Consider the following 58,747-nt stretch of genomic DNA (forward strand, 5'->3'; position numbering starts at 1 on the left):
GGCCCCTGGCCACCGGCTCAGTCACTCCTGACAACTCCTCTGGGCTCCAGGCGCCTGCCTTTGTCCTGCCTCGGTCTGGAGAGCGCAGGGCAAAGGAATCGAACAAAGGTGGTCACTGTTACTGGTGCTGTCCCAGCGGTGGGGCCGCCGCGAGTGCCCTCCTGGGACTGTCCCTCTGTCCCCTGCGTCCCCTGCCAGCCTCTCCCCTCCCCCGCCTCCAGCTCGTCCCAAGCCCGCCTGTCCCCAGAGCGGAGGCGGGCCAGTGGCAGAGTGGGCAAGCGGGGCAGGACGCGCCCGGGGCGGCACCCGCTGCCCGCCCCCTCGTTGCCATGGGCCCCCCACCAGGTGAGGAGGTGGGGCCATGTGGGCGGGGCTCAGGTCAGCCCATCTTCCCCTCCGGGGCCTGCTCAGAGTTCAAGTTCAAGTTCAGGGTTGGGGCTGGCCCGGGGCCTCTCCTACCGCCCTGGGGGAGATCATTGACGCTTCCTCTAACCCCTGCAGTAAGCCCAGGCTGGAATTTGGAGTTTGACCTTCGAGGAGCCTCTCTCAGCAGGCGGGGCCGGAGGGAAGGCCACCGTTGTCCTTTCAAACTCCGGCTGCGAGGGAAAAGGAGCCCAGAAGGTTCGCCCCCCTCACGGCCAGCTCTGTCTCCTTCCGCCTCAGACGCCGCCGGTACCCAGAGCAGGTGGGCCCTGCACCCAGAGACAGGTAAGATATCGTCTGCCACCCCCGCAGCCCCCAAACTGATACCCATTCTGCACACGGGGGTGGGGGTCAGGTACTCCGGGGACCGGAGGCAGCACTGGCCAAAGACAGGGTAGGGGGCGCAGAGCTCCTCTCCTGGGAGGGGGCGGTCCTGCCCCAAGCACAGGGATGGAGGCAGCCCGAGCACCAGGCCATGCCGGGGTCCTAGACCCTCCACTTACCCGGTTTCAGGCTCCTGGGGTGAGCATTTCTCCTTATCCGTCAATTCACAGTGTGAGCCTCAGCACAGCCCAGCCCACAGGTGTAGTGGACTCATGAGGCCCCAGGAGATAAGCAGGTGCGAAAATACCTACATAAACAGCGAAACACTGCCGGGGAGGGGTGGGGGGTAGGGGGTGAGGGGGTGAGGAGATGGAGGGGGCACTGCCTATGACTTCCATGCGGCTGCTGTTAACTGCAAGCAAATAGGAGTCACTGGTACATGGCAGACACGTGCGGAGAGCTTTGAGTGGTGGAACGGAATGGCTGGCCCAGCCACCCTAACTCACAGCAGAGACCATGACGGAAAGAAACGTGCCCAAGGCTGCACGTTTCCGTGCAGCTGCGAGCTTATCCACCAAGTCTGGTTTTCAAAAGGTGTCTTCATGACGATTCTGGGGAGCAGGTGGGGGAGATGCTCTCCTTCACTGGACATCTTGAGGATATGTCTTTGGGTGGTGGTCGGTGAGGGGGGGTGTCACAATTTTGTGTGTGTGTGTGTGTGTGTGTGTGTATCTTAGTTCCCTGACCAGGGATTGAATCTGCGCCCCTTGTATTGGAAGCATGCAGTCAACCACTGAACCGGCAGGACAGTCCCAAGCTGGGTCACAATTGCGAGTATTCAGCAAAGGCTCAGAAAATCCCCCATTTGTCTGCTCAGTGCATGGGGATCACAGGTGGCGCTAGTGGTAAAGAACCCACCTGCCGATGCAGGAGACATAAGAGACCTGGGTTTGATCCCTGGGTCGGGAAGATTCCCCTGGAGGAGGGCATGGCAACCCACTCCAGTATTCTTGCCTGGAGAATCCCATGGACAGAGGAGCCTGGTGGGCTCTAGTCTACAAGGTCACACAGTCAGGTATGACTGAAGCGACTCAGGACGCACGCATTGAGTGCCTGCTCAGAGGACACAATGTGAGCGAGACAGACAGAGCTCCTGCCTTTGCGGAGTTTACAGTGCAGTGGGAATGAGTGGTAATGAGAGAATCGTACAAATCAAATGTCCTGCTAGATTCAACAGTGATGGGAAGTCGGGTTTGTTATGATGGCAAATCATCCAACTTAGACTGAAGCCAAGAGAAGACTCCTCTGGGGCTGTGACAGTAGGGTGCCACCCGAAGGATGAGTAGGAGTTCGCCAAGCCAAGAGTGTAGGGAAGAGCATGCCGGGTGGGGGGAACAGAATGGCAAAGACCCTGAGGCAGAAGTAGCATCCATGGGCTAGAAAGAAGACCAGGGTGAGGTGGGGCTGGCAGAGCAAGTCAGCAGGCGCTGAGATGCTTTGAGCAGGAAAAGGAACCCATCTGATTTATGTTCAAAGATCTCTCTGGCTTCCACGTGAAGGGAGTGGATTCCAAGGAAGCAAGAGTGGCACTGGGGAGGCAAGATTCTTCCCCTGCACTAGACACCAGTGATAGTGGCTTGAATAAAAGCAAGAGAAGTGAAGTGAGAGGAAATAGATGGAGTCCAGCTCTGCTTTGGACATACAACAGAATGGAGTCACAGGTCAATTCTGGGAGACTGAGATTCTGGGAGGTGAACAAGAGACACTATAATGCCTTTTTTGGTATGTTTGCCAGGTCTAGCATCTTTGGTGCTTAGACACAGTACCTGGCGTGTAAGATGTGCTCACAGGCCACTGGATGAGTGAATGAATGCAAGAATGAATGAACACAAATTTGAATGAATGCAAGACTTGAGGATGACTCTCAGACTTCTGACCTGAGCAGCAGAGTGGGCGAAGTTGCCGTTTAGGGAGATGGAACGGACAGGAAGCCCTTGCAGATCACCATCTCTGTGCTGGATGAGTTACCTTTGAGATGACGGCTGAGACTCCATGAGAGATTCCATGCCGGCACTTGGATGGACAGGTCTGGGCTCAGAAGGTGCTCTTTTGATATCTGTTCTCTCTAGGAGTCATGAGACAAGGTCATCACTGAAGTGGGGAAGGGGCTGGAGAAGAAGCCTCACACCAGGGTCCCTTGCACTCACACCTGTTAACCCCACAGGGACTCTTTGTGGAAAGCTGTCAGGCCCTACCATGCCCATGGTTTTCTTGCTAATGACCGGGGAGGTGGCTCTTTCTAGCAGGAGGGGACAGTCCCAGCCTCTGCTTCAGCCCAGAGATGCCCGGAATCTGTCCTCTGGTCTCTTTCTAGAGACCTGTTCCTAACAAACTGTGTGGCATTAGCTGTCTGAGCAGGCCAGAAGTGGTCCTCCTTCTGTCCTCTCTTCTGCTGTTTGAGGCTCTGATGGCCCCTCTCAGCCTTTACAGTACTGACCCCCTCCCTCTGATGGGGCTGCCTCTACCATCATTTTGAATTTGAGCCAAAGGGCAGGCTAATGGCTGAAGAAGGGGCAGTTACCTTCACAGGGGAATGGAAGAAAAGGGTGTGAGGGGTTGCCAGCCCCGAGAGGTGCAGCCTGTGTGGGCCCGTGTGGTAACCTCTGCAGTTTTCCCTGCTAAGGGTCCACATGCTGAGCGGTAGTTGAGAACCTGCAGATCAAGCCCCGGTTGGAAGTCCCAGTTCAGTCATTTACCAGTGGCGTGACCTTGGGGCCCCAGCCTGGGCTTTCTATGGGGTTAACCAGAGACCTGACCTCTTAGGGGCGCTATGTGCTTAAAATGAGATTCATACATGTAGAGGCCAGGATCTGCATGACCACAGACTCCATGCTCTTTTTTTTTTTTCTTTTTCTTTCTTTTAATGGTTTTGCGAGAAGAATGTGTTGGGACTTCCCTGGTTGTCCAGAGGTTAAGACTCTGTGCTTCCACTGCAGGGGGCTTGGGTTCGATCCCTGGTCGGGGAACTAGGATTCTGCATGCTGCTCAGAGTAGCCAAAAAGTAAATATAAATAAATAAATGCTTAATGAAAAAAAAGAAGACGAGGTCAGACCTAGTAGGTCTGATCACATTCTATAATGAACTTGATTAATGCTTTTAGCAAAACTGTGACATAGGCCTGATTAATATCCCCATTTTATAGATGCGAAAACTGAGCCTCAGAGAAGTTATTTGCTCAAGATCACAGAGCTAGTGAGAGGTAGAGCTGGGATTTGAACCGGGCAATGCAGTTCTAACATCTTTACAGGTGACTGAAGTGCATCTATTTCCCAGGGAGTTTTTAAAAACTCCAATAATTAAAATTTGTAACTAGACACTTATTGTCATCTTTAGCCAATGCAGAATTCTTCCCTGGTTTCTTTCTCTGTCTCTCTCATTCTCTGTCCCTGTAATGTGTTTGTTATTCTTCAGCAAATAGGCCTGCATCCTGGCAAAATAGTTGGTACTATTTTTCCCATCAGCATGTATCCATATTTAACATACATGTATGGTTTTATGCTGTAAATCTTGTTTCGTTTGTCTCTTTTTCTTTTATTATGAAATGTTTCAGATGCACACACATCGTAAAGAATAATGTGGGGGGCAAAATAACGTATCCCCACCAGTAGATGCACACAGAGGAGCCAGCCTAAGAAACCCAGATGCAGTGAAGACAGTCAGAGCCCCCACCCTGCTGTGGGGATGCTTGCCCATCTTTGCCTAGCATTGGGGCTCGGAAAATTTCCACATCTGCTTTGGCAAGTTATGTAAGCGGCCAGAAGGAAAGCATTGAGCAGCCATCTCTGCTTGCTGAATTTCCTCTGTTCTTGGGCCAGTTGGCAGCTGTAAGGGCAGGGTGTTCTTGCAAACAGGGCCGTTGTTAGAATGCCTGCTTTGCATAGACTCCTGTTAACCCTGGCCTCCCACAGTGTGGTTCCGTTCTTGGAGGTGAAGCCCTCTGTGGCAGTGCAGAGGGTAGCTCTGGGCATGCAAGGGGCTGCAACGGGCTGGGTGAGATCTCGCGAAGTCGGGGACTGGGTGAGATCTCGCGAGGTCGGGGACTGCGGACGGGGGCCGGGTTCACTGTCTTCACCACTTTGTCCCCCGGGGCCTAGCACAGAGCCTGCCACCCAGCTGGTGCCTAACAAATGTTTGTGGCAAAGATACAAGTAGATGGAGGGGAGGATAGAAAGAAGGAGGGAAGGGCAGAGAGGAAAAAAGAGACAAGTCAGTATAGGGTTACAATGAGCTTCAATTCAGGACCCGAGTTCGAATCCCACCTCTGCACTTTCTATGACCCAGAGGCCAGTGGCACAGCCATGACCTGAACCCAGCTCAGTCTTACTTCACGGTGGCTCCATTTCCCACCTGTAAAATGAAAGTATAACCTGGGTGGCCCAGTGGTAAAGAATCTGCTTGCCAATGCAAGAGACTTGGGTTCAATCCCTGGTTTGGGAAGATCCCCTGGAGAAGGAAATGGCAACTCACTCCAGTATTCTTGACTGGGAAATCCCATGGACAGAGGAGCCTGGTGGGCTACAGTCCAGGGGGTCACAAGGAGTCAGACACAACTCAGACTGAACAATAGCAACAAGTGTGTTTGCCTCACCGGGCTGACCAGGATGAGTAAGAGGACCAATGCAAACTGAGTTCCAGGCCCACAACTTCAATAAATAGCTTTAGAGATGATCCCTGTTGCAGTGATGGCTTTGCTGTACGAGGGCATGAGGAGGGCTCCCCTGGGACATGTGGCCAAGGCTCCAGCACTTGGGTTCTGCAGCCTCTCTGGTCCATGTTGCAGCTCCTATTCCCATCCTGAAGAAAGCCGTACATCCTGGCCACCGGCAGGGCCCCACCTCCCTGGGACTCAAGAAGAGCCTGGAGTCAGTGCCAGCCTGCCCAGAGCCGGTGATGAATGGCTTGTTTATCTGCTCCTGCCCCTCTCGGTGCCTGGCAGGCAGAGGCCTGGAAGGGGCAGCTGGGAGCCGGGCTGTGGACGGGGGAGGGCTGGCTCACCATTCTGTCTAATGCTCCTGCTTCCTTCCTCTCCTTCCTCCGTTTCAGACCTGCGGAGTTCTAGGACAAGCCGGCCCACTCCCCAGTTCAATATAAATTTCCACCTTAAGCTGCTTTCTCCACTCTTAGTCCTCATCTTCCTCAAGTCCGTAGTTTTGGAAGCAGCAGGGTACTTGAAAGTAGTTGAAGTGTTTGAAAATGCAGGCTCTGCACCCTCCTATGCGGTTGCTGGGAATATAAATTGGTGTAACCACTATGGAGAACAGTATGGCGGTTCCTCAAAAAGCTAGAGTTAACATATGATCCAGCGATCCCACTCCTGGGCATGTATTCAGAGAAAACTCGAATTCAGAAGGAGGCATGCAGTATTCATAGCAGCTCTGTTTACAGTAGCCAAGACACAGAAGTGTCTATCAACAGAGTGGATAAAGAAGATGTGGTGTATATATACACAGTGGAATACTACTCAGCCATAAAAAAGAATGAGATAATACCATTTGCAGCAACATGGGGGGACCTAGGAATGACCATACCAACTGAAGTAAATCAAAGAACACCTACAGGTGGAATCTAAAAAAAAAATGAGCAAATTAATCTACATATGAAACAGAAACAGACACAGACATAGAAAACAAACTTATGATTACCAAAGGGAAACGAGGAGAAATGAATTAAGAGCTTAAGATTAGTAGATATACTACTATATATAAAACAGACAAACCACAAGGGCCTACTGTATTGAACTATCTTCAATATCTTGGAGTGACCTATAATGGAAAAGAATCTGAAAAAAGATATATATCACTTTGCTGCACACCAGAAACTAACACAATATTGTAAATCAGCTATATTTTAATAATATTTTTTTAAAAAGGATGGTCAGGGAATTCCCTGGTAGTCCAGTGGTTAGGACTCCATGCTTTCACTGCTGAGGATGAGGGTTCAAACTAAAATCCCACAAACTGCATAGTCAAAAAAAAAAATTGAAAAATAAAAACAAAACACACAGTTCTGCAATCAGATCTGGAATTGAGCCCCGCCTTGGGCACTCGGTCATGCGACACCACTTCCTTGTCTGTGGAGTGGCGGTTAAGAACACTGCTTATCCAAGAAGGGCTTCACCCTCGAGTCAGACCTTAAGGACCATCTAGCCCCCTTGTTTTCAAGCCTCCAAATCTGCCTCCAGGTTAGAGCCTCCTTTATGAATCTCTGCTTCCACCCTTGGGAGCTCTCCGGCAGTCTTCCCTTCCCACTTTCTCCTTGCAAGTTTTCTGGTTCAGTTAGGTTATTAACCATCCCATTGGACTGATGACAATGATCGTAGAAGCTAAGCTTGACTGAGGCAGGGAGGGCTGAGGGATGACCTGGGATGCAGTTTGGGCTTCTGCTGCATACTCCTGCCTTCAAGCTGGGTCAGTGAGTTGGGCTTGCCTGATACTGGCTGGTCCATCTTCCTTCCTTCCCTCCTTCTCTTGGTTGTCCATTTTGGATCAGTGTTATGGATCAGTGGTTGTTTGGATAGTCTCACAGGTCTGAGAAGCTGTGAGCATCCTCTCAACAGAAGAGCAAGGCCCAGGCCCAGGGAGAGAAGTTCAGTACTGCACTTGCTGTGGGAAGGGATGTTAAAGGTTATTGAGCGCCCCCCTGAGGCATCTTCTCTAAATGAATGTCTCTAGTCTCCTCCTGGGTTCTAAGGCAGTGCTTTTCAACACAGGAGACGTTTGTGGCTGCCACAGCTGTGGAGAGGTGCTGCTGGCCTCGAGTGGTGGCTCCCAGGGATGCTGCTAAACGTCTGCAATGCACCAGGCAGCTCCCCCATGACAAGGGATTACGAGATCCAAAATGCCAGTAGCGTTGCAGATGAAAGGCTTTAAGAACCAGGAATGTGTCACCCAGGTGACCAGGCTACTCCACCTTTGGGCGTTTCTGGTTAGAAGCAGGAAATGGCTCCCCAGTTCTTCCCCTCTCTCAGTTAATCTCCAGGTTCTCTCAGTTCTGCAGCTTCCCTGGTGGCTCAGTTGGTAAAGAATCCACCTGCAATGCAGGAGACCCCGGTTCGATTCCTGGGTCCGGAAGATCCCTTGGAAAAGGGATAGGTTACCCACTCCAGTATTCTTGGGCTTCCTTGGTGGCTTAGATGGTAAAGAATATCCCCACAATACAGGAGACTTGGGTTCAATCCCTGGGTTGGGAAGATCCCCTGGAGGAGGGCATGGCGACCCACTGCACTATTCATGCCTGGAGAATTCCGTGGACAGAGGAGCCTGGTGGGCTATAGTCTGTACGGTCGAAAAGAGTCAGACATGACTAAGCAATTAAGCACAGCACAGCACGCAGACTTATCTGCAGTTTGCACAAAACAGTGTTCTGGGCTTTCTTTTACATTAAAATCACAGACAACTATATTCTATATCTTATAATAACCTATAATGGAAAAGAATCTGAAAATATTTATTACTTTGCTATATACCTGAAACTAACAACATTGTAAATGAACTGTACTTAACTTTTTTTAAAATGGTTTAAAAAATGTATCGGCTTTTTATTTTATCGGGGCTGTCTCTGATATTTCTCAGAGGGCTCTACCTTAAGTTAAAAACATGGTATATCATGGGAGTTGTTTGGATTTCTTTATAACGTTTAAAATCACAAAGCATTTTTTTTTCAGATTTAAACATGGTTAAATCTGGTTTTCCTCTGTAGAGTCATACTTTATTCTGTGCTTCTGAAATCAAATGGATTCCAGTTCTCTTATTTCTCTTAAATTCAAAGCTTACTCAGTGTAACAGGTAAAAGGATCTTACTCCCCCTTTGTGTCAGATGGAGCAGTTATATGTTGAATTTTCCATCATTTTAACCATAAATTGCTGTTCTTTTATTTCTCTTTTATAATGCAGCTTTATATTGATTTTTTAAAATGTGTGTAGGTAGGTAACATTATCTATGAGTTTCATTTCAGTATTCAGTAAAAAGAGTATTATAAAATATTTGTTATAGAAAGAGGGGATAATATCTGAAGATGATGATATCTGCTTTCTGTAGAAAGAAAACTACTGACCTTACAGAATCCTTTGAATGACATCAAAGAGCTGGTCTAATGCCTTCATAGATAATGAGCCTCACCACCCACTTCCCTGCTCCCAATCTTAATCCTCAGGAAAGAATCTGACGGTTCCTTAAGCATGACATGCTTATTCACATCTTAATGTCTGTGGATACTGTTGCCTTAGCCTGGAATGTACCCGCATCCCTGCTCATGGCGTGTAGGACTGCCTATGCATTTTTCAAAACCCAGCTCATATACTATCATCTGTTTTCCTCCGTGTAAAATTAGGTGGTCTTTGCCTCACTGCCTACTGTAGAAAATTAGTAATAGTAATAATAGCAGCTATAATTTACTGAGCACAACTGTGTGTGGCATTGTTCTCCACACTTCACCGGTGCTAGATCGCAACGATCTGTGAAATGTTGCCTCTTATTGTCCCATTTTCTGATGGGAATGCAAAGAACTAGAGAAGTTAGGGAATTTGTCCAAGCTCTGGGGGCCAGTAAGGGGTGGAGCCAACTGGATGACTGGTAGGCTTGAATCCTTAATATGTCTGTCATTATACACACCCACTTGTATGAAACATCATATTGTGTTATTATCTATGAGTTGAGTTACCCCATTATTGGGCTGCCTACTTTGCAAGGTTATAAACACTTTGGATGATGCCTGTCATGTAGCAGGTGCTATATAAATGTTTATTAAATAAACACATTTCAGCTTCCCTGCTGGTCCAGTGGCTGAGAATCCACCTTCCAATGCATGGACGCAGGTTCCATTCCTGGTCCTGGAAGATTCCACATGCCACAGGGCAACTAAGCCTGTGGGCCACAACTACCAAGCCTGTGCTCTAGAGCCTGCGAGCCACAAATACTGAAGCCTGCACACTCTAGAGCTGGTGCTTTGCGGCAAGAGAAGCGACCACAGTGAAAAAAGCATGCACTGTGAGGAGAGAAAGCTCACTCGCAACAACGAAGACCCAGTGCCACCAAAATAAAAAATAAGCACAAATTTAAAAATAAATAAACATACACATGTTATGGGCATATCCAGCAGTGACACAAGATAGTATTGACTGGCTGAGCCTTAGACAAAATTGCTGGCTTGACTCTCACCCGGCTGCGAGGTACCAGGGAAACAGACTAACTCGGGTGTCCTGTTTTTCTCTCACTCCTGGATACGTGGAAGAGGGTGGTGAGACATCTGTATTACTTAAGCTGTTTATTTTTCTTTGTATTTTGCCAAGTGAGCGGTGGGGCTGGTGAACATTAACCGTAGATTGGATGTGACTTCCTTGTAAATATTGGGTGAATGAGAGAGAGAACGGATGGATTTGCCCTCCTGAGGTCTGTCTCCATCACACATCTTTCCGCATGTGTTTTCCTGCTTGGTTGCCCAAGGAGGCAGTTACAGAGAGGGCGGGAAGAGTGGCACCGGGTCCTGGCATGTGACACACATTTGCACTTCCACAGCGTTGCAAGAGTTCGTTCAGGACCATGGAGAGCAGCACCAGCAGCCCTCCACTCACACAGTCAGATCCCCTGGAGGTGTTTCCCCGGAGGACGCTGGAAGCAGGTGACATCGCAGTGCTGATTCTGTATTTCCTCTTCGTCCTGGCTGTTGGACTATGGGTAAGTCAAGTCAGAGGGAGAGACTGGCTCAAGGCCTTACAGTAAGTAGAACTTGATTCTTTTTTATCTTTATCTTTGGCTGCACTGCATGGCTTGTGGGTTCTTAGGTCCCCAACCAGGGATCACATCCATGCCCCGTGCAGTGAAAGTGTGTAGTCTTAACTGCTGGACCTCCAGGGAAGTCCTAAGACTCAAAGGTTTTCAAGTCAGACAGGATTGGGATCAGGATTAGGGAGTACAGGCAGAGTTAGAATAAGGGTTAGAGTTGCTGGGAACCTGTATTTTCACAAGAGAATCAGGAGACTCTGATGTAGTACTGGTTTGGGGAGCCCCGGATTTAGATGATCCCTTTTAGCACAAGGAGTTCTTTACTCTTGGAAAATACTTCCTGTGTCAGGATTCAGCAGGAATGAGCTAAAGTGTCTGTTTGCTATAGTAAGATCTTTTGCAGGGATGAAAAGATATCATTTCATGTCATCTCCCATCCAGTAAGACTCCTCTTACCAATATCTGCACCCAGAGCTGGGAGAAGTTACAACTTACCACTTAGTGGTTTAAATGTCTCTGTTAAAGTACCTTTAGGGCCAAGAAGCTCACTCCTAAAGAGCTCTGAAGTCAGGCTGACCTGGGTTTGAGTTCTCAGTCTTCCTCTCTGTAGAAATATGGCACTTGATAAGGGACTACTTCTGAGCCTTGGTTTGTTCACGAATCAGATTGGCTTGATAACATCAACCTCATAGAAACTGAAAGTGAAAGTTGCTCAGTCCAACTCTTTGTGACCCAATGGACTATAGACTGCTAGGCTCCTCTGTCCATGGAATTCTTCAGGCAAGAATACTGGAGTGGGTTGCCATTCCCTCCTCCAAGGGATCTTCCCAACCCAGGGATGGAACCTGGATCTCCTGCATTGCAGGCGGATTCTTTACCATCTGAGACACCAGGGAAGCTCTCACAGGAGTTGGTGAGGATTAAAATGAGATGATGCTTCAAAATGCTTACTGCAGAGCCTGGCACATTGTGAGTGACTGAATGAAAGTCACTCAGTCGTGTCCGACTCTTTGCAATCCTCTGGACTGTAGCCTCCAGGCTCCTTTTTCCATGGAATTCTCCAGGCAAGAACACTGGAGTGGGTTGCCACTTCTTCACAGGATCTTCCCGATGCAGGGGATAGAACCTGGGTTTCCTGCATTACAGGCAGATTCTTTACCGTCTGAGTCACCAGGGCAGCCCCCTGGTACATAGTACTGATACTCAATAAATGACATCCACTGTGGGCTGTCACAGACAAACCATGGTCTAAAACTCAGATGTCTAGGGGCACCTAGTAGGTTATGTGTGAGGCAGGGAGTTGTAGGGGGGTGTTGACTTGAAGAGTTTGTCTCCTCTAAGGGATTCAGATGAAAATCTTAAAAACCAGACATCAAACAGGGACTTCCACATGGACCAGCAGTTAAGAATTTGCCTTCAAATGCAGGGAACACAGGTTCTATCGGGGGTAGGGGAACTAAGATCCACCTGCTGTGGGGGGACTACGGCCGTGCACCGCAACTACTCAGCCCACGTGCCACAACCAGAGAGAAACCTGGGTGCCACAACCAAAACTGCACACAGCCAGAAACAAAGAGATAAGTAGCTATTAAAAGACAAACCATGGGCCAAACAAAACGTATCTGATCTAAAAAGTACAAGCTAAAAAGAAGTAAAAGGACTTCCCTGGCTGGGTGTGGGTTCCATCCTTGGTCAGGGAGCTAAGATTCCATGTGCCTCATGGTCAAAAAACCAACCAAACAAACAAAAAAAAAAAACCCACATAAAACAAAAGCAATATTGAAACAAATTCAATAAAGAATTTTAAAAATGATCCGCCTCAAAAAACAATCTTAAGAAAAAAACCAAAAAGAACAAAAAAGTAGACTCACAGATATAGAGAAGAAACTAGCGGTTATCAGTGGGGAGAGGGGAGGAGAAATACAGGAGTAGGGCATTAAGAGGTACAAACTATTAGGCATAAAATAAGCTGCAAGAATATATTGCACCATACAGAGGATATAGCCAGTATTTTATAACTATAAATGGAGTACAACCTTTAAAAATTGTAAATCACCTATAACTTGCATAATATCATACATCACCTATACTTTTTTTTTGAAGGACCTGAGAGGCTTTTTTTTTTTTTAATTTAAAAATTTTTATTTTGGGGCCTCACCACAGTGCATGTGGGATCTTAGTTCCCTAACTAGGGAAGTAGAAGAAAAGAGTCTTAGCCTCTGAAACACCAGGGAAGTCCCTCACTTAAAAATAAATAAAAATTACAGTTACGGGAATTTCCTGGTGGTCCACTGGTTAGCACTCCATGCTTTCACTGCTGAGGGCCCAGGTTCCATCCCTCATTGGGGAACTTAAATCCCACAAGCTGCATGGTGCAAAAAATAGTGAAGTAAGATAGTTCATGCAAATAATGGCCATAGGAAGTATTGCTCAGGGACTCTTACAAAAACAAACAAACAAAAACCCAAACCAAACAAACCCCCAAATATATTTGATGTCTGGATCTGGCCTGCTGGACTCCCAGGTTATACTCTGGGACTAGACCATCGGGGATGCCTCTGATTGCTAACGTTTCCTTTACCCACTGCTCTTCTCTGTTTCAGTCCACCGTGAAGACCACAAGAGACACCGTGAAAGGCTACTTTCTAGCAGGAGGCAACATGCAGTGGTGGCCAGTAAGTAGTCTTTGGTTCAATTAAAAGACACTTCAAGTCCCAATACTCTGTCTAGCCTTTGCTTTCTCGGGACTCTCTGGTGCCATGTTGTCTGGAAGTCACAGTCTAAACTAGAGAAGACTTAGCTCCAACTCGAAATTGTTTGAACAGAAAGAATCCATCAGCTCTCCCAAGGGAAAAACCTAGAGTTGGTCTGGTTTCAGGTATGGCAGGGTATAGGGGCTCAAGTGATCACTGGGACCTGGTTTCTCGCTCTGTTTGTCCCATCTATCTGTCTTTCTATCAATCTCTGTCTCTCCATCTATCTGCCTGTCTATCTGGGCTTCCCTGGTGGCTCAGAGGATAAAGAATCCACCTGCAGTGCAGGAGACACAGAAGATGTGGGTTCGATCCCTGGGTTGGGAAGATCCCCTGGAGGAGGAAATGGCAACCCACTCCAGGATTCTTGCATGGGAAAATCCCATAGACAGAGGAGCCTGGTGGGCTATAGTCCATAAGGTTGGGAAGAGTCAGACACAGGGCTGAGCGATGAAGCACACACATTTATCCATCTACCCATTATTTGTCTAACACCTATCTATCTCTATCAGCTTCTCTTCTTCTGGAAGGGTGCCATTCACAAACAAGCTCAACTTCATGTCAACAAGCTCAACTTCATGGCCACTGCTCCAGACTTTCCATCCTCTGTCTCCAGCCTAGCATGGGAAAAGCACCTGCCTCCATGGCAGGATCCCTGGAAAATATGTGTCCCAAGCCCATCTCTGTGTTAGTCACTGTGACCAAGGTAGTTAGCTGTGTTAAGTAACTCAAGCCTGGGTCACATACTCACAGCCTTATCTGGAGGGCATGGAGCCTACTCTGAGGCATATGTGATGAGAAATAAGAAGGGCTAGACCCTGAAGGACAGCTGGAGACCATTACTGAGACAAGGTGGAAAGCATGTTGAGAAGCCAAATAACAAATACAACAGCCCAATTAGTATTCTCTATTCAAGGGGAGCTAAAGGCATTGCTAAATACATTGTTGTTGTTCAGTCTTTCAGTCATGTCCTGCTCTTTGTGAGCCCACAGACTGCAGCACGCCTGGCTTCCCTGTCCTTCACCATCTCCTGGAACCCGCTCAAACTCATGTGTGTTGAGTCAGTGATGCCATCCACCCATCTCATCCTCTGTCCCCTTCTCCTGCCTTCAATCTTTTCCAACATGAGGGTCTTTTCTAATGAGCTGGCTCTTCGCATCAGGTGGCCAAAGTATTGGAGCTTCAGCTTCAGCATCACTCTTTCCAATGAATATTCAGGATTAGTTTCCTTTAGGATTGACTGGTTTGGTCTTTTGCAGTCCAAGGGACTCTTGAGAATTTTCTCCAACACCACAGTTCAAAAGTGTCAATTCTTCGGTACTCAATCTTCTTTATGGTCCAACTCTCACATCCATACATGACTACTGGAAAAACCATAGCTTTAACTGGATGGACCTTTGTGGAAAAGTAATGTCTTTCTTTTTTAATGCACTGTCTAGGTTCATCATAACTTTTCTTCCAAGGAGCAAGCATCTTTTAATTTCATGGCTGCAGTCACCATCTGCAGTGATTTTGGAGCCCAAGAAAATAATGTCTGTTACTGTTTCCATTGTTTCTCCATCTATTTGAAGTGATGGGATTGGATGCCATGATCTTAGTTTTTTGAATGTTGAATTTTAAGCCACCTTTTTCACTCTCCTCTTTCACCCTTGTCAAAAGGTTCTTTAGTTCCTCTTCACTTTCTGCCATAAGGGTGGTGTCATCTGCATATCTGAGCTTATTGATGTTTCTCCTGGCAATCTTGATTCTAGCTTGTGTTTCATCCTGCCCAGCATTTTGCATGATGGACTCTGCATATAAGTTAAATAAACAGGATGACAATATAGAGCCTTGAGGTACTCCTTTCACAATTTGTAACCAGTCTGTTGTTCCATGTCTGGTTCTAACTGTTGCTTCTTGACCTGCATACAGATTTCTCAGGAGGCAGGTCAGGTAGTTTGGTATTCCCAACTCTTGAAGAATTTTCCACAGTTTGTGGAAATACATACATGCACACATACGTGCACACATGTGTACACATGCACACGCATATATGCACACAGGCCTCTGCTTCATGGGTCCTGAGTAAGGAATCAGGAATGATCATTTTATTCATGATCTTCTATTATAAGTGTTAAATTTCCCAAATAAAAAGAGAAGACATTTCCCATTTGCAGGGAGTCCAAAAGATATAAGATACAGAGAGATTAACAGGTATCTGAGCCTCTGGTCTATAACAATGTCTGAAGACAATGACCACACTGTTCTCAAAAGATACCAAAAATGAGCTCTGCATTGTATATTCAGTGAATTCATTAAAACAGTTCCCTGTCCAGCACTGCACCAAACAGAGGAGACATCACTGAGCTTGTCTTCACCCTCAAGGAGCCTGTAATCTAGTGCAGCGTTTCCTAAAATGTGAGCAACAGGTGCACCATCATTTTTCAGTTGTGCACAGACACAACATTGAATAACATCACATTACATTGTGGGAATATTGCCTTTCCTATTCTCAGTTAGTTCTCTTGGTTACATAAAAGAAGGTCACAATTTGCTACTAAGATGGCTTTACCGGTCTTTTAGCACTGACTAATCTGTGTTTAACAAAGAGAATGCAAGCTTCAGGGTAAGTAAATTTGGTAGTCTGGAGAACCTAGATCAAATTTAATAACTTTTTTTTTCATTTTCATTTTATTTGTATGGTTCTTTTCTATATAAAGCAAGCGATACTGGTTTTCCACGTAAAGTTGTAGATACATATATATGCCTGTATTATATTAATATATAATAATTGGTTAAATAATAAAATGTATAATCATATATATAAGTTAAAGAAGTCAGTATAAGGTTAAAATATAGAGTAAATACCAGTGCAGGTGTAGTGGACATAGAGATGGCTACAAAAGAAGTACTTACTCAGTGACTGAACTTTTTCTTTACAGTTTTTACTGAATTTGTTGTAATATTGCTTCTGTTTTATGTTTTGGATTTTTGGCCACGAGGCATGTGGGATCTTAGCTCCCCACACCCCATGCATTGGAAGGTGAAGTCTTAACCACTGGACCACCAGGGAAGTCCCGCAATGATTGAACTTTAAGAAATGCTGGTCAAATGATCTTTATCATGAGTGATGTTGGGCTCAAAAAAAAAAAAAATTCAGTTGGAATATAGCAGCTGACCTAAGTATGCCTGCTTTTGCATACTTATATCCATTTCTTTGCTCATATGCTTGGATGACCCTTCTCCAGGTCGAGAAGGAAAGGGCAGTTGTGGAACTTTCTTTGTTTTCTTCACTCAGGAGAAAGATGTCAATGGAAAGGAGGTGTGGTTAAGAGAAAGGGCTTTGGAACAAGTGCATCCATTAGGTATTGCTGCCTAAGAAGCCACCCACAAAGTTAGTGGCTCACAGTCACTACAGTGTATTATTTCTTTTTAAAATTTATTGTTTAAAAACTGAAGTATAGCTGACTTACAACGTTAATTTCTGCTGTACAGCAAAGTGACTCAGTTTTATATATATATATACAGTAGACACAGTATATCATATCTTTGTAAAAGATTAATTTTTTATGCTGCATCTTCACTGCTCCACTTGGGCGTTCTCTAGTTGCAGTGAGTGGGGGCTTCTCTTTGTTGCAGTGCCCAAGCTTCTCATTGCAGTGGCTTCTCTTGTTTCGGAGCACAAGCTCTAGGCACACAGGCTCCGTAGTTGCAGCTTGTGGGCTCTAGGGTGAGGACTCAGGAGTTGGGGTGCACAGGCTTTCGTTGCTCAGTTCCACAGCATGTGGATTCTTCTCAGACCAGGGATCGAACCCATTTCTCCGGCGTTGGCAGGCAGACCGTCACTCACTGTACCACTAGGGAAATCTCAGTGTATTATTCTAATGATTGCATGGTGCGAGTGGGTGGTTCCTCCCCTGCTCTTTAGCACTTTTGCTCTTTGGCTGCATTTAGCTGTTGGCTGGATGGGCTAGATGCCAAGACAGCCCCCTCTGCAGATGTGGCTCTGGTGGGGATGGCTAGAAGGCTGGGGCTTCCCTCTCTACATGCCCTTCATCATTTAGTGACCCAGCCCAAGGTTTTTACAAGGCATTTGACTCGAAAGGGCAAAAATGAAAGTTGCCGGCCTGTTGAGCTTGACCTGGAAGTCACACAGTGTCACTTTCACCGCATCATATTGGTCAAAACAAGCCATCGGCCAGTGCGGGTTCCTTATGGGAAGAGGGGAAAAGTCACATTTCAGAGGAACAGGCAGGGTGGTGTCATCGGGAATGGCAGAGTAAAGATCTTTGAAATTTCCTCCAGAGAGCTTTTTTTAAAAGAATTATTGAAACATGTATAATATCATATAAGAAACAAATCGCCAGTCCAGGTTCGATACAGGATGCTTGGGGCTGGTGCACTGGGATGACCCGGAGGGATGGTATAGGGAGGGAGGTGGGAGGGGGGTTCAGGATGGGGAACACGCATGTGCCCGTGGCGGATTCATGTTGATGTGTGGCAGAACCAATACAATATTGCAAAGTAAAATAAATAAATAAATAAAGCAGTCAAGTGATAAAAAAAATTTTTAGAAAGCTTATAAAAAGAAAAAAATAATAAAATAAAAATGATTGAATTATTTATTTACTTTATTCCTTTGGGGTTGCGCTGGGTCTTTGCTACGCACGGGCTTTCCTAGTTGCCATGAGCAGGGGCTCCTCTTCATTGCAGTGTGCAGGCTTCTCATTGTGGTGGCTTCTCTTGTCGCAGAGCACAGCCTGTAGGGCACATGGGCTTCAGTAGTTGCCGTACACGGGGTTTGTTGCTCCCCGACATGTGGAACCTTCTCAGGCCCAGGATCAAACCTGTGTCCCCTGCATTGGCAGACAGATTCGAATCCACTGTACCACCAGGGAAGCCCCCGTGTGTGTGTGTTAAGTCACTCAAGTCGTGTCTGACCCTGTGTGACCCTAAGGACTATAGCCCGCCAGGCTCCTCTGTCCATGGGATTCTCCAGGCGAGAATGCTGGAGTGGTTGCCACTTCCTTCTCCAGGGGTTAGGGTTAGGGTTAGGGTCTTCCTGACCCAGGGATCGAACCCGTGTCTCTCATGTTTCCTGCAGTGGCAGGCAGGTTCTTCACGAGGGAAGCCCCCAGGGAGCTTTAATTCAAGAAAAACCACTGAATCGCAATAAGAACAGGAAGCTTTGCCGTGTTTCACCTGGCTCTATTCCCATCCCCTTCTCTTCAGCTCTGCAGTAGTCTTGAAGACCAGTAGGTTAGAACAGGATTGGATCTCATTCAAAGCCCCATTCTCACATTATTGCCAGTGTTTTACTCTAGAAAGCGCCCTTTGTACAACTTGTCTTTATTTGATCCCAATCAATGATCACCCAGCATGAGCAGCTTTTTATGCAACGGTGTTAGTTAAAAAACCATCAATTTGACATTGCAGCTGCCTGAGCTAATAAGGGAATTACAATAGCACATTAAGTAGTATCTATTTAACACAAATCGCAACAGTCCCTAAACTGAACTACAGATTCAACACAATCCCTGTCATAATTCCATCTGCATCACACCCCCTCTGTTTTTGCAGAAATTGGTAAGGCAATCCTAAAATTCAGATGGAAACACCAGGGACCCAGAAGCTGAAGCAAACTTGAAAAGGAACAAAAAAGTTGGAGGATTTAGGACTTCTCTACCTCAAAATACTACCAAGCTATGACACTCAAGAGAGTGTGATAGTTACGGATCAATGCATAGAGTCAGATGAAAGCCAGGGACTAGAAAGTCAATGGACGGTACCACAGTTCCCTCACAAACAGTCCCCTCTCTTTCCCCCCCATCATCTGTCTCTATCTTTGTCTCTATCTGGTTCTGTCCTCCCTTGAGCTGCCTTTTTCTGCAAGTCTTCTTCATTCTCCTCTCAGAGTGGCAGACATGAATGTGCTATTCACCCCACTCCCCATCCCCTTGCCACACACACACTGCCCTGGGTTACATGCCCCCCAGTCTAAGGGACCAGCGAAGATGATTTCCCAGGTCCAGATTCCCAGAAGAGAGAATGTAATTGGCCCAACTGGGGCCAGGTACCCAGGTCTGTCTTATGTAATCAGTGAAGTCCAGGAACTGGGGTCCTCAAGAACTGTTCTGCTCACTTAGAGTTCTACTAGAAGGGCTCTCTACTTTGCTAAGTGAGAAGTCGAGCTGAGGAACAACACAGGTTTCCTGATTCTCATCCTGGAGCACTTTCTACAACACCTGTTGTCCTCCCTAACCCTGGGGATGCTGCATACAGTTGTTCAAGTTGTGCACTGTACAACCCTAGTGGGGGGCACAATTTACACTTTAGGCATCCTAGATATGCATATTTGTTATGTCAGTTTCCTAAAGGTGGAAGTAAAAGAGTCTTGGAGAAGAGGATTTTTCTAATTTGAAAAAAATTGCTAGATAAAATAGGGATGGCCCCACTTTCTCCTTTTGTCTTGGTTCCTTTGGAATATGGGAAGAAGGGGAGCGGGAAGAAGCCACCCCAGACCTTGGCTGCAAGATCTGACCTGTCCATTTCCCCACAGGTGGGCGCATCCTTGTTTGCCAGCAACGTTGGAAGTGGACATTTCGTTGGGCTGGCAGGATCAGGCGCTGCTGCAGGTCTTTCTGTAACTGCTTACGAGCTTAATGTAAGTATGTTTCCAGGGCAATGTCAGTTCAAGATTACCAAACAGGTGGATCCTGGGTGGGGGGCAGTTTTATGCACGCTCTGCTCTTCTAAATATGAGTGGTGCTTTATGAAGAAACAAGCAGGAGTCAGCAAGGGCACCCCTGGTTAGCAAAAATCAATTTGATCTGCAAGTCATATTGCAGGCTTCTCTGTGTTTGCTTGATGGGAGTCTGTAAGGCAAATATGTGTGTGAAGAAGGCACGAGTCTCTTCTGTGCAGATGCAGAAGATACAAGGTTTTGTGGGAGTTGGGGGTGGGGGTATTTCTGTGTATTAGATATCAATTCAGTTCAGTCTCAGTTCGGTCGCTCAGTCATGTCCGACTATTAGCGACCCCATGAATCACAGCACACCAGGCCTCCCTGTCCATCACCATCTCCCAGAGTTCTCTCAAAGTCACGTCCATCGAGTTGGTGATGCCATCCAGCCATCTCATCCTCTGTTGTCCCCTTTTCCTCCTGCCTCCAATCTCTCCCAGCATCAGAGTCTTTTCCAATGAGTCAACACTTCACATGAGGTGGCCAAAGTACTGGAGTTTCAGCTTTAGCGTCATTCCTTTCAAAGAACACTCAGGACTGATCTCCTTTAGAATGGACTGGTTGGATCTCCTAGCAGTCCAAGGGACTCTCAAGAGTCTTCTCCAATACCACAGTTCAAAAGCATCAGTTCTTCAGCACTCAGCTTTCTTCACAGTCCAACTCTCACATCCATACATGACCACTGGAAAAACCATAGCCTTGATATCAATTGCCCATCACAAAACTTATGTGGTTCCAGGGTTCTTGATCTTTTTGCCACCCTGCAGATACTCAGGAGATAAGACACACTCTCTGTGTAGCAGGCTCATTCAGGATATGATTTTTACCGATTGGGAGAGGATGCATTTATTAATAGTGATCTTCATCTTCATAACAACTCATTTTTTAAATTGCTTACCCTGTACCATTGACTTAAGTACCCTACATACATCATCATATTATGGGATTCAATTACGGATTAGAACCAAACTGTCAAGATTCAAATCTGGGCTCTAAAACTTACAAGCTGTGTGACTTTGGGCAAATTACTTGACCTCTCTGAGCCTCATGTATAAAACAGAGAAAATAATGATACCTTCCATATTGGGTTGTTGTGAGGATTAAATGACTTCATGCTTGTAAAGCGTGCCCAGGAATGTCTGGAATATAATAAGTGCTCAGTAAGCATCGTCTTATTGATTCCCTTGCAACAACCCAGTGGCAGCGCTGTTACTCTCATTGCACAGGTGAGAAAAATGAGTCCCAGAGACCTGTGTAAACTCTCCCAGCATCACCAGCTATTCATCAGCATGGCCTGCCTGACCTCACAGCCTTGTTTTAACTCCTGCCCAAGGAGGGGAGGGAACACAAGGGGACAAAGTGGGATATGCAAGGTTTAGGAGACATTAGCCCTGGGAGCCACTGCCCCACTTCATTCCCATGTTCTGTTTAAATATGGGGATGTGATGGCCCAGGGAGGGTGAGTTACTCAGTAAGTAAGAGATGGAACCAGAGGCAGACCAGACCAGGTTCCATCCAGACATCAGGAAATCCAAGTCGTCACCACAACGTGGGCAGGAGCTGAGTCCTGATTCTGTTTTCTTGGGCAGGGCTTATTTTTCGTGCTGATGCTGTCCTGGATCTTCCTTCCAATCTACATCACTGGTCAGGTGAGTCTGAGGGGGTCCAGGTGCTATGGAATAGGAAGATCCTTAGGCAGTGTCAGCCCTGCATTCATCCCTTCCCTCCCAGCAGCATCCCTCTGTCCTGCCAGTGGACATCCATTACACAGTCCCCAAGAGGTTGCAGCATTGGTGAGGGGTGACTCGTGTATTAATTAGGACAGTTAGGAACACTGTCCTTAGCAGTTCCCACCTAGTAATGATGGGACATTTTGAGTAATGACATCAAAGATACATATGGGGTATTCAGAGGCTGGAAGAAATGTGGGCTGAAAAAAATTTTTTTTGAAAGTCAAAACACGAAATTACAGTCTTTTCTGAATGTTTAAGCCATAACAGATTACTGCTTTCAACACAGACCCGCACACACACGATTCAGAAATTTTTTTTCTTCCTTTCCACCTAAAACTATAATAATTGAGTTATTTCTGGCTGATGTGATATGTCAAAATTTTTTTTACAAAATAGTAGTGCTATTAGACTCTTTGACTGAGGTAGTTTAAAAAATCACTTCTGCTGTTATTGACAGCTTTCTGCCACACATACCTTCTCGACTTTAATCCTGTTTTAGATATTCTACTAGGCAGACCAAGATCACACAGTATCAGTGTTATTCATCAAGTAATAACTGATTTTAACTTTTATTATGCAAACTAAAAATATATACAAAGTAGAAAGAACTACTTAATGATCAGAAAAATCATTGGAAAAAAATCACTCTGTACTGGAAGTAGTGCAATCTTATGCAAAGGCAGTGAGGTAGGAATAAATAAATTATCTTGCTTGGAGATAATACTGAGTCTAAAAGCATGGCTTTTGGTCGATGGGGAGCCTGGGTCTGCCCAGCCCCTACATGGACAAAATCTCTAAGGCAGAATATCACTGACTAGAAGTGAAGATCTCTAGATCAGTGGGTCTTTCTTGAGCATCTTGAATAGGAAGAAGTAAAGGATGGTGGAGAGGTAGGTCGGTTTAAAGGTAGGGTGGCCAGATATTTTTAGCTGATGGTTTCTATTTTCTCTGTGAAGTAGAAGATGGTGTCATTTGCTGAGAGTGAGGAAGGAACTTGTGTGGTCGAAGGTTAAGAAGAGGCATGAAGAACTGAAATGATTGCTGTGGTTTGTAATAGAGAAACCTGGGGACTACCACAGTATCACTGATTGGGGGGCTGATATCTGTATTGTGAATGTCATGCCGTTAAAAGGGCTGAAATTGACAGAGTCGTGCTGCTGTGGAAGGATCTCCAGGCTTTATTGCTCAATAAAAAATTCCTGTGGCTCCAGACATTCTTTGGTCAACATTTTATTCAAAGGGGAGATGAAGCTGATATTAGATAATAAATGCTACAGTGCTGAGGAGCAATAAAAAGCTACCCAATCCATTTCTATTGGGCAATAAAATAAACACAGAAAAGTGATAAGGCACAAACGTGGTGCTTAACAAATTACTGTAAAATGATTTCCCAGATCGAGTCACAAAGTGTAATACCCTCCCTCACGTGCCTTTACCAGATATCATTGTCTTCCTTTCTTTGTGACTTTCACTGAACTCACTCCCTTACTTTTCTTTACCATGCACACCCAAAAAATATGGTTTAATTTTCCTTTTTTGGAATGAAATATAGTACTTGGAATCATGGGTAACATTCTTTCCTTGCCTGTACCTGGTTAATTTCCATTGCTATGTAGTATCCCGAAGTATGATTATATTCCAATATATTTGTCTCTCCTTTTGTTCACAAGCATTTAGGTTGTTGCTAATGTTAGCCTAGAGGAGAACGTGGCAACCCACTCCAGTAGTCTTGCCTGGAGAATCCCCATGGACAGAGGAGCCTGGGGGGCTAAGCCGTACCTGGGGTCGCAGAGTGAGACATGATGGAGAGACCAAGCACAGCACAGCACAGTGTTAGCCTGTGACGGGCGGTGTTGCTGATAACATTTTTACAGATCACTTATTTATTTTTGGTTGTGCTGGGTCTGCGTTGCTGCACGTGGGCTTTCTCTAGTTGCGCTGAGTGGGGCTTGTTCTTCGCTACAGTGCATGGGCTTCTCATTGCGGTGTCTTCTCTTGCTGCAGGCCACAGGCTTTAGAGTGCAGGCTTAGTAATTGGGGTGCATAGACTTAGCTGCCTCCCGGCATGTGGGGTCTTCCCAGACCACGAACCCATGTCCCCTGTGATGGCAGGTGGATTCTTAACCACTGGGCCACCAGGGAAGTCCCGGTGACATTTTTATACAAGTGCCCTGATGAATATAAACATCATGTTTATGGAGAAAAATCTAACTATAGGTGGGATTTCTGGGTCATTGGATGTGTTTATCGAGTTTGGTTAGACATTGCCAAATTTCTTTCCAGAGTAGCTCTATCAGTTTATACCCCCAGCAGCAGGGCGTGCAAATTCCCTTTGCGCCATTGCTCTATGTCCTTGCCGATACTTGGTATTTTCCAGCTTTAAAATTCTTGCCAATTTGGTGACTGTGTAGTTTACTCCCTGTGCTTTCCGTTGGCAAATCTGTTTATATATTTTCTGGCCGTTCAGATGTCCCCTTTGGGAAAGTAACATGTCTAGGGCTTTTGCCAACTTTTCTCTTATGTTCTACAGTTTCTTCTTATTGATAGAAGTTCTTTGTACATTCTGGAAACAAGCTGATTACCTGTATTGCAAGTATCTTTGCCCCCTACTCTGTGGTTTGCCTTTTAACTCTTAATGGTATTTTTTGGATAAACAGATCCTTTTAAAAGCTATTTTATTCAAGTATGGTTGATTTACAACATTGTGTTCATCTCTGCTGTACAACAAATTGATGCAGTTATACACACACATATATCTATATATTCGTTTTCATATTCCCTTCCATTACGGTTTATCATAGGATGTTGAATGTAGCTCCCTGTGCTATGCAGGGGGACCTTGTTGTTTATCCATCCTACAGATGAGTTTGCATCTGCTAACCCAAATTCCCTCCCCCGCTCCTCACCCTCTTTGCAACCACAAGCCTGTTCTCTGTCAAGTCTATTTCTGTTTTGTACATAAGTTCGTTTATGTCGTATTTTAGATGTCGAATATGTTCTACGATATTCGTTCTCTCTCTGGCTTCACTGAGTATGATCGTCTGTAGGTGCATACATGTTGCCGCAAATGGCATTATTTCATTCTTTTTTATGACTGTGTGATATTCCATTGCATACATATATCACATCTTCTTTATCCATTTGTTTGTCGATGGACATCTAGCTTGCTTCCATGTCTTGACTGTTTTAAATAATACTGCTGTGAACATGGGTTGCATGCGTCTTTTTGAATTTTAATTTTTTCTGACATACATGCCCAGGAGTGGGGTTGCTGGATTATACAATAACTCTATGTTTAGTTTTCTAAGGAAACTCCACTTCCTTTGTGGCTCAGCTGGTAAAGAATCTGCCTGCAATGCAGGAGACCTGAGTTCGATCCGTGGGTTGGGAAGATCCCCTGGAGAAGGGAAAGGCTACCCACTCCAGTATTCTGGACTGGAGAATTCCATGGACCTCGATTCCATGGGGTCACAAAGAATCGGACACAACTGAGCAACTTTCACTCACTCAAGGAAACTCCGTGCTGTTTTCCATAGTGAGTGTACCAATTTACATTGTCATCAATAGTGTAAGAGGGTTCTCTTTAGCAGATCTTAATGTTAATGTTGTTCCATTTACAATTTTTCCTTAATTACTGCCTTTTATATCTTATTTTAAAATATTTTCCTATTCAAAGGTCAGAAAGATATTCTCCTATATTACCATCTAGAACTTTTCATTTTAAAGTCAATTACCCACCTAGGATTGACTTTTGTATACCATGTTTTGAGACTAGGATAATGCTAATTTTATCCATCAAGAAAATTACAGACCAATTTTACTTTTGAATACAGAAAATGACTCCTACTCTTTAGAGATCCACCCTGCTCTCCAGCCACAGTATACTCCTGTCAGCTCATTCATTTATTCGTTCTTTGAAGAGGGATTTATTGAGCTGTATGAGAACTGTATTCCAGACAGTATTTAACAGTTCCTCATCCTCATCAGGCTCTCTGCATCACCAGCCTCATGCAAAAGTTTCCCCTCTTTTGTAAAGTTGTCCTTCTCCTCTGTGGTTCGGTCAGCTCCTATCATCTGGCCAGTTCCTGCTTGAAGCAGCTCTTCCTCCAGGAGGCCCTGTCTGGAGGGCTAGCCTTTCTGGTTAGGTTAAGTCTCCTTCCATTTGCCATCGTGGCTGCTTTGTATTTCTTGTGTGATCATCAAATGAATACGCCTCTCCCATCAGACTGTGTCTCTCCCACTATACGTTCTCAACATTAGCAGTGGTGACATTTGGGGCAAGCTAATTCTCTTTTTTAAAATATCTATTTATTTGACTGTGTTGGTCTTAGTTGCCACACATGGGATCTAGTTCCCTGACCAGAGACTGAACCCAGGCCCCCTGCATTGAGAACGCAGAGTCTTGGCTAATGGAACACCGAGGAAGTCCCTGGACTGGGATAATTCTTTGCTGTGTGTGTGTATACGCATGTGTGAGGGGTGGTCTGTGTATTTTAGGATGTTTTTTCAGCATCCCCTATCTCTATCCACTAGATGACAATTAGTGTTAGTGTTATTCGCTCAGTCGTGCCTGACTCTTTGCGATCCCATGAACTGCAGCCCACCAGGCTCCTCTGTTCATGAGATTTTCCAGGCAAGGATACTGGAGTGGGGTTGCCATTTCCTTCTCCAGGGGATCTTCCCAATCTAGGGATCGAACCCGGATCTCCTGCGCACGCAGCAGCAAAGACCCAGGGCAGCCAAAAGTAAATAAACAGTGTTTGATACATAGTGGATACTTGAAAAATATTTGTTGAAGCTACTCAGTAGCAGGGTCCATGATTTCAGAAGGAATCAAAAGTCAGGATGAGCGGACATTCAAAAGAAGAGGCACCATTTATGGACTAAAAATCTCAGTCAAGTGCCAAAGCCAGGGTCATCAGGCTGAGCAAATGAGACGGTGGTGTTGATGAAAACTTTGGGGATTGGAGGTGAATGGAGTCCTGGAGGTGATGAGGTTTGGATGCTGGCCAGAGAAATGAGTTGTTGAGGTGGAAATGCCTGTCTGTTGTTGGAGCTAAGACACTGTACAAGGTGTCCCATGTAGGTTCTCTGCACTGTCCTTGAAACTGCTTCCAGACTGGAGGGAAGCCTAGAAAGAGGGCAAGACCACAAAGGAGCTGAAATTCTCATTGGCTGCTGAACAGGGTTCTGGGGAGTATTGGGGTGAGCTGAGGTTGCTGTGGCTGATGGCATGGCTTTCCGAGGAAGAGGGAGGGGTTTCCCATGAGGACAGAGTGTGGCGGTCTGGATCTGATTCAAGGGAGAGTAAGACAGATGCTGACGTCCCCTCACCACCCTCCATCCTCAGGAGATGAGGAGCCACCTGAGCATGGAGCTCAGGAGGTCCTCTCTCAGGGCAGCTGTCATTGGCTGAGTTTATTTCCTGTTAACGTTCACCCAGCAACACTCATAGGGTGGTTCCTGTGTCAACAGTCATTCACATCTCTGTCTCTCAACCTTGTTTCCTGGCAAATTGCCTTCTCAGCCACTTTACGATAAACAGCCTGGGCTCTGCCTCCCATCTGTCAGCAAGCACCACATTTCTCCCCATAGTTTGATTTCTAGATACCAGTGCCACTCACTTTCTGATGCCTTTCATGCCTCCTTCCTCTCTTAGCTCATTAGAAACTTCCCGCATGTAGCAGGCTGTGCAGCTCTCTGTAGATCGAAATGGAGATCAATTGATAATAAAGGCTGTCAGCCAAGGATAGGAATGTCGCTCTCCAGCAAGACCAGCTGATGGTTGTCATCACAGACCAGAGAGTGATGCCGCTTGAGCATCTTTGGTACACTTATCTGAATGGGCCGAAGCTTTCATGCTCTCTCTCTAATTAGCTCTGACACCATCACCAGAGGGCTTCCCAGGTGGCTCAGTAGTAAAGAATCCGCCTGCCAAGCAGGAGATGTCGGTTTGATCCCTGAGATAGGAAGATCCCCTGGAGAAGGAGATGGCAACCCACTCCAGTATTCTTGCTTGGGAAATCCCATGGACAGAGGAGTCTGGTGGGCTACAGTCCATGGGGTCGCAAAAGAGTCGGACACCACTTAGCAACTAATGAACAACAATAAACCGTCAGCAAGAGTGTGTCCATTCAGTACGGTTTGATTGAATCCCTCTGTGTGTTATTCCCTGATAGTGTCAGACTTTACCGCCATGTGCTTCAGGAAAAACCCGTTTGCCTTGCAACAAATCAGAAGGTTGAGATAAGACATTCACCGGGGTCAGAATCCCTAAATGACCTTTTAGGGATGGGGGAGGGAAGAGATACTTTTCAAGTTTTTAAAATTTTAAGATGTTTATTTATTTACTTCTATGGGCTTCTCTGGTGGCTCAGTTGGTAGAGAATCTGCCTGCAATGCGGGAGACCTGGGTTTGGGTTGGGACGATCCCTTGGAGGAGGGCATGGCAACCCACTCGAGTATTCTTGTCTGGAGAATCCCCATGGACAGAGGAGCCTGGTGGGGTGCAGTCGATGGGGTCACAAAGAGTCGGACACAACTGAGTGACTAAGCGCATACATATTTATTTCTAGAGTTCAATTTTTTGGCCAGTATTTTATTATGAAAAGATTTTCAAACATACATTAATGTTGAAGTAATTTTACACTGTACACCCTTAGAGTCTTGAATATCCAGGTTCTACTATTAACAATTTGTCGTTCTGTTTTTTTTTTTTTAATTTATTAATTTGGCTGCATTGGGTCTTGGTTGTGGCAGGCAGGATCTTTAGTTGCAGCGTGCAAACCCTTAACTGTGGCGTGTGGGACAGGGGATTTCCCAGACCAGGGATTGAACCCAGGTCTACCGCGTAGCCACCTGAGCACCAGGGACGTCTCAGTTTATCATTCTTAAATCAAGTCTGGCCATCTGCTTTCTCCCAGTCTCCCCTCCGAGCTTCTGCCTTCACATCTGACCTTGGGATGGATGGATGGCCCTCTGTTGGCTCATGTTTGGGTACCCATTAGTCTCCTCCCTGGGTTGGACTAGGAAACATCCAAGCAGCAGCAGCCTGGAAGAGGGGCTGCAAACATTTCTGTGAATATCATCAGCATTCTGTCCTTCTCCATCTGAGATCTAGGATCTCATGGAAGAAAAGTTTTTGGTTTGAGGTTATTTTGTTCAGACACAGTATCCTCTGAACCCAAGTCTGGGGGTACAGTGAGGAGACTGGGAAAGGACAAGCCATCCTCCGAGGAAAGTATCACCCAAATAATGGTTCTCATCAGCATGACCCAGCCCCTGGGGTGCCCCATATGGCAAGGACACCCAGCCTGGGACCACCCATCTGGACCGTGGGCGAGCCGCTCACTCAGTGCTGCCCTGGTCTCTCTGCTGTCTCCGGAATGTGCACGTTTTGCGTTTAGGAGTCTGTGTTTCTGGTAACCTGGTTAACAGTTTAGAGCAATTTCCCCAAAGTTTAGAGCAAGGACAAATGGAGATTCTTGAGATGATTTATGCATTGGATATGGAGCCAAAGACACGGAATCATCTAGTGAAGTTATTGCCTCCTCCACTGTCTTTAGTGAGCTCAAGGGTAATGTCTCATGATGGTGTTAGTGTGCTCTTAACATCTGTCCAACACTTTTCTGATGACTTTTTTTTCAAAGAGTAGGTTCTGGGCCCAGGATTTTTGGTGTGCAAGAGGAAGGCGCCAGAATGAATAGAACATAAATGAGTTATTTTATTATCAATGTGTATATTTTTGCAGGCTTCCTTAAGTTTAGGATTGATTTTTCCATTTTACAGCAGTGATTTGCATTGTTATTTATAGATGTGAGTGTGTGTGCATGTGTTCCGTTGTGTCTGACTCCTTGCGACCCCATGGACTGTAGCCCACCAGACTCCTCTGTCCATGGGATTCTCTAGGCAAGAATAAAGAATACTGGAGTGGGTTGCCATTTCCTTCTCTTTTTAGATGTTTCAGTTCAATCAGTTCAGTTCAGTCGCTCAGTCGTGTCCAACTCTCTGCGACCCCATGAATCGCAGCACGCCAGGCCTCCCTGTCCATCACCAACTCCCGGAGTTCACTCAGACTCACGTCCATCGAGTCAGTGATGCCATCCAGCCATCTCATCCTCTGTCATCCCCTTCTCCTCCTGCCCCCAATCCCTCCCAGCATCAGAGTCTTTTCCAATGCGTCAACTCTTCGCATGAGGTGGCCAAAGTACTGGAGTTTCAGCCTTAGCATCATTCCTTCCAAAGAAATCCTAGGCCTGATCTCCTTCAGAATAGATTGGTTGGATCTCCTGGCAGTCCAAGGGACTCTCAAGAGTCTTCTCCAACACCACAGTTCAAAAATCAATTCTTCGGTGCTCAGCCTTCTTCACAGTCCAACTCTCACATCCATACATGACCACAGGAAAAACCATAGCCTTGACTAGACAGACCTTAGTCGGCAAAGTATGTCTCTGCTTTTGAATATGCTGTCTAAGTTGGTCATAATTTTTCTTCCAAGGAGTAAGCGTCTTTTAATTTCATGGCTGCAGTCACCATCTGCAGTGATTTTGGAGCCCCCCAAAATAAAGTCTGACACTGTTTCCACTGTTTCCCCATCTATTTGCCATGAAGTGATGGGACCAGATGTCATGATCTTCATTTTCTGAATGTTGAGCTTTAAGCCAACTTTTTCACTCTCCACTTTCACTTTCATCAACAGGCTTTTTAGTTCCTCCTCACTTTCTGCCATAAGGGTGGTGTCATCTGCATATCTGAGGTTATTGATATTTCCCCCAGCAATCTTGATTCCAGCCTGTGCTTCTTTCAGTCCAGCGTTTCTCATGATGTACTCTGCATAGAAGTTAAATAAGTAGGGAGACAATATACAGCCTTGACGTACTCCTTTTCCTATTTGGAACCAGTCTGTTGTTCCATGTCCAGTTCTAACTGTTGCTTCCTGACCTGCATACAGATTTCTCAAGAGGCAGGTGAGGTGGTCTGGTATTCCCATCTCTTTTAGAATTTTCCACAGTTTATTGTGATCCACACAGTCAAAGGCTTTGGCATAGTCAATAAAGCAGAAATAGATGTTTTTCTGGAACTCACTTGCTTTTTCCATGATTCAGCAGATGTTGGCAACCTGATCTCTGGTTCCTCTCCCTTTTCTAAAACCAGCTTGAACATCAGGAATTTCACGATTCACGTATTACTGAAGCCTGGCTTGGAGAATGTTGAGCATTACTTTACTAGCATGTGAGATGAGTGCAATTGTGCAGTAGTTTGAGCATTCTTTGGCATTGCCTTTCTTTGGGATTGGAATGAAAACTGACCTTTAGGTGTTTATTTAAATGTAAACATGATAAAGCTATTGTCCTTCAATTTAAAAAATAAATAAATATAAAAAATAAACATGAGTTGGTTTAAAGAAAAACATTGTTTTATAGAACATTTATAAGTTTTATAAAATAACATTAATGACACAGATGGCAAAAATTGGGATAGGATATACATTTGGCATATATGATAGTTAAGTACATAGCTCTTCACAGAACCGCAGTTCATCCTCACCCCACCCTTTGGTCCCCATTTTCTCCTCCCTCTTAAGTCGCCCACTGAGAATCCCAAGAAGACCATCTGTGCTTCTGAGTTTGGGGAGGAGGTGGGGGGAAGGGCTGCTGGGTGGCAAAAGCTCAGCTCTTGTCCCCAGGTCACCACAATGCCAGAATACCTACGGAAGCGTTTTGGTGGCAACAGGATTCCCATCATCCTGGCTGTGCTCTACCTGTTTATCTACATCTTCACCAAGATCTCGGTAAGATGGGGACGTAGCAGGTGAGACGCTCATTACAGCTCGTTGCTGGTGGCATCCGCTGCCCATCCACATTCTTCTCTTATTGAGGAAGCTTCTGGGAGGTTCTAGGAAGATGGGAGGGGTGGGGGCAAAGGGCAAGCAGGGGCCGAGGAAGTACAGGGAAGAGGTGGAGAGGACTCCTCCCCCGTCTCCTGCCAAAGCTTCTTCAGCAACATCTCAGGATGGCACCTGACACTCAATGGGACTCTGAGAGCCCTGGGGTGAGTCTGCCATTTTCCTCCTGGGATCAGGCAGTTATCAGCTATGAGTCACGTGTGCTGGCAGTCATTCAACCTGCCCCACCCTGACCTTTGGATAGGCAGATCTCCTGGAAAGCAGCCAAGAACAGATGCTTGGCAATCTCCAGGAGGTGTGGCTCGGCCTGACTCACAAAGATGCCATCTTCTCTTCAATCTGGAACTGGGGGAGACCTTGTCCAGTGTGAGGTGGCGTAGGGCGGGGTATAGGAATTCCATTCAATTCAAACAACAATAACTGACTCTCTGCCAGCTCCAGATGTGAAAGAAAGACTTAGAAGGACAACACTTGCTCTCATCCTGGTGGGAATCTACAGACATGGGGAAGCCTTCCCAAGGGAAGTTACGTGTGAGAAAGATGCTGAGAAGATATAGAGAAAGAAGAATTGGCATTCCAGATGGATGGACAGAACAAGCAAGTTTGACTTGTTAGGGAAACAGGGTGTGTTTCAGCATGCCTGAGGGACTGGGAGCATGAAGTGAGTAAAGGAAATGAAATCAAGTGGCAGGCAGACTGGGAAGCACCTGGCATAGAGCTCTACCTTATTTGGACATTATCTGAGGGGCTCTTGAGAGTCCCTTGGACAGAAGGAGATCAAACTAGTCAATCCTCAAGGAATATTCATTGGGAAGACTGATGGTGAAGCTGAAGCGTCAATACTTTGGCCACCTGATGCAAAGAGCCAACTCATTGGAAAAGACCTTGATATTGGGAAAGATTGAGAGCAGGAGGAGAAGTGGGCAACAGAGGATGAGATAGTTAAATGGCATCACTGACTCAATGGACATGAGTTTGAGCAAACTCTGGAAGATAGTGAAGGACAGGGAAGCCTGGTGTGCTGCAGTTCGTGGGGTTGCAAAGAGTCGGATACAACTCAGCAATTGAACAACAATCTTAGGGGCAAAAAGGGAGCCACTGAAAAGTCTGGATGAGGAAGAGAGGATGAGATGATCATGACGGTATTTGATAAGGCTGCAGTGTGGAGGATGGAGCGTAGGCAGATCAAGAAGAGAAGCAGGAAGGCCACTGAGGAGTTGTATTGCCTAGTGAAGGGATCTCAAACATAATCACCCATAAGGCTCCCATTTGAGACCCTTGATCTGGGAAGAGATGGGTGAAGAAAGGACAACATATGATGTTTCTGTGTTTCTCAGAATCAAGGCTAAGGCCTGAACCTGGGGAAACTGTGCTAAAATGTCCATTCATTCATACACCCATCAACTTCTCTCTAGGTTGACATGTATGCAGGTGCCATCTTCATTCAGCAGTCTCTGCATGTGAATCTCTACTTGGCAATAGTCGGGCTGCTGGCTGTCACAGCTCTATACACCATTGCAGGTATGACTGGACAAGGGGTGATGCTGGGAGAGGTGGTGGGCAAGGGCTGTGGTCCCTCCAGGTCCCTTTTCCTGGCTGGTCTTCCGATATTCCAGTATGCTAAGACCTTGTTTTCATGAACTCTCAATCTGTTACCCTGGAAGATATGATTTCTCTTGGCCATTGTCCAAAGGAAAAAGATTGTCTGATGGAAGGCATGTACCATACCTGCATAAAGCTATTTTCCATTTATTTCTTTAAGAACTTTTCCTTCAGTTCAGTTCAGTTCAGTCGCTCAGTCGTGTCTGACTCTTTGCAACCCCATGAATCGCAGCACGCCAGGCCTCCCTGTCCATCACCAACTCCCAGAGTTCACTCAAACTCACGTCCATCAAGTCAGTGATGCCATCCAGCCATCTCATCCTCGGTCGTCCCCTTCTCCTCCTGCCCCCAATCCCTCCTGGGATCAAAGTCTTTTCCAATGAGTCAACTCTTTGCATGAGGTGGCCAAAGTACTGGAGTTTCAGCTTAGTGTCATTCCTTCCGAAGAAATCCCAGGGCTGATCTCCTTCAGAATGGACTAGTTGGATCACCTTGCAATCCAAGGAACTCTCAAGAGTCTTCTCCAACACCACAGTTCAAAAGCATCAATTCTTTGGCGCTCAGCTTTCTTCACAGTCCAACTCTCACATCCATACATGACTACTGGAAAAACCATAGCCTTGACTAAGACGGACCTTAGTTGGGAAAGTAATGTCCCTGCTTTTGAATATGCTGTCTAGGTTGGTCATAACTTTTTCTTCCAAGGAGCAAGCGTCTTTTAATTTCATGGCTGCAGTCACCATCTGCAGTGATTTTCCTTAGAACCTACTAAATGCTGAGCAGGTGTATTCAGAAGCACTGTGCACAGCTGGACCACAAACCACTGCAATTTTGGAGCCTGAGGCTCATCTTTTCCCCTAAGACTTGCATCCCAGAAGAGTGGCTGGTGGGGAGCAGAGCCTTGATATGTACCTGCTTCTTCTTTTTTACAATATTTATTTATCTGACCGTGCTGGGTCTTCGCTATTGCACACAGGCTTTCTCTAGTTGTGGTCACTCTCCAGTTTCAGTGCATGGGCTTCTCATTGTGATGGCTTCTCTCATTGTGGAGCAAAGGCTCCAGGGTGAGAGGGCTTCAGAAGCTGTGGCACACGGGCTTATGCTCTGCAGCATGTGGGATCTTCCTGGACCAGGGATCGAACCTGTGTTCTCTGCGCTGGCAGGCAGATTCTTATCCACTGGGCCAGCAGGGGAGTCCTAGACTGGGCTTCTTAAAGAAGCACAGTAGTCTTAGGACAACACAAGAACAAGAGCAGGGGCTGCAGGGGCCTCTTGAGGCCCAGGCTTGACGCTCCATAATATCCCCCTCCCGCATATCTATTGGTTAAAGCAAGCCATTTGGCCAAGCCACATTTAAGAGGAAGAGAAATCAATTTCACCTCAATATGAAAGGAGCAGCAAAGCTACACGACAGAATTGGCAGGCACATGAAAAATGGGCACTGTTGTGGCCATCTTTGCAAAGAGTCGACACTAAGACCTCTGTCCTATCAAGTCTTGAATTTCAAAGTTTCCTCTGGCACCACCAGAGTAACTCCTCTCCATCAGAGTACCTGACTATCACCTCTGTGCTCATCTCCCCTCTAGGTGGCCTGGCAGCTGTGATCTATACAGATGCTCTACAGACTCTGATCATGCTCATAGGAGCACTCATCCTGATGGGCTACAGTAAGTGGGGTCCCAGGGTCATTTGGGTGGATGACAGCACCTCTCTCAAGAAGGGACATCTGCTTTCTTCACAATTTCAAACCCAGCTGGGGATTCCTGCTTGAGGCATTGGTTATTTTAGCTGGAAGAGAGCTGTGCTTATCATGGAAACTTAACTGTTTCTTAAGGAAAAATTAATAGATCTTCTTATACTGGTGTGGTAAATAACTAAATAACAAAATAAAAGGAAGTAAAGGAATCGTTCTTCCTTACAGGAAAATTCCAATTAATAAATGCAGGTGGGGTGAGGGAAATAGAACACCACCATTAGAACACCCTAGTAATAACAGCTACAGGCAAAAGCCAACGGTAAATGCTGAAGTTAGCAAGTGAAAGTTTATGAAGAAATAGCATATTTGCTTGGTCTCGAAGCATCACACCCAAAAGATTTATTAATTACAAGGGGACATACATCCACTTTACAGTGGAGAAACATGGCACCACTGCACTAAATGACCAAGATATAGTAACTGATAACACAATAATCAGATGTACCTATATGTAGCTCCTGATATGGTCACTGAGAAGGACACAGAATCACCTCTGTGCCATTCTTGCTGAAATATATACCCTCAACTTCATCGTTTATAAACATCAGACAAATTGAGGGACATTTTACGAACTACAATGACCAATATTCTTCAGAAGTATCAGGGGCATGAAAAATAAAGACAGACTGAGGAACTACAAAGAGAGGAGGAAAATAAAGAGACACAGCAAATAAGCACAATGTAGGATCCTGAACTGACTTCCAGAAGAGTAAAAGAACATGAGCGGTCCAATTGGAACAGCTTCTATTGTAGCCAATGGTGAGGCACCAATGCTGATTTCTCAGTTTCCGTAATATTAGGAGAAGGGTGTATGGAAACTCTCTGTGCTACTTATACAACTCTTCTGTGTATCTATAATTATCTCAAAAGTTCAAAAATTCTACCTTTCAGACAAAAGTTTTAAAAAATCACGGAATAATAAATTAGTTTCACACACACACACACACACACACACACACACAAAAAAACAGCAATAAGACTTGCTTATTATCAACTGTAACAGGAAATGTTCTGGACCCTTACAAAGAAGAAAAACTTCACTGGTTTATATAAAGAAGAAAACAAATGAGTAATAAATATACAGAGACACATGTTCAGCCTCACTAGATAAACATTGAGTGTGGTTGCCATCATAACATTTTGAACCTCCCAGTGCCACATAAGTGACTCATAACACTCTCGGGTTTTGGAGGCAAAAGAGCCAAAAGATAGACCTTCACATGGTTTGCTATTAGCCAGCTTCCTGATCTTTCTCCCTAAATGTGGGGTCTCAATGAGGAAGTTCCACTACTTAATTCATTATGATCAGTCAGGAGAGAGATTACTGATCCACCTTCAGTAACCTTTCTCATTCTGCTACATCTAGCAGACTTTCTCCTAAGGTATCTGCAGGTTTTTAAATATGGGAAATTGACTGACAATATATGCATGATTTTCTTTCTTTCTTCTTTTTTAATCATAAAGCTTATTTTATTTTTTAGAATTAATCTTTATTGGAATATAGTTGATTTACCATGCTGTGTGAGTTTCTGCTGTACAGCAAAATCAATCAGTCATATATATATATGCACACACATACATATATATATATGTATATCCACTCTTTTTAAGACTCTTTTCCCATGTAAATTATTACAGAGTATTTAGGAGAGTTGCCTGTTACAGTATTGTATTAGTTTGAGGTGTAAATATATATATGTGTATATATATTCAGATTCTTTTCCATTATAGATTATAAATTATTTAATATAGTGCCCTGTGCTATACAGTAAATCCATGTTGTTTATTTCATATGGAGTAATGTGTATTGGTACTATTTTCTGAATATCTCTTTCCAATAGTATTTGCTTATGTGTTTAGTCACTCAGTCGTGTCCAACTTTTTGTGACCCCATGGACTGTAGCCCACCAGGCTCCTCCCTTCCATGGGGATTCTCCAGGCAAGAACACTGGAGTGGTTGGCCATGCCCTTCTCCAGGGGATCTTCCCAACCCAGGGATCAAATCCAGGTCTCCCGCATTGCAGGCACATCCTTTACTGTCTAAGCCACCAGGGAAGCCTGAAGAGTGTATAGAAACACAACTGATTATTGCATATTGATTTTGTATTCAGCAGCTTTACTAGACTCATTCATTTATTAGTTTTAACTGTTTTTGGTGGAATCTTTAGGATTTTTTATATATAATATCATATTATCAGCAAACAGGGACAACTTATTTTCAAATATTGGAGATATTTCTGATATATTTCTCTTATTAATTTTTTGTTTAATTCCATTACAATAATAGAATATATCTTATATGATGTTATTTCTTATTAATTTATTGAGGTTTGTTTTATGGCCAGAAACAGTGCCTATTTTCATGAACCTTCCAAGAGTACTTGAGAAGAATATGTATTCTGCTATTTTTGGGTGTAGTGCTTTATAAATTTCAATTGGGTCAACTTGGTTGATAGTGTTGTATAAATCTTTATCTGTATAAATATTTTTGTCTTATTTTTCCATCAACCACTAAAAAGGGGGTATTGAGGTCTCCAACTATGATTGTTGACTTCTTTCTCTTTTTAGGATTGTTATGAGCTCTTGGTGAACTGACCTCCTTATCATTAGGTGGGGTTCCTGTTTATCCTTGGCTGTATTCTTTGTTCTGGAGTCTAATATTAATATAGTCTGTCTAGATTTCTCTTGACTTGAATGGTATATATTCAAGGTCCAATTACTGATAATTGGACCACAAATAATTATCCTTCCCTCCCACTACCACAAAATAATTTTTCAGGGAAAAAAGCATGACAAAAATTTATCATCAAAAATAATTTCCCCCCAGTAGCCACTGTTTACCACACTCTTCCACAAAAATAAGCCAGGCTGCAGGTTACATATCATTCTTACCCAAGTGGTAACACCAACCCCTTCTCTTCCGTACCAAGAAACAAACAAACAAAAAATACCCAAGAAAAAAAAAAAAAAGAAACAAAAAAGACAAACACAATCTTCCAGAACATAATCCAGTGAGAGCAATGTTATTTTGGGGATAACCTTGAATCCTTTTGATTAATATAATGAAGCAATTATCTGCAGACTACAGTGCTTTATTGTCTCTTAAGGACAACTCATGTTTGTGCCAGATGCTGTGCATTTTATGTGGAGTATCTCACCTGGTCTTTGCTCCAGCGCTGTGAGGTTGGCACTATATTATTCCCACTCACAGATGAAAAACTGAATCTCAGATGGAGAAATGACTTTCTCAGGGTCATAGGTTACTTGGACCACTCTTGAAATACCATAAATTGGGATAGCTGAGAAGAAGTTTAGAGGTGAAAGTATGTTTCCTTAAGACGGAGTTTCTTAATTTGGGATCCATGGACAGAATTTACAGGTTTTGTGAACCTTGGATAGGAAAGAAATCCATCTCTGTTTTCACAAATCTATCAGTGACATTTAGCATCTTTCAGTTTTTAGTGTAGGCAGCTCATCACAGGAATATTAGCAGTATCTGTGACTTTGAAACCAAAATATAACCCTGATGTTTTTATCCAAATGTTTTTATAATTGCTGCTGATGTATTGAAACACTGTTTGTGTCCATGGTTACTTTAAAACTAGATTGTTATTTGACCCACTGTGGAGTCTTTGTATTTAATGATGCAAATAAATAAATTACTATGTCTTAGTTCTCATGGTTTGATGAGTGCCTTCAATGTATTTGGTTTCCTTTATAATTGATGTATTTTGTATTAAGAGGAAATGGCAACCTACTCCAACGTTCTCGTCTGGGAAATCCCATGGACAGAGGAGCCTGGCGGACTATAGTCCACGGGATCGCAAGAGTAAGACACGACTTAGCGACTAAACAATTTTGTATTATATATTTAGAAATATTATTCTAAGAAGCAATCTATAGTCACTACCAAAGGCATTAAAAAAATGTTTTTTAAAGATAGGAAGCTAAGAACCTCTAAGTCAATTAACTTTCCTGTGGTTCTATGTAGGATTTCACCCATCTCCAACCATCCCCTCATGAGCTGCTGTGGATCAATCTGAGTTCCTGGCAAATTTGGGCTTCCTCTGAATTCTAGGTTTCGCTGCAGTTGGTGGGTTGGAAGGCTTGGAGGAGAAATATTTCTTGGCCATGGCTAGCAACCGGAGCGAGAACAGCAGCTGCGGGTTGCCCCGGGAAGATGCCTTCCATATTTTCCGAGACCCAGTGACGTCTGATCTCCCGTGGCCTGGGATCCTATTTGGAATGTCCATCCCGTCTCTCTGGTATTGGTGCACGGATCAGGTACAGGGCAGCAGGCTGGGCCCCCAGAATGCTTCCTCGGGGTGTCTAGGAGCTGGGTTTTTGCCCTTCCCCTATCCGTTCTCTTATTTCTCTACTACTCTACACCTTATCTTCTTATTCTTGCTCATACGGCAAATCTGAAGCTGCTGCTTTTTGCAAAGGGAAAACTTGATACATCCTGCCTAATGTCTGGAAAGGCTCAGTAAGCAAAAGCGGTGATGTATTTTAAATAGAGGTTTTAGCTGACATTGGTATTATTTGCTCTGCAAATACTGGGTGTTCTCTCTGTACCAGCTGCTTGGAAGTCACAGGTAAACAAGGACACTCAGTCCTTGTAGAACTCACTTTCTTCTGACAGAAGTAGACGGCAGTAAATAAATAAAGGGAACATTACAAGGTGATAACTGTCATTAAAAAAAAAAAAAGGAGGTTGAGAGTGTGAGAGTGACATTTAAAACAGGGTGGTCAGGGGAATCATGGTTGAGAAGTGACCTTTGGGCAAAGGAGGAGAGCAAGTGGGTTCTGGTGATTGTCAGGGAAGAGAGTTTGGGGCAGAGGGACCCACCAAAGCCAATCCCTTAAAGCAAATATATAACTGGTGTAAAAAAAAGAAATGAGAAAGGCAAAAGACACTGCTGTGGGTAAAATAAGCCTTTTATGTTAAAAGGTGGGGTGGGGATAGAATCCATATTTGCATTTGCTTGTATTTGCTGAAGAGCTTCCCAGGTGGTGCTAATGGTAAAAAACCCACCTGCCAACGCAGGAGACATAAGAGACGCTGGTTCGATCCCTGGGTTGGGAAGATCCCCTGGAGGAGGACACGGCAACCCACTCCAGTATTCGTGCCTGGAGACTCCCATGGACAGAGGAGCCTGGAGGGCAACAGTCCATGGGGTCGCAAAGAGCCAGACACGCCTGAATGACTGAAAGAGCACGGGCGCACAAGTGAATGTGCTGAAGGAAACTCCAGATGGATTACCTAAAACAGGGCGATTACTTCCTGGGGTGGGTGTGCCCGGAAGGGCGGGAGCCATTTCACTGCACACCTGTTTATACTTTCTCAGATTTCAAGCCTGTGAATATGTCATCTGTTGAAATCGGTTTTTCCATTACATTAAAGATCAGCGATCTGTGTGCCATTTTGGAAGCTGTATTTCATATTCAGAGCTGATGAGACTTTAACTAAAATAATGATCATGGAGTTGGGCCACTGAATTGATGCAGGAGGCACTGCGGAGAGTGGACCTCGGTCACCCCATGGGTGAGAACTCCTCTGAGAGAAGAGCCAAAACCCAAGGCAGAGATGGGTGCAATATTGCCCCTTTAGAAAATCACTCTTCCCTCTTGCCCCTCTCCCCTGATCTTTTTCTTAGCAAATATTGGGCTGGAGAGTTCAGCCAATATTCAGCCCTGAACTGAGTGGGAGACAGTTCAGATGTAGGCTAAGAGCCTGGGCTTTCTAAACCTTAACAGGCTTGGACTCAAGTTCAGGTGGCATAACTTTGCTTAATATCTTCCGCCTCTGTTTTCTCATTAGGGGGATTACTAATAATTGCAAAAGAGAGAAGCACTGGGAATTTGCTCATAGTCCTTTCTGTTGGGGGGGCATTTAATAAACCGTTAAAATCATTTACATTTTTGCTATGGTTTTATGCTACTGCTCTTGACACGGGTCACCAGCTTATATTTATTAATCAATATATTTCCTTGAGATGCCTTACCCCCTTACTAGCTGGGATTTCACTGTACATCCCTTGAAGCCCACCTTTGACCCACCTCGTATTGTTCAAGAGCCTGGGGACTTAATCCAGGATGACTCGATCATCTTCTGGATGCCAGGGAGGGCGAGAGGGCCCAGAAAACCAAGCCTTCTTTGGACCCCGCGGCTCTCAGCCTTGTTGCTGCTGAGCTGGGTTCTGTGGCACCCAAAGGCTGTGTTATGTGTCAGTTCATTGTGCTGGTGCTGCCCTAGGAGACGCGCATTTTTTCTCAGCTCTGTATGTAGCTCACTTTAGAGCAGAAGAAAGGCAAAGTGGCAGGCATGGTGCGCTGACTGACAGCGTGTTTTAGATCTTTCTGTGCAGAGACAGAAGGGCAAATCACAATCAGTAATGACGCTTAAACATGTATTGATAACTGTGCCATTTACCAGTAATTGATTGAAGCACTTCCAACGTATTAGCTCATTCATTTTCATAACATTTCTATGAGCTCTGCCCCATTACTTGGGTCTGGGAGTTGTCATACAGGGCCACACACTCTTCACAGGGCTTGCGGGGTTTTGAGTAGCACAGCTCTCTTAAAACTTACTCAGCTGCCTCTTAAATTCCCCTCTGGAGGCTCCACTTCATGGGAATAAAAGCCAACATTCTTTTCAGCCACAGCTCTGAACCTGCCATCACAAGAGCGAGGTTTTCCAAAGCTATAAACTCTCCTATCTGCTTCCAGATGGACTGACAAGGATTGAAGCTCGAATGCCTCTTTTGGCACTTTTGAGCGACTGTGTTCAGTTGCTCTGTCGTGTCCGACTCTTTGTGACCCCAGGGACTATAGTCCACCAGGCTCCTCTGTCCATGGAATTCTCCAGGTAAGAATACTGGAGTGGGTTGCCATTTTTTTCTCCAGGGGATCTTCCCAATTCAGGGATCGAACCTGAGTCTCCTGTGCCCCCTTTATTGCAGGCAGATTCCTATCACTGAGCTACTGGGGATGCCCCTTTGGCATCTTAATGAAGCCACTAAAAAAAGAGTATTCTACAGATGCTATATTGTTACATGTAACTACCACATTCTTAAGTATTCTAGAAAGCCCAATGGGTGTATGTTTGGAGTTATGAGAAACAACAGGTAACAGTTAAATCAGCTTCTAGACAAAGACAGCTAACCCCAGCTCAAGATAGAGGGGGCCTCACTGTTCCCCACCTGTCCTCAAATAAGCTGATTCCATGTTTTAGACTCGTTCATTGACAGCATCCAAACAAATAATAATAATCTATGCAGTTGAGGGAACACTTTTTTGCAAGTCACAGGAAAAAAAAAAAACCACATCAAATTTAAACCAGCTTAGGAAAAGGGTGGGGAATTTATTACCTCATGAATTACGAACTGCAGGAAGGTGTACTAGCCTTCAGAAACTCCTGGAACTTACTCTGATATCCTTCTCCATGGTCCTTATTTCTTAACCTGCAGACTTCATTGCTTCTCATCGAGGTCCAGTGGAAAGAGACTGACAACTCCCAAAGTCCCAAATCCAAAAACCCTGGAAAGGCTCTGGTTGGCCAGGCTTGGGTCACATACCTACCCCTGGATCAGGCAGGATCTGTGCCCAGGAAGAAAGGATAGCCATGTGGAGAGGGGGTGGGTTTCAAGAGAAGAAGCAGGACACTCCAGCAAGCCTGTGCCATTGATGAACACTTTTTAAAAATGGGAAGGATTCCAACTTTGTCCTGCTCACCACAGTACTAATGGTGGTAATGACATTTCACTCCTCTTGTCTACTGTTCACAGAACCAACTTATAAAAGCTCTGGTAGATGGCTCAGTGGTAAAGAGTCCGCCTGCCCATGGAGGAGACATGGGTTTGATCCCTGGGTTGGAAAGCTCCCCTGAAGAAAGGAATGGCAATCCACTCCAGTATTCTTGTCTGGGAAATCTCATGGACAGAGGAGCCTGGTGGGCTACAGTCCATAGGATCACAAAGAGTCAGATGTGACTTAGTGACTAAACAACAATTCACCAAGGTCTCTGCAGCTTCTCCAGATGCTTCAAGACCCCAAACCTCAGGAAATAGTAGAGAAAATTCTGAGTTCATGTAGATGCAATCTGAAGACTGGAGCAGGATTTGTGGGGACCGGTCTTCTTTCTACTCAAAAAACACTCGCCAGCATGTCATTCCCTTTGAGTGGATAAATCTTTTTTTGCTATTCAAAATTTGGGTATATTGCAAAATCATCACCAAAATAAATGTTATTTTTCATCACCATACATAGTTACAATATTTCTCCTGTGATGAGACCTTTTTTAGGGTGATGAGAACTTTTAAGATCATCTCTTAGCGACTTAAAGATAGGTGACCCAGTATTAACTATAGTCACCATGCAGTACATTACATCCCTAGGACTTATTTTATAACTAAAATTTGTGCTTTTTTACCCCCTTCACCTATTTTGCCCACCCCCACCCTTTGTCTCTGGCAACTACCGATCTGTTCTGAAGGCATAAATCTTGATAAGACCTACCTTATACCTCCCATCAGAGAGAAGGGGGTCAGGCTAAGACCTAGGTGTACTAGTATGCAGTAACTATAAGCCCAGATACACCAATCCTGTTGGTGGCAATATCTCAGAACCTCTCTTTCTCTTCTATTCTCCTTCCGGTTCTTGCTTTCTCTGCCTTAGTATAGCTCCTGCGGCTGGACTGCTGGGCCACAGGGATTGTGAATGAAAGGGATGCTTCTTTGGAGGAGATAGACCCACTAGGCTCCTGAGTCTACTATGCCTACCAAGAAGCCACACACATCTAATTTGCTTTAAGAGAAAGTCATCTCAACTTCCAACCACCCCACTGTTTCCAGGTGATTGTTCAGCGGACTCTGGCTGCCAAGAACCTGTCCCATGCCAAAGGAGGCTCTCTGTTGGCCGCATACCTGAAGGTGCTACCCCTTTTCATCATGGTGTTCCCGGGTATGGTCAGCCGTGTCCTCTTTCCAGGTAAGAAGACAGCTAGGAGGAGAGATTGTCTGTGAGTCACAGACCCAGTAAAGTGTTCTAAACATATTACCAACTGCCCCATGAGAGTGAGACTGGTGTCCCTTCCTTGTGATTCCACTGAGGCATCTCCATTCCAGCACCTACTGACTCTGTGCTGTTTCCCAATATTGGTTCAATGGGCATGTCCTATAGATGTCTCAGGCCAAACAGAGTGGAGACCTATCCAGGGCTTTACTTCAACTATATATTTTAGTTATTTAGTTGACTGCACCAGGCCTTAGTTGCAAGCACTTGAGAGCTTTGATCTTCATTGAGGCCTGTGAACACTTGGTTGTGGCATGTGGGATCTAGATCCCTTACTAGGGATTGAACCCGGGTCCCCTGCTTTGGGAGTGTGGAGTCGTAGCACTGGAGCACTAGGGAAGTCCCTCAACTATACATATATATTTTAAAACCACAAACCAGGCCAAATCTTGTCCCAGGTGTCAGCTCCCTGAAATCTCACGTCAGGGCACCCCTCACACTTCAGTGGTTTGGCAACTTCAGCCCAGTTGAACCCTTCAGTTCAATTCAGTCCAGTCGCTCAGTCGTGTCCGACTCTTTGTGACCCCATGGACTGCAGCACGCCAGGCCTCCCTGTCCATCACCAACTCCCGGAGCTTGCTCAAACTCATGTCCATTGAGTCGGTGATGCCATCCAGCCATCTCATCCTCTGTCTTGCCTTCAATCTTGTCCTCCTGTCTTCAATCTTTCCCAGCCTCAGGGTCTTTTCCAATGAGTCGTTTCTTCCCATCAGGTGGCCAAAGTATTGGAATTTCAGCTTCAGCATCAATCCTTCCAATGAATATTCAGAACTGATTTCCTTTAGGATTGACTGGTTTGATCTCCTTGCAGTCCAAGGGACTCTCAAGAGTCTTCTCCAACACCACAGTTCAAAAGCATCAATTCTTTGGCCCTCAGCTTTCTTTATAGTCCAGCTCTCACATTCATACGTGACTAGTGGGAAAACCATAGCTCTGACTAGTTGGACTTCTGTTGGCAAAGTAATATCACTGCTTTTTAATATGACACAAGGGAAGCATAGAACCCTTGGCAGGGTACTTTTCTTAACAAAACTGGGGTATCAAACCTCTAAAGTATTTGCCTTATCTATTAAAAAAACTTGGTAGAGGAATGAGGTTTACAGCATAGGGATTAAACAGGCCTAGGAGTGGAAAATGTTATTGGGAGTCATTGTGATGTCAGGAACTGGTGATCTATATACCTGTACCTGCAGACAGGTGCATCTGCTTCCAAAACCTGCCTCTTAATCATGCTACTGTCTCTCTCAGGAAATCACATCTTAAGCTTTGGATCTATATCTGGAATACCAATAATAAGACCCTGATCCTCACTCATAGCAGTCAGCCAATCAGTGATGATTATTAAATGAAACATAATGCCACATTCCATGACCCTAGGGAGTTGTAACATCTCAGATGAGTCTGGTACTCGTGAAAAAGTAAAAGAAAATAGATATCAAAACATTCTAGCCTATGGTACCAGCAATAAGTGAGAAATGAATTGGAGAGAGTGAGGCAGGGTGGAGATGGTGAGGTGGGCATGGTGGATTTGAAGGTCTTGATCAGAGCTTCTCAAAGTGTGGTCCCCAGTCTAGCAGCATCAGAGTTGCCTTGGAACTTGCTAGAAAGGCAAACTTTTTAGACCCCATCCAAGACCTATCAAATCCAGGTCTTTGGGGATGGGGCCCAACAGAAGGTGGAGAATCCCTGGTCTAAAGGGCCAGGGGCCGGGCCAAGCCAACATTCCTACCCATTTCCACTCTTCTCTCCATCTCAGCTCCAGCAGCTCCCTACTGAATCTTCAGATGGGTCCAGCACTGCCTCAAAGGATGCTGTGATCCTGGGCTCTCACAAGCCTGGACAACATCCTCTTCCACTTAGTCTATCTGAAAAATAATACCCACTCATTGAGGAACACTGGTAGAAACCAAGAAAGAAGCAAAATGACCCTCAAAACAATGAAACACAAGAGTCTAGAAATGTACCTGTTTACAAAGCCAATCATTTCCACCTAAGCTTTGGAATAAATTAAGGTTTTGAGTCCTAGGCATGATCCTAGCTTTATGATTTGGGGATGTTATTTAGCCTCTGTGGGTCTCAATTTGCTTGTCTTTAAAATAGGTGTAATAGGGACTTCCCTGGTGGTGCAGTGGTTAAGAATCTGCCTTGCAATGCAGGTTTGATCCCTGGTCGGGGAACTAAGATCCCACATGCCGTGGAGCAACTGAGCCCCCCTACCACAATTAGAATCCAGGTACCACAACCCCATGGCACAATGAAGAGGCTACGTGCCACGATTAAGACCAGGGACAGCCAAATAAATAAATATTTTAAAAATTGGTATAATAGCAATGTCTTCCCCACAGAGTTACGAAAATTACACGAGAAGGTATGTGTAGAGTGTTAATTTGCAGCATCTGTGTCACAGTACAACTTCTATGAATGCTGGCATTTTGGATGAAGGAGTTTTGGTGCTGTGTTTGGACTGGACTCTGCTAGAGCCATCCTTTATTTCAAGCATCATAGGATCTGACAAGGGAATCCACTCAATGTATGAAATGGTTGGTTAATTCACCCAAGACACGTGAGCAGATATTAGTGAATGGTCGGTTAATGATCGCAAGGCTGTCGATTTCATTTATAACTTAAGCTGAGCCAAATAGTTTCCTTGTGACGAACATATTTTTCAGCCCGAATGAACAAACATAATTTTCTGCCCTAAACATGCATTATAAACTTTGTGTCACATGTTTCATGGTTGAAGCTTGCATTCCTAGAGGGTTAAACAAAAACTTGGTCGTTAAATGAATTATTTCAGGGGGAGTCTTGCTCCTTCTTGGTGTCCCTTGAAGACAGGAGTTTTTGGACAGTGAGAGTTTGAACTCATAACATGTGAATGTAAACAAGATCTTTGCCCCACCTGGGAAGCTCTCTACAGCCTTCTGGCCACAGGAATGTAACTATTTTCTAACCTTCTCCAAAGCTTCCTCAGACAAATCGTAAACAAGCCAACAACTTTGACCTCTGAAAAGCATTTTTCTCAAAAAGATTGTTCCTTCTCAATGTTTCCTGTCAAATATCATTTTTGGTCTGCTATCTGAATTTTGTCTAAACTGAATCAGAGTTCTGGAGGCATCTACTTTTGTTCCATAGCAATTGTTATTATTATTTTTTAATATATTTATTTATTTTATTTGGCTGCGCTGGGTCTTAATTATAGCATCTTTGATAACTCTTAGCTGTGGGCTGTGGGATCTAGTTTCTCAACCAGGGATTGAACCTGGGCCCCTTGTTTTGTGAGCGTGGAGTCTTAGCCACTGGACCACCAGGGAAGTCCCCTGTTATTAGTATTATTAATTGTGGACACAGTACCCTTTCTCACTCATGGATATAAGTGGAGGGAAGGGTCCCGGCTTTGAGAAGACAAAGCTGTGAGTGGAGAAATTTTACAAAGACCAGTTAGTTCCTGGGCTTCCCCATGGATGAAGCGGTTAGGATGATTTCCATTTGTTAGGTCTTATACTGCCTTAAAAAAGAAAATGAAAAATTGGGATTTCCCTGGCAATCCAATGATTAGGACTCTGTGCTTCCACTGCAGGGGACCCAGGTTCTGTCCTTGGTTGGGGAACTAAAACCTTGCAAGCTGTGCAGCGAGGCAAAAAGAACAATAAAAAATATTAGAGGGCAGGGAGGGATACATTAGGGATTTGGGATTAATAGACACACACTACTGTAGATAAACACCAAGGACCTACTGGGAACTATAGTCAATATTTTCTAATAATCAGTAAAGGAAAGAATCTCAAAAAGAATATATGTGTGTGTGTATATATATATACACAAATATAACTGAATCACTTGCTGTATACCTGAAACATTGTAAGCTTTTGTATTATACAACCATACTTCAATAAAAAATTTTTAATTAAAGAAAAGAACCAACAGTACTAGGTTTTAAAGTTGTGATGTACTTTAAATGTTCACATTTATTAAACTAATAGTTTTAACCCAGATAAAATTATAAAGACCAGGCATACAACCTCATCTGGAGATAACATTGCTGCCAGTGAATTTAAGGTTCTTTCTTTGTCCCAAAAGATTTCAGAGACAAAGCAGAGAGGTTGGGAAGATAAAGTGAGAGTTTATTTAAGCAATGAGGACAGTGGGCAGACAGGTGAGGAGCCACCACCCTGGGATTCTTTATCATCGGTGTTGAGGGTCTTCATGCAAATGAAGGGGTAGAATATTCCCTGAGGAAGGAGGAGTTCGGAGTTTGTAATCCCTGATTTTAACCCCAGTTCATCTTCCCAAGGGGAGGAGGGGTTTTTGTCCCTATTTAGCTGAAATCAGAAGTGTTGGCATCAGTGCATGGCGGGTGCTTCTTATCTGTAAGGCCAACTTTATTGTAATAAGAACATACTAAGCAAAAGGTTGCCTTTGGAGGCATGAGATTCTCGCCTTTCCCCAGCTTTCTTTGTTACCTGAACCCTTACCACCTACAATATGTCATTTCCTGTCAGTATGGAGTTTCCTGCTTTCCTTCATCTGCCTCACTCTTTACAAGACATTTACAAGATGTTTACAAGATTTCCTGCCACCTGGCCCCTGCCTCCATTTCCCTGCTCATACCTGGCTACCTGCCTGCTGTAACCCTGTCAAGCATCTGTGTTCGAGGCCACTTGTGAATTCGAGGCCTCAATTACATGTTCATCATGAAACTGGTATTGCATCAGAACCTGGGAGGAGATGGGCATGGGCAGCGATGGGCTCCAAGCCCATCCCTAAACTGAGTCTTGGGGGTAGTTGTCACTTGCCATTGGAGGTGGGCTAGAAGGCAGTGTCACCCATCAGAATGAGGAAGAAACACAGAGGGAGGGTCTGGGAGTTGTGTATGGGAGTTACCCCTATTAATAGATCCAGCTGGCAAAAGAGATATGAGGATTTGTAAGTGGTCCAGCAGGGGTGAGTGGTGATGTTTTGGCATAGAGACGGTGGTGAGGAGCATAGCTCAGCTCAGATATGAGGAGCTGAGGAAGACAGAAAGTAACAAGAAAGCTCGCATTCAAACACGTGCCAGACCACTGAAACTACCTACACTCTGGGCCTTCTCTGAAACTTTGGATTGGGAGTTGCAAGACCTGTCTCCATCATGACCTTGCTGGGTAATTATAATCAGGTCCCTTCCCCTCTCTGACGGTGACACTAATAATGAGATAGCGAGCCTCTTCCCAACAAAAGTGTATTGAGCAGAGAGTCTGCACTGAAATTGTTTAGTGGCCTTTCAGGGGGGCTCCAAACAGCTCCCGGTACCACAGTCCTTTATGTCTCAGCACAGAAAGAATTCTGTGAGAACCAAAGTGATGGATAAGAAGTGATTTCTTAGAATAGAACAGCTGTAAGTCTTACAAGCAGGTGGGCGAGGGGGTGCCATGCCCTGAGAACTTACTGGGCTACAGTTTCATAATCAAAGGAAAAGTAGGGGGTGGGAGAGGAACTTCTTTGTGTTTCTTCAGTAGACTTTCTTGCCTGTCTTTCTTGCTTCCAACATCAGCTCCTTCTCCAGGTTGCGCAGGGGACTTTTCTCATCCCTACAGGGTCAAGCTAGGTCCACAAATTATTGTTTTTCATGTGTGCAGAGAGCATGTCTTAGGAATCAGTAACTTGCTGAGCTCACTGGGCAGGCGGTGGGCCTCGTGCCACCATTGTTTCATTGTTTAGGGGCAGTCCAGTGCTTCTGTTGCATGGTTTTGTTGCTAAGCCAGCCTGCTTGGTTCTGTGGTTGAGCAAACCTGCTCCCTTGAGTAATCATTAACTTACAAGGCTCCCCTATATATATTTTTTACATACAACCCCCTAGTGGGATTACCTATTTAATCATCTACTTTGTCCCTTTACTCTGTCCCTATCAGTACCACACATTAGTATAATTTTTTTTATCTCTTTCTATCTTGTAAGCAAGAGGTCTATGCTTGTATGCTTTGGGTGTGTTCATCACGATAACAGGTAGAGATGAAGAACTAGAGGTGCCAGGAATTCTGGATGGGTTTTCATTAGAAAATCAGAATGCTACTTGGGAGAGGAAAGAATTGATATAGAAATGGAGAAAGAGGAGGCGAGAAAACTTCCGAGTGGGTAGAGTTTTTATGAGTCTAAAATGAGGAACAGGTATTGAAGTATATGAGTTATTGGGAAGGAGGTGGGGAAAAGAGGAATTTTAAAAAAATTTGCCATGTGTCAAATGATGGCATTCTCCTTTGCACTTCCAATAAATTTAGGTAAAGAGGTGAATTGTTTGTGTCCTTTTTACGGAGTTAAAGAACCTGATGTAGAATACTGTGCTGAGACTGGCTGTGAGGTGTCAGCTATATTGAGGTTACAATAAAAGCAGTTGAAATGAGCTCAGCACTTCCCATGTCTCAGACTCGGTGCTGAGTGTGTTAACGTGTACCATCTCAGTCCTCGCTAGAATCTTATGAAGTAAAGTTCCGTTACTGTCCCATTTCACAGATACAGCAACTGAGGTCCAGGATGGTTAAGTGAGAAGGCCATGATTTATCAAGTCTGCTGTTTAGTCGCTAAATCATGTCCGACTTATTGCAACCCCATGGACTGTAGCCCGCCAGGTTCCTCTGTTCATGGGGTTTCCCAGTCAAAAATACTGGAGTGGGTTGCCATCTCCTCCTCCAGGGGATCTTCCTGACCTAGGGATCGATCCCGTGTCTCTTGCATTGGCAGGCAGATTCTTTACCACTTAATCAAGTCCAGGGTCCTTTTTATTTCATTGAGCTCTACACTTATACTCAGTAACCCTGTCTCCTGGTGCTGACCGGTGCCGGGCTGTGTTTTGGCCAGGCCTGGGGCTCTAAGGGTCCATCTAGCCATCTCTGGGCTTGTTTCCTCCACAGATGAAGTGGCTTGTGCAGACCCAGAAATCTGCCGGAAGGTCTGTAGCAACCCCGCCGGCTGCTCTGACATCGCGTATCCCAAACTTGTGCTGGAACTCCTGCCTACAGGTAATGATCCATCACCCTTCAGCTGAGTCCCCCCGAGAAAGGAGGACCCTGGCTGGGCTCCGATCCGAGGTGGGGGACAAGATGCGAGGGCTCCCAGTTGAAGCTCAGGCCCTGGCTCCGCAGGGGCTGTGCCCCACCCACCTCTGTGTCCCTCCTCTTGGCTCCCAGCCCTGAGTTCTGCCTTCTTAGTGTTGAACCTCTCAGGACCAGTTAGCTGCAGACCTGGGCAATGGGGTCAACAGTGAAGGCAGAAAAAAGCCCAAGGCCCATAGAGCTCCCTTCTGCCCCCAGGGCTCCGCGGGCTCATGATGGCTGTGATGGTGGCGGCGCTCACGTCTTCCCTCACCTCCATCTTTAACAGTGCCAGCACCATCTTCACCATGGACCTCTGGAACCATCTCCGGCCTCGGGCATCTGAGAAGGAGCTCATGATTGTGGGCAGGTACGGTCTTATTCTGGTGGCTCAGACGGTAAAGCGTCTGCCTGCAATGTGGGAGACCTGGGTTTGATCCCTGGGTCAGGAAGATCCCCTGGAGAAGGCAATGGCAAGCCACTCCAGTTCCTCTTGCCTGGAAGATCCCATGGACGGAGGAGCCTGGTAGGCTACAGTCTATGGGGTTGTAAGGAGTCGGACACGACTGAGCGACTTCACTTTCTTTCACTTTTCACAGTCTTATTGGGTGGAGCCGGGCAAGAGTCTGAAAAGTCAGGATAACTCAGGGAGGAAAAAGCTGAGCCATTCAAAGGGAAAGTCCAAACAGTGACTTCTCCTGGTTGGCTCAGCCCCGCTCTGATGGCCAAGCTGAAGGACACCAGGACCCTGTGGATGAGTAAGGCATTCATTCATTCAAGAGCACCTCCTGTGTGCCAGGTGCTGGGCACATAGCAGGGAAAAGAAAAGACTCATTTTGCTTTCTTGGAGCTAGAAGAAGAAAAACAGAAGTAAACAGCTGGTTTTCACTGTAATGAGTATTATGACAGGCGAGCCAGGAGAACTAGGCCTTCAGGGGAAAGTCTCTAACTTGGGTTGGGGTTTGAGGGGTCGATAGGAGATAGCCAGGTAAAAGCAAGGAGGGTGTTCTGGAGATTTGGGGGAAGGTTTCTCTACCAAGGCTTCTGCCAACTCCTGAAGCGTAATGCAGGGAATGAGAGTGAGTGAAGTGAGTGGCGTGCACATTTTATGCAAAATGTATGCTAACAAGCATCTCAGGGCTCTGCTTCTCCAGAAGGTGCATTCCGAGGGCTGTCTCAGCCATGGCTGAGGGAAACGTATGACAACAAAAGGCTTCTCTGGTATCTCAGATGGTGAAGAATCCACCTGCAATGCAGGAGACCAGGGTTCGATCCCTGGGTCGGAAAGATCCCCTGGAGAAGGAAACGGCAATCTGCTCCAGTATTCTTGCCTGGAGAATTCCATGGACAGAGGGCCCTGGTGGGCTACAGTCCATGGGGTTTCAAAGAGTCGGATATGACTGAGCCACTAACTGTGACATCAGAAGCATATTCCATTAAAAAAAAAAGAAAGAGAGCTAAATTCAGTTCAGTTCAGTTCAGTCCCTCAGTTGTGTCCGACTCTTTGCGACCCCATGAATCGCAAAACGCCGGGCCTCCCTGTCCATCACCAACTCCCAGAGTTCACTCAGACTCACGCCCATCGAGTCAGTGATGCCATCCAGCCATCTCATCCTCTGTCGTCCCCTTCTCCTCCTGCCCCCAATCCGTCCCAGCATCAGAGTCTTTTCCAATGAGTCAACTCTTCGCATGAGGTAGCCAGAGTACTGGAGTTTCAGATTTAGCATCATTCCTTCCAAAGAAATCCCAGGGCTGATCTCCTTCAGAATGGACTGGTTGGATCTCCTTGCAGTCCACAGGATTCTCAAGAGTCTTCTCCAACACCACAGTTCAAAAGCATCACTTCTTCGGCGCTCAGCCTAGAGAGCTAAATTAGATCTCATCAAAACCCAAAACTTTTTCACTTCAAAAGAAAATGAGAAGGGGACTTGGGTGGTCCAGTGGTTAAGACTCCAAGCTTCCAATGCAAGGGGCTTAAGTTCGATCTCTCAGGGAACTAAGATCTCACATGCTATGCAGGGTGGCCAAGAAAATAAAAAAGGAAAAGAAAGGAAAGAAAGCAAATGAGAAGATGAGTCACAGATTGGGAGAAACTATTTGCAAGCCAAATATTTGACAAAGGACTTGTAATCTAGAACAATCTTCAAAATGAGATTGTAATCTATCTTCTAATCTAATTTTGTATGATCTAATTTTCACAAAGATTGAAAATGACTTCAAGATACCACTGTACACCCACTAGTATGGCTATAATTGAACAGCAGATAGGCAGAGAAGCTGGACTTCTTGTGAATTGCAGGTGTTAATATACAATGGTTCTACTGTTCAAAACAGTTTGGCATTTTCTTAAAAAGTTAAATATAAACTTACCATATGACCTAGCAACTGCATTCCTAGAAATAAAACCGTATGTCTGCACAAAGACATGTATACAAGTGTTCATAGCATCAGTTTTTACAAGAGCCTCAAAAGAGAAGCGATTTAAATGTCCACTTATTGGTGAAGGATAGATAATGTTACACAACAGCGTATCCACTCAACGGAATGTTTTCAACAATAGTTACACAATGGCATATCCACTCAATGGAATGTTTTCAACAATAAAAAGGAATGAAATACTGATACATGATATCTGATGAACTTTAAAACATGCTAAATGAAAGAAGCCAACTGCAAAAGACCATGTATTGTATATATTGTATACCATTTATGTGACATGCCCAGAAAAGCAAAGCTATAGACACAGAAGCCCCTAGGGGGCTTCCCTGGTGACTCAGATGGAAGAGAATCTGCCTGCAATGCAGGAGACCTGGGTTTGATTCCTGGCTCAGGAAGATCCCCTGGAGGAGGGCATGGCAACCCATTTCAGCATTCTTGCCTGGGAAACCCCAGGGACAGAGGAGCCTGGTGGGTACAGTCCATAGGATTACAAAGAGTCAGACATGACTGAGGGACTAACACTTTCATTTTCTTTCATAGAGATAGAAGCAGATAGAAGTGCTTCTTTAGGTTGGAAACAAGAATAAACTGTAAATGGGCATGAGGGGATGTTTTTGGAGTGATGTATATTCAAAAGCTCGATTGTGATGTTGGTTACATGACTATAAATTTACCAAAATTACTTGATTGCACACTTACAATGGGTGAATCTTATATAAATTCTACCTCCAAAAAGCTATAAAAAAAGAGAAGTATCCAGGGAGGACAAAACTAATGTGGGGGGTATGTGTCTCTCATTCAACCAGGGTGTTTGTGTTGCTTCTGGTGTTGGTCTCCATCCTCTGGATCCCTGTGGTCCAGGCCAGCCAGGGCGGCCAGCTCTTCATCTACATCCAGTCCATCAGTTCCTACCTACAGCCACCTGTGGCTGTGGTCTTCATCATGGGATGTTTCTGGAAGCGGGCCAATGAAAAGGTAGCTCTGGATCAGCCCTTCAGTCCATCAGATGGGAGAGGAGGGACTTGGAGTGGGGACACGTGGATGTCAGGTGTCATTGTGGGGGGGTGGGGTGATGAGATTTGGGGAGAAAGATCCAGGGAGGATGTTACCTGGCTTTTGAAAACACAAGCTATGAAGCTTCTACTTTGATGCATTTCTGTCTTTCTAAAGGGAAGCTGAATTAACAGGGAGTTATATGTAATGGATCAATTGTATATAAAAGATAAGCAGATAAGTAGCTCCCACTCTTTTTGAATCACTGACCCGTGCAGTGACCGGCATGGTAAAGACCAGCTCTGGAGGGGGCTTGCTGAGCTTTCCGGAGGCGTGTGTCTAAGATAGCTTTGCTTTGCTCTGCTCTGCAGGGTGCCTTCTTCGGTCTGGTCTTAGGCCTCCTCCTAGGCTTGGTTCGGCTGATCCTGGACTTCATCTACGCGCAGCCTCGCTGTGACCAGCTGGACGAGCGCCCAGCCGTGGTGAAGGACGTCCACTACCTCTACTTCTCTATGATCCTGTCCTCGGTCACCCTGATCACTGCGTGTGCCGTGAGCTGGCTCACAGAGCCGCCCTCCAAGGAAATGGTACTTTGGGCCTTGACCCTATAGTCACTGAGACCCTTTACTGCTAGAGACAGAAAACCAGGACTGATTTTCAAAAAGCTGAAAAGTCCAGGGTTTGGTCTTTGGAGGAACTTGATTTCAGAAAAGACCATCTGAATCTTGGCTGCACTGGGTCTGTGTTATGGCACACGGTCTTCTCTTGTTGTGGCTCGTGGGCTCCAGGGTGCACAGGTTCAGTAGTTGCGGTGTGAGGGCTTAGTTGCTCAATTGCATGCAGGATCTTGGTTACCTGACCTGGGTCTCCTGCATTGGAAGGTGGACTTTTAACCACTGGACCACCAGGGAAGTCCCTTCTCGCCTCTATTCCTATTCTCCAGCCCCTAATGGGGTCAACAGCTTCTAGGATACCTCCTCTCTTAGTCTCATTAAGCAAAAGCATAAACATTTTAGTCCCAGCATTTCCAGTGAAGCTGCTCATGCCCATTGATGGAGTCAGCCCAAGACACATGGTCACTCATGAACCAACCCACTTGCTGTGGCCAGAGAAATGGATGAGCTGAATGCTGGTCTCTGGGTCCCACACACCCCTGGGCTAGGGTTAAGCTCTTATTAGAATTAGGGAGGGTGAGATCCCCACAAGAGATTTGGGGCTTTCAAAGAAAGATGGGGAATGAGTAGGGGAAACGTCCATTGATTCTGAGGACTGCAGGGAGCTGAGGCTTGTTGGAAGGTGGAGTGGGAGGGTGAGACTGGAAGAGACTTGGACATGAAGGCTGAGCCTGGGGTTGGAAGGAGGTAGGAGAAAGGGATGAACGTCACCACCCAACCCCATCTCACAATTCCTCTCTGCTCCATAGGTCAGTCGCTTGACCTGGTCTACTCGCCACGACCCTGTGGTCCAGAAGGAACAGGTGCCATCAGCCACTCCCCCGCCTCTTACCCTTTCTCAAAACGGGACACCAGAGGCCAGCAGCACCAACATCCAATTCGAGATGGTTCAAGAAAACATGTCCAAAACCCACAGCTGTGAGTTGCCTTTTTCCTAGGTTACAGTAGGAACCTCAAGAAGCATTATGTGTTTAAGAGGAAATTTTTCTATCATATCACTAGCAAGTGAAGGGGCACACTTGACATTTTAGCACCTCCTCATTCCCAGGGTCTGGTCTTCCCTCGCTCTCTGGCCACTGAAAGGGTTAGGAACTTTCGACAGATGCTTCAGGTGGGCAATGAGAGCCAACGTTTGCTGAGTGCCTACTAAAACACAGTTCATTTGATCCTCATGAAACCCCACGTGGTAGGCAGGGGTTACTGCTGGCATTCTCTAAATTATTGGTTTTAAACTCTCAGCTTGCAGACATATTTTGGTTTAGGCCACCTGCTCTTTTAATGTGAGTTATTTAAAAGTAGGGAGATTTCATAACATTTCAGATTTCCACCTTCTTTTGAATAACTAGAAGATCTGGCAGCATGGAGCCCATTATACCTGCCTGGCAAAAGTTGCCTGGAGGTGGGAAGCAGCTGGTCCTTAGACCTGGGATATACAGTTAGTCAAAGTCCCCAGCAGTCCCTTCTGCCTACATGACCCCAAGGCTGTGGTCGTCATTAATCACCACGCATGGCTTTTAAAGGAGCTTCCCTGGTGGCTCAGTGGTAAAGAATCTGCCTGCCAATGCAGGAGACTCAGGTTCAATCCCTGGGTCAGGAAGATCCCCTGGAGGAGGAAATGGCTACCCACTCCAGTATTCTTGCCTGGGAAATCCCAAGGACAGAGGAGCCTGGAAGGCTACAGTCTATGGGGTCATAAAGAGTGGGACATGACTTGATGACTAGACAATAGCAAATGGCTTAAAAAAAAATAACTGTGGCTATGAACCCATGGCATCCTATAGTGGGAAACGCAAGGATAGATGCAGAAGGCCATATGCTTCAGGAAACGTGAGAGAGAGAATCTTCCTTGGTAGAGGTGATGTGTCTAAGAAGCAAATCAGCTCCTCTGACTCCCATAGGCCACCTGCCTGGCTCCATCTGCAGTTGATCTCACAGCCCCAGCTCTGAGTGGAGACGCAGTTCCCTGCAAAAGTGCCTGTCTCCCTTCAGCCTCTGGCAGGCGGTGCCGCACACAGAGAGGGAGTCAGATCAAGCAGGTCCTAGACCCATCTCTGCCTCTGCTGACCTGCTCTGTGCTTCACTCAAGTTAGTCTGAGCCTCTATCTAACAGGCTGAAATTCATCTGAAATTCTGCACCTAAACATCATGAAAAGTCTGAAAACACCAGCCTTTCAGAATTCAAGTCTTCCACGATTGCGGTATTAACAAATACCTTCCAGAAGAGGAACATACAGTTTTTAATCACAGTTTTTATCACATACCGGGAGAGACTCTCTTCCCTCTTGTCTGGGAGACACAGCTCACCCTGATGACCTTTATCTGTTGTGTTCTTTTTAGGCGACACGACCACAAAGCGGTCCAAAGTGGTGAAAGCCGTCTTGTGGCTCTGTGGGGTGGAGAACAAGGGCAAGGAGCAGGCACCAAGCAGAGTGGACCCGATCATAGTTTCCCTGGAAGAAAACCCATTGGTGAAAACCCTTCTGGACCTCAACCTCATCATTTGCATCAGCTGTGCCATCTTTCTCTGGGGCTACTTTGCTTAATGTGGGGGTGAACCCAGGGGTCTGAGCTCTCATGGTGTTATCAATGTTCCGATTTTTTTAATGAAGGAGAAAAAAAAATAAAGCTTTGTTTGTTTACCACTAGGCGTCAAAGCTGTTAATGGATCATCTTCAATATAATATTTAGCCCTTGTTTTATTTATCTATCTATTTATTTATGGCAGTGGATCTTAGTTTCAGCAGTTGGGATCTTCATTCCACCAAGCAGGATCTTTCCTTGAGGTGCACGAACTCTCTAGTTTGTGGTTCGCAGGCTCAGTAGTTGCGGCACAGGGGATTAGTTGCTCTGTGGCACGTGAGAGCTTAGTTTCCCCACCAGGGATCAGATCCGAGTCCCCTGTATTACAAGGTGGATTTGCAACCATTGGACCACCAGGGAAGTCCCTAGCCCTTCTTACAAGGGAATGAAGGTTAGAAGCTGGGAAAAAGAGAGAAGAGTAAAGGCTTCCTTGTCTCAAAAGGCAGTCATTTACTCTTTCTGTCCATCATGTAACATCAACAGCCAAACCCAAAAGGTGAGACAAGCAGAGACTCCCAGCCCTCCAAGAGACACATCTCCTGGGCTGGGTGTACTCTTCCCCAGCTCATCTTCCAAGCACGAGGAAGGGGACCTGCCTTCTGTCTCCTGCCTTTCACTCTTGCTGGCTTTGGGTGAAGAAATAGCTGGTCCCAAAGGTTTTCTCACTGTGAAGTTTGCACCTCTCTATGATCTCTGGGAAACAGACCTGAGTTGGTGCCCTGGAATCTTGTGCCATAAGAAAATCAGGGGATCGGCTGCATGTCCCAAGTTTCTGCCTTAGCTTGGGCCTTTCTGCTTGACTCACCACAATGCTGTTCCCCTAAAACAAGCACCACAGCCACAAGGATCTAAAGCACAAATCCCACAGTCATTCCGCTCCTCCATCCACAGCCCGCTGCTCCCTGGTTGACTCTAAGGCCCTTCA

The 58,747-nt window shown here is 45.3% G+C and overlaps 1 protein-coding gene across 1 annotated transcript; it reads left to right on the forward strand.

The window, feature by feature from the left end:
• SLC5A11 (solute carrier family 5 member 11) lies at positions 414-57,885 on the forward strand. The gene is made up of 16 exons (XM_018040994.1): positions 414-708; positions 10,322-10,480; positions 13,132-13,203; positions 19,820-19,924; positions 21,592-21,651; positions 31,421-31,525; positions 33,055-33,160; positions 34,828-34,908; positions 39,076-39,281; positions 43,853-43,988; positions 50,957-51,064; positions 51,356-51,506; positions 54,382-54,550; positions 54,940-55,155; positions 55,992-56,160; positions 57,580-57,885. The coding sequence occupies exons 2-16, from the start codon at positions 10,346-10,348 to the stop codon at positions 57,783-57,785; spliced, it is 2,025 nt and encodes a 674-aa protein (XP_017896483.1). The 5' UTR covers positions 414-708; positions 10,322-10,345; the 3' UTR covers positions 57,786-57,885.

This window comes from Capra hircus, chromosome 25, assembly GCF_001704415.2.
Source record: "Capra hircus breed San Clemente chromosome 25, ASM170441v1, whole genome shotgun sequence".
Classification (NCBI taxonomy): Eukaryota; Metazoa; Chordata; class Mammalia; order Artiodactyla; family Bovidae; genus Capra; species Capra hircus.

What these genes read in the sequence shown, in the direction of transcription:
- SLC5A11 (XM_018040994.1), top strand. Translation starts at nt 10,346, where the DNA reads ATGGAGAGCAGCACCAGCAGCCCTCCACTCACACAGTCAGATCCCCTG. An exon ending in CAGCCGTGTCCTCTTTCCAG is followed by an intron (nt 43,989 to 50,956) that starts GTAAGAAGACAG and finishes TTTCCTCCACAG; the next exon opens with ATGAAGTGGCTTGTGCAGAC. An exon ending in GAGCTCATGATTGTGGGCAG is followed by an intron (nt 51,507 to 54,381) that starts GTACGGTCTTAT and finishes TCATTCAACCAG; the next exon opens with GGTGTTTGTGTTGCTTCTGG.